At 46.6% G+C, this 54,754-nt stretch overlaps 1 protein-coding gene across 1 annotated transcript; it reads right to left on the minus strand.

Moving 5' to 3' along the window:
* Window positions 1-9,089: 9,089 nt before the first annotated feature.
* Window positions 9,090-42,264, minus strand: LOC115466331 (E3 ubiquitin-protein ligase TRIM39-like). Its single transcript, XM_030197508.1, has 7 exons — window positions 41,817-42,264; window positions 34,876-34,971; window positions 26,558-26,788; window positions 24,742-24,764; window positions 24,114-24,232; window positions 23,948-23,968; window positions 9,090-11,041 (listed from the first exon to the last, which is right to left on the minus strand). Exons 1-7 carry the CDS (start codon window positions 42,228-42,230, stop codon window positions 10,494-10,496), a joined length of 1,452 nt encoding a protein of 483 aa, XP_030053368.1. The 5' UTR covers window positions 42,231-42,264; the 3' UTR covers window positions 9,090-10,493.
* Between the last annotated feature and the right edge of the window lie 12,490 nt (window positions 42,265-54,754).

The following is a 54,754-nucleotide window of genomic DNA, read 5'->3' on the forward strand; positions in this document are numbered from 1 at the left end:
AAATGAGAAACGGGAGATGGGAGAATGGTTTCAGGACCTGAAGGCTGATTTTGCAGGAGTCAGACAGGATATAAAAAATGCCCTGAGAGAGATCCGGGCTGAAATTCGTGATTTGGGAACGCGTGTTGGAGAGGTCGAGAAGGGGATGGAGACTTGCAAGCAAGATGTGGAAAAACTTCAAAAAGTGGTGAACGAAGACACGCGGGAACTACAACAGCTCAAGAAGCAGGTGGAGGACCTGCAGAATAGGTCGCGCCGCAACAATCTGCGATTTAAGGGAATCCCTGACTCTGATATATTTAATAATTGCGAAGTGGTGATTCGAGAACTGTGTGGGTTCATTTTGAATGGAGAAGATGGAGGACCATTGCCGGACTTGGAAATTCAGAGAGCGCATAGAGTGAATGGCCCATAGCGGGACTATTGCCAGAGGGGCATTGTGGTGTGTTTTGCTGACTTTCCCATGAAGGAGAACATCTTGACCAAAGCACGGCAGCAAAAAGAAATCATATGGAAAAATTGTAAGATTACAGTGTTCCAAGATCTGGCCTGGACTACATTACAAAAGCGTCTATCCTTTAGAGAAGTCATGGCATATATGAGATCTAAAGGGATTCGATATAAATGGCTATTTCCATTCGAGATGTGGCTAACAGTGGATGGTAAATCGCGCAAGGTCAAGACTCCGGAAGCGGCTTGGGCAGCGCTGTGCTTGTTGGGGTGCAGGGACGTTCCAGCTCAGAAGGAGGTGCGGCAGCCATCCGGGGAACCCAGAACGGATTCGGCGTGGCAAAAAGTGGTGGCGCAGGGAAAGACCTCTAATAAGCAAATGGCATGAGGGACTACAGATTTGTATGTGATTGGTGGTGGACTGCTCTTACCATTGGGGAGGTTGGGTTGAGGAAGGTGGGGTTCAAGAAGGTAAGGGATGTGGATGAACTAGGGTGTTGGGAGGGATAGGGATTAGGGTTGGAGAGGTTAAGGTTTGGGGGAGTGTGGGATTCCTTGTGGGATGGCTGATTCATTGCTAGTGAAATCAGTTACAGGGAGGGAGAGGGATGGGGAGGATAGGGTGGGAGTTGGGGTAACGGTGGAGCAGAGGAGTGGGGGTTTGGAGAAGGGAGGTGGACAGAGATTGCATGTGGGGAAGGAGAGGGAACGAGGGGAGGGGGTGGGGAGAATTTATTGGTGGGAACATGGAATGTAAACGGGCTCAACAATCAGGGAAAGCGTAGCAGAGTATTTAAGGAGCTGGATAAGCTAAAATGGGATGTAACGTTTTTGCAAGAAACACATTTAAGGCCGAGGGATGTTCATTTGTTGCGTCGGAAGACGTTTCAGGAGGTGGTGGTACATCAGGGAATAGGGCCAAAATGGGTGGGGTATGTGGCTATTTTAATAAGTCAAATGTGTGGAATTGCAATTAAAGAGGTATTTCGGGATAACAGTGGGCAGTGTGTGGGTCTTAGAGGGTGGCTGCAGGGATTGACATTGATTAACTTTTATGCTCCTAATGTGGGACAAAGGGAATTTTTTCAAACATTAAGAGACGAACTTGCAGGGTTTGTGGGAGGGCAGGTGGTGGTGGGGGGGGGGGGGACTTTAATATTGCCCCTGATGCGAGACTGGATCATTCAGCGGGGGGTGGACAGCAGAGTGGTTCTGGAAGGAAAGCTTTGTTACAGTTCTTGAAGGGGCTGGAGATGGTGGATTGTTAGAGGTTGCTACACGGGGTGCAGCGGAATTAAACCTTTTACTCGCATGCGGCACAGACCTACTCTAGAATAGATGGGTTATGGGTACATCGTAATGGTTGGCATATGGTAGAGACTGCTGAGATAGAGACTATTAGTGTTTTGGATCAAGCGCCAGTGTGGATTAAATTAAATGGGTTGGGACATGGTAGGCGACAAGGATTTTGGAGACTCAATGAGTCATTGCTTGGGGATGAGAAAGTGAGGGAAGAGGTACAGCGCACTATACAAGAGTATCAACACTTTAATTACAATGGGGAAGTAAATGATGGGGTTCTTTGGGATGCATTGAAGGTAGTGGTGAGGGGGGTCTTGGTCAAAGTGGGGGGCGCCGAAGAAAAGGGAAAGAGGGCAGCAGGCACTGGCTTTGAAGAAGCAGTTATTACATTTAGAGCAGAGGCATAAGAGAAACCCCACACCGCAGGTATGGGCAGAACTCAAGCAAGTGAGGGGGGAAATAGCGCAATTGCAGATGATAGAGGTGGATTTCATGAGAGCGAAGCTTAAGCAACAACATTTTGAGTTTGCCAATAAATCAAGCGCAATGTTGGCCCGTTATTTACAGGCACGGAGAGAGCACGCCATTATTCAGAGGTTAAAGGATGAGAGGGGAAGCTGGCATTATAATGACTGACATTGGAAATTGTTTTGTGAGGTATTATCAAGAGTTATATAGTGCTGCTGAGGAACCAAAGGTGTTAGAGATAACTCAATTCTTGGATCGAATTCCCTTAACATGCTTGGAGGAGTTTGATAGAGCTCAGCTGGGGGAGCCCATTAGATTAGGAGAGATACAGGGGGTGATAAAAAGGCTACCTAATGGTAAAGCACCAGGGTTAGATGGCTATTCGGCAAGGTTCTATAAATGTTTTGTAGAGGAGTTGGGTGGTCTTTTGGTGAGGATGGGAAATGGAGTGTTGGAGGGGAATGGGCTTCCGAGATCAATGTCTGAGGCAGGGATAACGGTTATACCTAAGCCTGGGAAGGATCCTATGGTGTGTGGCGATTATAGGCCGATTTCACTTCTGAATGTAGATGCCAAAATAATAGCTAAGGTTTTGGCGAACAGGTTGGCTAGGGTATTGCCAAAACTGATTCATGTAGACCAGTCTGGGTTTATCCCGAGGAGGCAGGTAAGAGATAATACAAGGTGTACTTTGCATTTAATATGGGAAGCACAAAGATCTCAGTCTAGTGCAGTCTTGGTGGCGTTAGACGCAGAAAAGGCTTTTGAGCGGGTGAGTTGGGGATTTCTGCGAGCAGTGATTAAGCGAATTGGTTTGGGAGATAATTTTGGGGGCTTGGTTGGATGCATTGTATACAGCTCCTACAGCATGTGTTAAGATTAATAGGGGATATACGTCTTTTCCCCCCATTGGTAGAGGGCCTAGGCAGGGTTGCCCATTGTCACCACTTCTTTTCGTGTTGTACATTGAACCGTTGGCAGTAATGATACATCAGGATCCGGATTTTCGGGGTATTAAGGTAGGGGGGTTGGAACACCGTATTGCATTGTTTGCGGATGATGTGTTACTCTACGTGGTAGAGTCGGAGCAAACATTACCGGGGGTGTTGGAGATATTTAGGAACTTTGAAAGATGTTCTGGCCTTAGGATTAATATGGATAAAAGTGAGATTTGGGGGATTTCTTTTGAAACAGGGGGGAAAAAGTAGATTGAGGGCTTTGCTTTTAAGTGGGCCAAACAGCAAATTCGGTATTTGGGGATTCAGATCCCCAGGGACCTGAGTGGGGTATATAGTCTTAATTATGGGAAGATCATAGATAAAATTAGGGGGGGGAGTTGTCTCTGTGGAAGGGATTGTGGCTGTTGTGGTGGGGGCATATGGCAGTGGTGAAAATGAATGTGCTTCCTAGATTGTTATTTTTGTTCCAGGCGCTCCCAGTGGTGGTTCCAAAACAGGTATTTAAACAATTGCAGGGTTTGGTGACCCAATTTATATGGGGGGGGGGGGGGGGCAGGCATCCCTGACTAGCCCGAAGGGTGCTATGGGGATCCCCTGAGAGGGGGGGTAGAGCAGTGCCTAATATTGAGTGGTATTATATTGCTGCTCAATTGAGGATGATTATGGATTGGGAGAGGGGGATAAATAAACCTGCTAGCCTATTGGAGCAATCATATAGCCCACATAGATCGTTGAGTTCATATTTATGGACTACTGAAGGAGTGGGGGGGATCTTGGCAGGGATACAGAATCCGTATGTGAGGCATTTGGGGGAAGTATGGGGGAGAGTAAGGAGGAACTGGGGGCGGTTTGGGGGGTGTCGACACTGGCACATTTGCAATGGGAGCAAACATTTGGGGCAGGGAGGGTAAATGCTAGTTTTGTGAGGTGGGAGCAAGTGGGTATTAGGAACTTTTGGGCTGTGCTGCAGGGGGGGAGGATGAAGAGCTTTGAGACCCTGTGCTCCACGTACAATTTGTCTGAGGGTGACAGATTTCCTTATATACAAATTCAGCACAATGGGCTGGAGGGGAGAGAGTCCTCAGGAGCGGGAAAGTTTGGAAAATTTGTGGCTTTTGTTGAGAAAGGTTCCCACACCTATATCAGTGATATATAATTTTTTTTAGAGGACATGATCATAGACCGTATGGTTTTCAGGAGGCTTGGGAGGAAGATTTAAATTGCCATTTATTAGATCAAGAGTGGGAAGTTATTTGTGGAGAAGTATGCAAAGCTTCGGTGTGTGTTTTGGTGCAGGAGAATGCATATAAAGTCTTATCCAGATGGTACTACACACCGGAGAGATTGAAGCGGATGTATCCGGGTACATCGGACCTTTGTTGGAGGTGTAATTCACAAAGGGGTACTTTTCTGCAAATATGATGGACATGTCCCAGGGTGGTGTTTTTTTGGCAAGAGGTTATGAATGCATTAGTAAAAGTGTGGGATCATCTTTGGTATGCCTTTTGGGGTTATATAATAATAAGAGAGATTCATGGGAGGAGCAAAAATGGTTGTGGTGGGGGTTGGCAGCAGCCAAATGCCTAATAGCACAGCATTGGAAGAGAGCAGACCCTGCAAAATTGGGGGACTGGAAATGTAAATTGGGCCCGTTAATATGTATGGAGAGATTAACAGCTTATCGTAGGGAGGAGACACTGAGACATAAGGTGGTTGGGCTCGATTACAGCAGCAAGTGGCAAGTATTTAGGTTTGTGGAGTGTTATGGGGGGGGGGGGGGGGGGGGGAGAGAGAGTGAGTGCCCCAAAGAGTTCGGGGGTGTTCTCAAGTTGAGCTGGGGTTTGAGATGGTTAGAGGAATGGGGAAGGGGATGTTGTATGTTGGTGGTACATGATATGGTTAGGTAGGGGATACTGTTCCTGGGACTAATTTGATCTTATGAGTTTTGTAGTAGTTGATATAAGGTATGAGTTAGTTCCAGATATAATAGCTTAGGGTGTATGAGGTCCTGCGTGGGCAAATGTGAGCAAGTTGTGCTCTTTTGAGAAAATGAATGTTGCAGAGTTATTTTCATAAATAAAGAAAAACTTAAAGAAAACAAACAAAAAAAGAAAACGGGTGCACCATTGGCTGTTCATTGCGACACTCAGCAACATAGTTTCAAATCTTTGAGATGTGTTGTTCTGCAGTAGTTACGTCAACGAAAGAGGAGGGGATCATAGACGCCTCCTAGCTCAATTGGATCAGAGATGGATTTTCCGCCTACGCACCCTACAACCGAGAGGTTTAAACTCAAAATTAGAATGGAGTCATTTTTTCTAAAAATTCTTACAAATTAAAAAATTTGAAAAAGAATATTAAAAATCATGATTGGATATACCCAGAGTCAGATAAAGGAATAATCTTAATTAAGAAGGCAGTGCGGGTAGCCTCTTGAGAAGGTTGGCGTCTGACGTCAGCACATAAATAGAGGAGCCTTAGTGGAGGAAACATGAGAGGAAGTACGCTATATGACCGGATACCAGGAGAGTGAAGTGAGAATGACTGTTTAAATCTTTGAAAGTGTATCCTGTAGTGACAGGCTAATTATCGATGCTTGACACTGTTGTCTTGTATCCTACAGAACTACCCACCACGGACCCTGAGGAAGGATCGAAACTCTGGCCATAGTCAGCCATGGTGTTCTGGATATTACTAAACAGCGTACATAGATAAGTTACGCCATTAAAAATAAGTTAAAATTAAAATGAGAATGTACAGTTAGTGGCAGACGGAGGTTTTGTGCCTATGATGAGACAGGTGTGCTCCTTAGTACGGAAGGCTGTAGTGCCACACTTTACAGGAGCTGTCCCTTGAGGCTTTTCCCTCCATTGATAAATATCTAAGTTTGTTTTCTGTAATCATCTACTATTGAGCGCTTGAAGATTGAGATGATTGAATTTTCAAAGTTTAAAAAGAGTCACATTTAGAAGGGGAATTTACAATTGATACATGGGGACCAGAGACATTATCCAACTGCTCAAGTCTCAATCAAAACCCCAGTCAGACAGCTCAGTGGGGGTCTTGCCCTGGCTTCCCTAACCAGTTGTCCTGGGCCAGGATTTCCCAAGGTTTAAGGCCATCGTATGCTGGCCGAGAGAAGTCCTTCCCTAAAATCTTCCCTTTGTGTGATCTGGATTTCTATATAGAGAAACCAAAATTGCCCAAATCCTGCCAACAGGGTTGCTTAGAAAAGCTGTGCCCCCTCTGAATTTAGGAGTTGTAGTTGATAGGTACCCGGTTACAGGGGAAGATATACAGCATACCCCAGACACCTTAGACAGCCTACCTGAAGGGAGCGGAGAGGAAAACCTGGGGAATTCCAAGAGGGCTCAGTTAGAGGATGAGTCCCTTAGAGGCAAAGAGCCAAGGTACTAACAGTAGGTGGGAAACCAGTAGACAATAAGGATTCCTCTAAGGCAACTCCCCCTTATTTTATATTAAAAAACAACTTGCTATATAGGATGGCAAAGGGGACCCTTAGAAAGAAAAGGTGGCACAGCTGTTAGTTCCTTAATCTTATCACAGGCAAATCATGAAATTAGCTCATAGTTACTTGTTAGGGGGTCATTTGGGGGTGGGGAAAACCTGGGAGCATATACTGGCCCAGTTTTTCTGGCTAGGGTTGTATAAACAAACAGTGCTTTACTGTCAATCCTGCCTGACCTGCCAGTTAAGCAGTCCTGCAAAGGGTCTGATGCAGAATGGTACAAACCTGCTTTTGTCAGTAGAAATTGGGCTTTCATAGCTGTAAATTGGGCTTTCTGAGGCCTCTCCCCTAGGAATCCAAGGCTTTATCTTACGGCTTTACGTGTTTTTCTTATCTGACATGCCCATGTTTACATTGTTGTCTCTGAATCCTTCTGCCACAGCCAGAGACCATCACCTTCTCTTTTCAGTTAGTAACTGAGGAACAGAAACATTTCTTTTTTTCTGTGGAGGTGTATGCTATTTAGCCCGGGCTCTGTCCACGTGTACATATTTGATTGGTCATTCTGGTCAGGTCCTGCCCCACTTAGTTCAGCAGAGCAGGAGTATAACTACATTATATATTGGTATTTTTTAGAGGAACTTCTTTGAGCTTTTTTTTTCTTTGTCTTTTTGCTTTGGTATTCCATCTCTGTGCACTGTGGAGATACAGTCACAATCTCTGAAGGCCAGACTCTTCACTGTCCCCTCCCCATGCACAGGAGTTTAGAGACTGCCATGAATACTATCCATCTGAAACCAGAAGCTATGTGAGATGATTATTCTGCTGGTATCTTATTAAAGGAATCATTCATATCCTATTTCCTGGGTGAATGTGAGTTTGCAGTCTTGGCAAATTTGTCATCCAAAAATACAAAGGAACCTGCAGTTACAATCTAGATCAAATGGTGTAGTCAGCAGAATAATTTTTGGATGACAATTTTGACAAGGAAACAGGTAGGGCTGCTACTAAAAGCTTAACTGCCCCTTTCAGACCCTCCACTTACAGTAGGAATAAGCCTTACCAGTCTCTGCTCCCTCATCAATCCAGCATCTGCCTGCCCTATTCCTCTTCCATCCAATGTCTGCCCCCTCCCTTGTCCCCTCACCCAGTGCCTGCCCCATCCCTCCCCTTCCATCCAGGATGTCTCCTCTCGCCCCCTCATTCATCCATGAGCAGAGTGGCCACGCTTAGCTGGCCGACTGGCTTCCCCATATCGCATGCAAATGAGCCGAGTCGCAAAAGCAACAAGCAGCTCATTTGCATGTTAATTACAAAGCACATATATTTATATGGTGGACATTCTGTTTTTTGGATGGACCGTGCAGGTCTTTTTCTACCGTCATCTATTATGTTATGTTATATTGTCATGCAAATTTTTAAAAAGATACCAATAATCTATAAACTTGCCAGCAGGTGGCACCAAACCTCTATAGAAGAGAAAAATGTCAGACCTAGCCACATTTTTCAGGAATATTTACCAGTGCAAAGCACCTCAGTTCTATTGCTACAGCTTGTCTGTCTCTGTAAACATAGGTGCCAACACTTCAAAATGAAACATACAGGGAGCAGCTATTGGAACGGTGAGTGTGCACTCTCACCCTATCAAAATGTTCACAACTTGCTCACTTCTGCAACACGAACTCCTAGGGACAGAATTGAAAGGAAGGAACCAGGAAAAGTGAGACCAATTAAGCCCCAGTGCCTGACCTGACTCTGGAAGTATAGGGGGATGAATGGAGGTGGAAAGATAAGAAGACATTGGGGAGGAGGGAGGGGTAAGGTGTGGACAGTTGGGGATGGGAAGGGAGGGTCTCAGAAACAGGAGGATGAGGAAAGGGAGGTTGAAGGGATCAGGGCTCTGGGGTACACATTTCCCAGGCTGGTCTGAGCATGTTATGCAAATTCATAGGACGGGAGAAGAGACTAAAGCAAGACACATAATATATTAGTATATACTTTATTAATATTTCCATGTTTATATCTAGAAACATATTCACTTCCTGATGCAGAAGTTATTTTTCTGCCAGTAGGAGTGAATGGTAACCATCTCAAAAAAGACAGAGAAGAGCAATAAAAATGATTAAAGGGGATGAAACGACTCCCTTATGAAGAAACTGCTGAACAGACTGGGGTTCTTCAGATAGGAAAAGAGACGACAGAGGGGATACAATAAAGGTTTATAAAATCATAGGCATGGTGAAACAAATACATAGAGAAACTAAGAGAGCTGACTTTGAAGTTTGCCACAGGTACAAAACACCTGCAGATTTTGGTACCTGCTTCCTACGATCTGAATTATCTTATTCTAATCTTAAAATAGGTCTGAAAACACACCTTTTTTTCTTTAGCTTTTAATTTTTCCAATATCTGGCATGTCTGTTTTGGTTTTTTTTGCAATCAGATAGAAGGTTTGGCACAATAGGGGGGGGGGGTGTTATGGGGGTGGTTAGAAAGATTGTGCTGTGTTTCTGTCCTATATTTTAGGATTGTGCTTTGTTCTGTTAACTTTTTAGACCCTCATCAAAATATGTCCACAGCAAACCCTCCTCTTCATGCAGTTAACAGAAACGATGTGGGTGAACTGAACCTCAGTGTTGGAGGGTAAATCTCAGACATACAAATGACGCAACTTTCAAAATTGCACCTCATACCTGGAGCAGGTGTTAAAGAGTTTCAGTTTTCCTTTCTTCCTGCCTACATTGACAGCAAAGTTCCTGTGCACTAAAGGAGCTCAATTCTATAAAGGGTGCAAAAAGGCGCCAAAAATCTGAGCAATAAGCACATTAGTGCAGCAAATCTGTCTTAGACTACCAGAGTAAGTCAGTGGTTCTGTGCCAGCATTCAGGTGCGCACTCTTACACCACGTCAGTAGCAAACTTAAATTCGCGTATCTAAATGTGGTATTGTGCGCCCTTCCCATGTGAACACCCCCCTTGAAGATATGCGCTAGATCGCTGAGGCGCCAAGTTACAGAACAGTAGCTAACTGCACTTAAGTGTGTACCTGCCGTTTCACTGTTCCCCCCTCCCCCCCCCTGACCATTTTGGCACATACAGTAACTGCTGTTGTAGCGCAGAAGTTACGTGCCAAACGTCTGGTGCCCTCTATAGAATGAGGGTGACAAGTGAAATGAACAGGAACCATCCACACCCCTACTCTCTTTGGCTCTACCCCTGTCCGTATTAGTTCTTCATGACTTTCCCCTCATTCTTCTTGGCTTCATTAACTGTAGTCTGCATGTGCTTCTGCCTCTCCCCACTCTCAATGGTTCCCTATTACTCTCCGGTATCTCTGGCTCCTGGTGCCTTTGTCTGGGATTCTCTGACCTGTCTCTAGATCTGTCTCTCCCTGTGTAATTCTCTTTCATTCCTTTATCCTCTGTCTCCCGCTTCACTATGGTTTAGGTCTTACCTTTTCTCCACATGCTCTCTCTCACCCAGATTTGTCCCTTAACCAGCAGCAGCCTGTGAGAGAGGTGAGTCAGAAGGAGAGTGACAGAAGCAGAACCAGGTCCTCTTATGAGCCAGCAGCAGCTCTTCAACTGAGCCTGTGACAGGAGGGAGGGAACAAAACACAGGAATCTCATAGAAGAGCTGGGAAACTGTCAGTCTAGTTACTCTCAGGGAACTGCTGAGACACCTTTTTAGTTTCACAGGTCCTGATCCCACTTCTGTCACTGAGACCCCTCCCCACATTCAAAGGCTCTAATCCCATCTGTCCCGTTCACTGTGTCACTGAGACCCTCCTCCTACTCTGAAAAATCAACTCCCAGATTATACATCAGACCCCTGAGTCTGACTCTCTCATTCCCAGTCTGGCACTGGGCGGATTCTCAGAGCTCCGCTATTTTTACCTTCTTTATTGAAAGGAGGACTGAAATACGGCCAGAGTTTCTCAGTGAAGGTGTGGGTGAAGGTGAAGAGATGAGATTTATTATCTGCATTGTAAAATGAGACCTTTCCTGCCTCATAGTCCAGGAAAATCCCCACTGCCTGTGGTCTCACACTCAGGGGGAGTAGGGTCCAGAAGGAGGTGCAGGCCCAGTATTGATCTCCCTCCCTCAGTACCACTGTCCAGTATCCATTCTCAGGAGTTTGTGAGATCTCCCCCTTCCTGCTCACAGAATCTTCACAAACCCCCAAATCCCAGTCAGTCTCATCGTCTCCCACCTCCACCTCCCAGTAATGTCTCCCTGAGGTGAAGCTCTCACACCCCAGGACACAGGGAAAAGTATCAAATCTCTGGGGATTGTCCAGCAGGTTCTGTCTTGTGTCTCCGTCTTTGACACTTTTCAGATCCTCAGACAGGATGAGATAAGGATAAGCAGTTTCAGGATCCAGAGTCACATTCACTGAAAGGAGGAGACACATTAATATTAATAGCAAGAACATATCCACCCCTAACCCTCATTAGACAGTTTCTCAGTCACTCAGGTATTCACTGACTGAACTCTGCTATTAGCTGTCATGAACACATCACAACTGTAATAAATATTCTAATTGGTTCACTTAGACTCCACTCACCTCTATGCTCCTATACCTCTGTGCACATTATCAGTACATTGTTGAACACAAAGAGGTTGGATAAAAACAGGAGCCGGGATGACATCAAAAAGCTGAAGCCACTTTTAGGTTAATCAGTTTCTCCTCCCCTGCGCAGTCGTCATCCTTATACACTCAAAAAACCCCAAACCTATGAGCTGCTGCATCCACCTTATCATTCCTTACTGCTGGTGGCATTTTTATTTAATCTCACTTATATTTTCAAGCATGCCAGCTTGTGCAGTATACAGATGTACACAGAGGAAGTATAATAACCAAATAACTTTTCATAGGTAGAGTGGTAATTTATTATAAATTGTAATCAGTGTGTCATTTGGAGGGGCTAGTTATAGGGACACCCTAGCATATATCATATTCATGCAGATATTTTTTTCTCCTTGTAAAGGACCACTAAAACAGACATCATGTTATGAGAATCAGGTGCTCAACATTCAGAGTTTCTATCTATGTATTTAATTACTTATTTATGATGTTTGTATCCCACAAACATGAATTAGGTTGAAACCCTGGAGCATTTAAAATATTATTTTTCCTGTGCCTAGATCAAAATAGAAAGATCGTTTGTGGGAACTTGCTCCTTTTGTTTTGTGGAATCCAGTGGTATTTTATAAAAATGTACTTAATATTGTTTATTACTACTATTTAGTACTATACAGCAGAAGTTAAACAAGTCGATTTCATGCCTTCTAATATACATTTTTAACAGCATTTTCTCAGTTATTACCCAAATGCAAACACAACTTGGAGATGTTCTGGTGGCTCCGCTGACTGACCTCCTCAATACTTCCTTAGAGACTGGAGTGGTCCCAGAGGAGAAGGGCGGATGTGGTCCCTTTGCACAAGAGTGGAAGTAAGGAGGAGATTGGGAAATACAGACCAGACAGTCTGACCTCAGTGGTGAGTAAACTAATGGAAACACTTCTAAAGCAGAGGATTGTGAGGTTTCTTGAATTGAATGGAATATAGGGCCTGAGCCAGCATGGCTTCACTAGAGGCAGGTCATGTCAGACAAATTTAATTGATTTCTTCGACTGTGTGACCAAACAGTTGGACATGGGAAGGGCGCTAGATGTGGTATACTTAGATTTCAGCAAAGCCTTTGACATGGTTCCGCACAGACGACTGAAAAATAAATTGAGTGCCCTCGGTATAGGACCTAGAGTAACTGATTGGGTTAAAAATTGGTTGAATGGAAGGAAGGAAGGGAAAGGGAAATGGAGCTTGCTCTGAAGAAAGGAATGTTTATCAGTGGATTACCGCAGGGATCGGTCCTCGGGCCAGCTCTTTTTAACATCTTTGTGAGCCATATTGCGGAACGGCTGTCTGGTAAGGTTTGTCTCTTTGCGGATGATACCAAACTTTGCAACAGGGTGGACACCAAAGAGGGTGTGAATGACATAAGGAAGGACCTAGTGAAGCTGGAGGAATGGTCCGATATTTGGAAACTATGATTTAATGCTAAAAAATGCAGGATCATGCACTTGGGTCACAAGAATCCACAGGAACGGTACAATATAGGGGGTGAAGTGCTTCTGTGTATGAAGGAAGAGAGGGACTTGGGGGTGACTGTGTCTGATGACCTTAAAGCTTCCAAACAGGTAGTAAAAGCGACAGTCAAAGCCAGAAGGATGCTTGGATCCAAGAGAGGGATGACCAGCAGGAAAAAAGAGGTGATAGTGCCCTTGTATAAGTCTCTGGTGAGGCCCCATTTAGAGTACTGTGTGCAGTTCTGGAGACCGCACCTACAGAAAGATATAAACAGGATGGAGTCGGTCCAGAGGACAGCTACAAAATTGGTAAGCGGTCTTGAACACAAAACATATAGGGACAGGCTTATGAACCTCAACATGTATATGCTGGAAGAAAAATTCTGGAAAGAGGGGGCATACGATGAAGTTAAGGAATCTAAGAAAGCATCATTTCACGGTAAGGGTGCTGGAAACATGGAATAGCCTCCCGGTGGAGGTTGTGGAGGCGAGGACTGTGTCAGAATTTAAGAAAGCGTGGGACAAGCACACGGAATACCTTAGGAAAAGGAAGACTTTGGGCTTACAGATGATGGGCAGACTGGATGGGCCATTTGGCCTTTATCTGCCGTCATGTTTCAATGTTTCTATGTTATTAAATTTTGGATGTTACTGAATTCTATTAATATTCTGCCTTGGTGTATTTACAGTTTTGGCACAGTATCGGCCTTATTTTCGAAAGTGATGGGCGCCCATATTTCGACCCAAATCAGGAGATGGGCGCCCATCTCGCAAAGGTGCCCAAATCGGTATAATCGAAAGCCAATTTTGGCCGTCCTGAACTGCACTCTGTCGCGGGAACAAACAAAGTTGACGTCGGTGTGTCATAGGCGGTACTGGGGCGTGTTTATCAGCCGAGGAGAGATGGGTTCCCTCGGCCGATAATCGAAAAAAGAAAGGCGTTTTTACTGCAAATTTGGGTCACTTTTTTTTGGACCCTTTTTTTTTTCCACAAACAAGTCCCCAAAAAAGTGCCCTAAATGACCAGATGACCACCGGAGAGAATCGGGAATCACTACCCCTGACTCCCCCAGTGGTCACTAACCCCCTTCCCACCAAAAAAAAAAAAAAAACATTAACAACTTTTTTTTCCAGCCTGTATGCCAGCCTCAAATGCCATACCCAGCTCCATCACAGCAGTATGCAGGTCCCTGGAGCAGTTGTTAGTGGGTGCAGTGGACTTCACCCAGGTGTACCCAGGCCCATCCCCCCCTACCTGTTACACTTGTGGTGGTAAATGGGAGCGCTACAAACTGCCCCCAAAACCCACTGTACCCACATCTAGGTGCCCCCCTTCAGCCATAAGTGCTGTGGTAATGGTGTAGAGTTGTGGGCAGTGGGTTTTGGGGGGGATTTGGGGGGCTCAGCACCCAAGGGAAGGGAGCTATGGACTTGGGAGGTATTTAACTTTTTTTTTACTTGTTACAAGTGCCCCCCTAGGGTGCCCGGTTGGTATCCTGGCACGTGAGGGGGACCAGTGCACTACAAATCCTGGCCCCTCCCACAACCAAATGCCTTGGATTTGTTCGTTTTTGAGCTGGGCGCCTTCGGTTTCCATTATCGCTGAAAAACAAAACCACCCAGCTCAAATCCGCACAAATCCGATGTATTTGCCCGGCACAAACCATATTATCGAAAAAAAAGATGGACGCCCATTTTTTTTTTTTTTATATTGTCTGTCCCGCCCCTTCAAGTACCCGTTCTCGGAGATAGACGCCCATGGAGATGGGCGTTCGCGTTCGATTATGCCCCTCCACGTCATCACAAGGACAAAATATATGAAAACCAAAAGACTGCAATTGGGGCATTTAATTATGTTTAAACAGAGATCTGCATGAAAGAAAATATTTATTTTTATTATTTTGACTTATTAAAACCACTTGTCCCTGAAACATGCTCAAAACAGAATAATCCATTTGTACAAAAGAGATGAGTTGAAGATTTGATTCCATGTATTCCAATGAAAGAGTTTAATTTTACTTCCAATCTTTAGGCTTCCCAAGGCAGATTACAACAACAGTTAAGATGAACCCATCAGGATACTCTCACTGAAATTGGCCATGCATTACTGTATTGTATAGAACAGCGTAAAAAACATGAGCACAAAATACAGCCTTTGTGCTGTTTCCACCAGCTACAATAATTTTTGAAGCTGTTTTAGTGATATTCAGTTTTATTTCATGATATTTATATCTTTATATGGGAAGCTTTCAAATAAATTAAAATCCGTCAAATAAGTTAATAAAAAATCTTTTGTCCTCCACCTTGTAAGGAACTGCCTATCCAACTGGAACAGCTTTTGACTTTTTACAGATGGACCACGCATAGGCAGTCCCTTATTTCTAATAATCTTTTTGCTATTGTTTTCAGTAGCATTTCCTATTGTTTTGGGTGAACCAGTATGTCAGCAACCTCCACCTACTGCCAGCAAGCTCTGCCTACTGGCTTCAGCCCATATAATGGGCTACATAGGCTCACCCCGCCTCCTGTTTTATCTAACCTCCTTGGTTGAAAATCATCCAGTCCTGCTTAGTGCTATGTGGGAGGGGTTCCAGTGCCCTCTGTACTGGTAAAGGGAGACCCCTACCCAAACCTCCCCCCTCCCCCAGCATGATCCCTTTCTCTTAGCATCAGGGGAGCAGCATTTCTTTTCTGCAAATGCCCCCTCCTCTGCCAACTTCAATCTGAAGCTCAAGGCCCCATAGTTTTACAGGACCTTACAAGCCTCATAAGGGATGAACTTCAAACTGAAACCAAACTAGGAGACATGTTCTGCCACAAAATGCTGCTGTCCTGCTCCCAGTGACAGAGGATCAGGACTGCACTAATTAATCTTTATAGGTTTATCCAGTTTAGCTTTGGCTCATTAGGCCTGGGGGAGGGGAGGAATGACGGGAATTAATAACCTGATTTTCACATGAAAACTACTTCATAAAATTCTGACTGGTGAAAACTATGCACTTTATATAGAAAATAGGAGCCATGCCTAGTACATAGATTTTCTGCAAGCGAAATTTATGTGAGCATCGAGTGCACAAGTCTTCTCAGTCAGCGCTGAGCCTGCTAACGCAGCTAAATAGTCGCGTAGTTTTTGATGCATTTCAGCTAATACTCATGATATTTCTTATAGATGGTAAAATTATGTCTTACCTGATAATTTTCTTTCCTTTAGCTGCAGCAGATGAATCCATCAACTGGTGGGTTGTGTCCGTCTACCAGCAGGTGGAGATAGAGATCACTGACTTCAGTGAGTGGTATTGGACTACCAGCCCCTCTGCAAGCTAGTATATGTCTCATCACAAAGCAACAATAGCTCCAAACAACCAGAAAACCTTCCTCACCGAAAGAGAAACAACATCAGAACCCTTCATAACAAATTGAAGAGAAAATTGTCTCCAAAAGTAGAACCTCTATGATAACTAGAAAACAAAGAAACATGTGGAACAGAGAGAAACAACAACAACTTCCCCTAGTGAACAGATCAAAAATCGCGACGGTAAATCAGGGAGGGATGCTGGATTCATCTGCTGCAGCTAAAGGAAAGAAAATCATCATCAGGTAAGACATAATTTTACCTTCCTTAGCGCAGGCAGCAGATGAATCCATCAACTGGTGGGATATATCAAAGCAGTATCTAAAAGGGAGGGAACCCGTCGCCCCCCTAGTCAAAACTGCCGATCCAAAAGCAGCATCGGATCTGGCTGCCACATCCACTCTATAATGCTTGGAAAAAGAGTGAACAGAAGACCAAGTAGCCGCCCGAAAGATCTCTTGTAAAGACAAAACTGACGACTCCGCCCATGAAGTCGCCTGCGCTCTAGTGGAGTGCGCCCGCAAAGGCGTAGGCACAACCCGACCAGCTAACAAGTACACTGAGGAAATAGCCTCTTTAAGCCATCTAGCAATAGTCGGTTTAGAAGCCGCTAAGCCACGACGAGAACCAGAAAGAAGAACAAACAAATGGTCTGTACGTCTACAAGTCATTAGACATCAAGTAACGTAGGAGGACGCGACACACATCCAACAAATGAAGTTTATGAAACGTCCCTGGAAAGTCCTCCTCCCGAAAGGAAGGCAGAAAAAGAGGCTGATTGAGATGAACAACTGAGATAACCTTCGGCAAAAAGGAAGGCACCGTGCGCAACGTAACTCCCGCTTCCGAGAACTGCAGAAAAGAATCTCAACAAGAGAGGGCTTGAACCTCGGAAATCCTCCTCGCCGAAGTAATAGCTATTAAAAATACTGTCTTTAAGGTGAGGTCTTTCTCAGAAACCTTACGCAAAGGCTCAAAGGGAGAGTTCTGCTTCGCCTTCAGAACCAGATTAAGGTTCCAAGCCGGACAGGGTTGACGTAAGGGAGGGCGCAGATGAAGAGCCCCCCGCAAAAAACGAACCACGTCTGGATGCGCAACCAAAGGGGAGCCTGACACTCTACCCCGAAAACACGCCAGGGCTGCTACCTGCACCCGGAGCGAGTTATAGGCTAGACCTTTCTGTAATCCGTCTTGCAAAAAAGCCAAAAGCTGAGGTACCGAAGCCTGAAAAGGAGACCACGCACGCTCATTACACCATGCCACGAAGGTGCGCCAAACATGGGCGTACGCCGTGCAAGTGGATCTCTTACGAGCCTGCAAAAGAGTGGCTATAACTACATCAGAATAGCCCTTTTTTCTCAAACGTGACCTCTCTCTCAATAGCCATACCGTAAGACCAAAGTGGTAGGGATCCTCCATGTTTACTGGCCCCTGATGAAGAAGGCCGGGTAGGACCGGAAGCTTCAAAGGCGGTTCCTCCAGCAGACGAACTAGATCCGCATACCAAGGACGCCGAGGCCAATCTGCAGCCACCAGCACGACCCGACCTGGGTGCACAGCAATCCGCAGAAGAACTCGCCCGATTAATGGCCAGGGAGGAAACACATATAGAAGATCGCTGACCGGCCACTGTTGAAGAAGAGCGTCCAGCCCTGCAGAACTGGGCTCCTTCCTTCTGCTGAAAAACCGAGCTACCTTGGCATTGCTCTGGGTCGCCATGAGATCTATCATCGGCATCCCCCAAGTCCGACATATCAACTGAAACACTTCGTCCGCCAACTCCCATTCCGCCAGATCCAGGACGTGTCGGCTGAGAAAATCTGCCTGAAGATTGCTGCTCCCCGCAATGTGAGCCGCCGACAGGCACTCCAGAAGAGCCTCCGCCCATTGAAGAAGTTGTGCCGCTTCTGTCGCCAGAGTTGAACTCCTGATGCCGCCCTCACGATTGATGTAGGCTACTGCCGTCGTGTTGTCCGATAAAATTCAGACCTGCTTCCCCTCCACTAGGGATTGAAACTGCAGGAGGGCACAGAAAACTGCTCTGAGCTCCAGACGATTGATTGGCCAACCGGCCTCGGTCGATGACCATGTCCCCTGGGCACACCGTTGCAGACAAAGAGCTCCCCAACCCAACAGGCTGGCATCCGTGACCACTACAATCCACCGAGGAATTGCCAGAGAAATACCCTTCCGCAAGTGAAGACCGTGGCACCACCACGTCAAGCTGCGCTTCGCCCTGGAAAGCCAAGGGAGCCTGCGCTGATAATCCTGAGACACTGGGGACCACCTGCACAGAAGGGAAGACTGAAGTGGTCTCATGTGAGCTCTGGCCCAAGGAACTACCTCCAAGGTCGCTGCCATAGAACCGAGAAGTTGAACATAATCCCACACTCGAGGACTGGACAACTGGAGGAGACCGGCTATCTGAGAACGAAGCTTGAAACACGTTCCTCCGGAAGGAAAACATGTCCCAACGCCATGTCGAAGCGAACACCTAGGTATTCCAGCTATTGAGAAGGAACAAACTGACTTTTGGGCAGATTGATTACCCAGCCCAACGACCGCAACAGACAAATGACTCTGTTGGTAGCCCTGTGGCTTTCCTGAGCTGAATTGGCCCGAATCAGCCAGTCGTCCAAGTAGGGATGAACCCTGATCCCTTCCTTTCTTAAAAATGCTGCCACCACCACCATGACCTTGGAGAAAGTCCGAGGTGCTGTAGCAAGGCCAAAGGGAAGCGCCCTGAACTGGAAATTATGTCCGAGTACGGCAAAGCAGAGAAACCTTTGATGTGGCTGCCAAATAGGAAAGTGAAGATAGGCCTCCTTGAGGTCTAAAGCCGTGAAAACCTCTCCTGGCTGAACTGCTAATACCACGGACCGCAACGTTTCCATGCGAAAATGACGCACCCTCAAGCACTGACTGACCTTGCGGAGATCGAGAATGGGCCGAAAGGAACCTCCCTTTCGAGGTACCACGAAATAAATGGAATAACGACCCGTCCGAATCTCGGAAGGTGGAACAGGAACAATCACCCCGAGATCCAACAGGGAACGGATAGTCTCTTGCTGGGCCACCCGTTTGGCAGAAGATACACAACGGGATTCCAAGAAAACGTCGCCGACGGGCGAAGAAAACTCTAGCTTGTAACAGTCTCTGATAATATCTAGAACCCAACTGTCTGACGTAATGATGGCCCACTCTTCGAAGAACAAGGTCAGCCGACCTCCAATCTTTGGAACAGAAGAGTGAACCCGCGCCCCATCATTGTGAAGGACGTCCTGCAGGCCCTGGACACGAAGAGGAGGCTACAGAGCGTTTATCATTGCGAAAGGAAGAACGCTGCTGAAAGCGGCTCCGCTGAAAGTTAGGAGCCGGCCGACCAGGACGATAACAGCGAACCTCTCTGAACCGAGATCGAGCAGAAGAAGAATTAGATGAGGGTCTCGCAACAGACTGAGTTCTATCTTCAGGGAGACGTTGACCCTTCGAGTCACCCAAATCCTTGACAATCTTCTCTAAATCTTCTCCAAAGAGAAGTCTACCTCTGAAAGGAAGCCGAGTAAATCTCTGCTTAAAGGTCAAATCTGCCGACCAACGGCACAGCCATAACAGGTGGCGAGAAGACACAGTCAGAGCCATGAGCTTAGCTGAAGAACGAACCAAATCATATTCAGCTAGATAAGCCAATCCAGATTCCAAATAGGCCGAAACAGATTCTAAACGAGAACCTTCCTCCAGATCTTGCTCTTGCGCCTGATGAAGCCAACTAAGACATGCCCTGGCTGAATATGAACTACAAATAGATGCCTGAAGCGCCAACGCCGACACCTCAAAAGCACGTTTTAAAGAAGCCTCTAGGCGACGGTCCTGTGTATCCTTCAACGTCACCCCTCCTTCAACTGGAAGAGTAGTCTTTTTTGTGACTGCGGTTACTAAGGCATCCACAGTCGGAAGAACATACTTGTCTGCCTGATCCGAAACCACGGGATAAAGGCGAGACATAGCTTTGGCCACCTTAAAACTGCCCTCAGGATCAGCCCATTGCGCAGAAATTAGCTCCTGAATAGCCTCATGAACAGGAAACGCCTTAGAAGGCTTACAGGTACTGGTCATCTTAAGATTGACCGCAGAAGAGGATGTAGACTCTGGATCAGCAATGTCCAAAGCCCGCCAACGCATTAAAAATCAGCGAGGCTAGCTCATCCCAATGAAAAACCCGCACCGCAGTGGGGTCATCATGTTCTCCCTGTTTTAACTCCCCCTCCTCAAAATCTTCTGTTCTAGAAGGACGAAGAGAACCCTCTGACAGAGCAGCCAAAGAAGGCAAAGAGGACCCAGGTCCTAAAGAAACTGTCTCAGAAAAAGAAGCAGTTCTTCTCCTCTTAGAAAGGAGAGAATCCTGAGCAGATAATAAATGCTCCAGCCCTGCCTCCGAGGAAACAACAGGGAGCACAGAAGCCTGAGGAACAGGCTGAGAGGCAGCTTTCGTTAACAGGAAAGCCTGATGCAGCAACAGAACAAATTCTGGCAAAAATGGATCCCCAGAGCCCCCAGAAACGAATCCTGAACATGTGCTGGGGCTGCACAAAGAGTCTCTGATTCAGCCGCTAGCAATGGCTCCGAAACCGCCATCAGCTGACTGGCGGGAGCCGCGTCAGCGGGGAGAGACAAAGCGCGCTCTCAGCGCGGGAAACTGACTGTTCTTCTATGGCTGCAGTATCAGCCGGCCCAGACTTGGAGCAACCCGCTACACAAAGCCCCGCTGCGGATCTCTTTTTACCGCAGCGGGAGCAGCGCTTGACAACTTCAGCAGCCATAACGAGTCTTCGCACGAAGCCGAGGAGAAACAAAATCAAAGCACTCACCCCGCGCTGCAAGAGAACCTCCCTCTGACGAACACTGACAGGACAGCTGAAACGGAGAGTCGGAGTTCCCACTCTGTTCAGCCCACTGAAAACATCTGTCTCTCTAATATGTATTTGAAACACAGGTCCTGCTGCTGCTTCTCGTCAAATCTCTTTTTTTTTTATGGTGAGGAAGGTTACATAGGAAAGCAAAGCAAAGCAGAAAGAGAGACCGACGTGGGACACGGGGTGAGGCAGGGACCCCCAAAATAGATATGCTGCCAAGGATGACACCAGTGTCAACCACCCCCACACTCAACTGGCTAGCAAACAGCAGCCCAGGAGGAGTCCCAAAGCAGAAAATCCAGGAGCTGGTAAGGAGATATAAATATACTAGCTTGCAGAGGGGCTGGTAGTCCAATACCACTCACTGAAGTCGGTGATCTCTATCTCCACCTGCTGGTAGACGGACACAACCCACCAGTTGATGGATTCATCTGCTGCCTGCGCTAAGGAATTGGTGATTTTTGATATTACAATTTGTAAAAGTGAATAAATAATAAAGAAGTTAATGTTAAAGACACAGGGGGGTTTGGAGACTATGGGGTCCTTTTACTAAGCCGCGGTAAAAAGTGGTCTGCGGTAGTGTAGGCACCTGCATTGGGCGCGAACCGGGAACATTTTTACCGCGTCTGCAAAAAAGGGCTTTTTTTTTTAATGGGATGGGAAAAGGGCCTGCGGTAAAACTGAAGCCAGCGTGTGTCCAAAACCGGCCTGAGCCCTTAACGCCTCCCACTGATCTAGCGGTAAGGGCTCACGCACAGTGACCGGTTGGCGCGAGCCAACAGTCTATTAGCACCGGAAACAATGCGTGTGGGAGGAAATAAATCATCCAGGTGGTATGGGCATGAGCCAAATCTAAAATTACTGCCAGGGGAACGCGGTAGCCTGGCAGTAGTCTCGTTTAGGCGTGTGCTGCATGCACATAGCGCCTAACACGTCTTTCTAAAAGGGCCCCTATGGATACAAATGATTGATGACATGCAGTAGGCTCAAGGTTTTGAAATAGGAGATCCAATAGCATAACCACTGATTAGCATCTGATGTTTCCATGCACCTTTCTCCCCATTTTTTAAAATAATACTGAAGTTATTGAATGTCACAGTAGGCCTGGCTCCTATTTTCTGTATATTCACTTTTGAGGAGCCTTGTTGGTTATACATATTTCCATTTTTGTACTTTTGTGAAAGCTATGCACTTCAGCAGGAATGCACATAATTCCTGGTACACGCAGCCAGGGGCGAGGTCTAGGCGGAGTACAGGTGAAGTTCACAGGTCACACCTTAATTACTTTAGTTCACCTCCATACTTACATACTTTTGGGCCTTTTTACAAAGCAGTGCCCAACGCAGGCTTACCGCACACTAAAACTGAACTGCCGCCAGCGGTAGTTCCGGGTTGAGCGCACGCCATTTCTGATGCTCCCTAGAATTCTTTTTTTTTTTTTGGCTAGCGTGGCGCTAACCCAGCGGTAACTGGGTTACTGCGGGAGCCCTTCCCGCCACTTCAACAGGTGGTGGTAAGTGCTCATCACCGCATGGCTTTTTTTTTGGGGGGGGGGGGGAGCTTTCTACCCACTGCAGTAAAAAAGGCCCTAGTGCAAGGGTAAAACGGCCCCCACCACTACTGCAGGGCCTTTTTTCCCCGCAGCTTAGTAAATGGACCCCTTTATGTGCTATAGGGAAGATGTAAATGTCTGCACCTCCTTTTAAGGTACAATCACTGCTAATTACACTACTGTTTTATAAAGACAACTAGATGCTTACTGATCTTTAAAGAATAGGCTTAAATACGCATTGTTTAGGCTGCCTTAACCTAGACACCCTGTTATAAAATTACCCTCATTAAGTCCAGAGATGCAATGAAGAAAAACATGGACTGGATTATCGTTTCAGTGTTCATTTGGATCAGGTAGAAAATGTACTAGCTAGTCCATCCATTTTCCTCTCAGCTGGTTCAGTTTCTACTCCTTCTCTCCCCCAGGGAGCTCCATGCCTTCCCACTCACTGTCCCACAGCCACTTCTATCCCCACCCCTTCCTTTCAAGTACTGACTCAATCCACCCCCTTTTACTGGCTAAATACCCGCACCTTCCTTTCCCCCAGCTAGTTCAATCTCTGCTCCCTCGTCCTCATTCACAGCATCCCTACTCCACTTTTGACCCCAGCCTGCATTATCCCTGCTCCTCGGTCTGTTCCCCTGACCTCAGGAAGCTCTATCACAGTTCCTCTTCCGTTTCCAGTTCATTCCCTGGTATTTCTCTCTCTCAGGAATTTGTTATTCTCTCATTCCCTGAGATGAGTGGTAAGATAGCATCCACTTTTAAACACCCAAACCCACCCAATATAGTTTCATTTCTGGTGTGTGAAGTCCATGGCATCCACAGATATCTCACTCCTCTTATGAGATATGCTAACACTATGTGGTTCATCCTGCAGGAATGGAATTTTTGGTGCTAAAGAGGCAGGTCAGCACAGTTAAGAGGCACCACACTCCTCTCACTATCAGGGGGTCAAACTGACTTGGGGGGGGGGGGGGACAGTGACCAGAGACTGAGCTAGCAATAGGGGGAAAAGAGGTATAGGAAACTAAACTGGTACAGCGGGGAAGGATGGAATGGATGTTGAGTTGACCTGATGGGAAGGACCAAGCAGAGGTTGACTGTGTGGGAAAGAAGGAACAAAGTACAATGGATAGAAACAGAAGGATTTGGAAAGTACCAGGAGGAGGAAGGTCATAGACACATTTTCAGAATATAAAGCATCTCCATGGGAAAAACTATTGTACATCCTTTCTTTAGGGTTACCTTACACCCATGTTACAACACACTCACAGCAGAGAACCACATAAAATGCAATTATCTGTTGTATATTTGTAACCACCCCAGGATAGAGATTCATCTTATAAAGGATTTTTAAATGTGAAAAAATGTAACAGATAACATCTTACCCAATTTGGCGGAAAGGTTTCCTGAAAGAAAATAGAACAAAATTAAATTAATAAAATGACAAAACCAAAACCAGAAGTAATTTCTTTATCAATAGAGACAGATCACGTATCAGTACTGTATTTATTTCTTTGCTAATCAATTACAGCCCTAGAAATGATTCATTACCTTGGTGTCTTCTGAGCATTTTCTTCACAATAAAATACTGCCGAGGGTACATCAGATGGAAATAGAGTTTCATTTCAGTACAAACAGCCTCTGGTCTTGGAAACTTCACTGTCTGACACCTGAGGATCAGAATGTGACTGGAATTATTCTAGGAGACATTCACCCCCAGTTCTCAGAGTCCCAGGGGACAGAGATGAGACAGAGACAGGTGTAAGGAGGGAAAGATACTGCTGTTACTTCGCAGGTGTACAAACAGAACTTACTCAGAGAAAAAGAAAAGAGAACAAATCTCAAAGCCTGCTGAATTAATTTAGTGCTAGTAATAATTTAGATTCTTTTATGTCTATATCCCACAACTTTTTATACTTCTAATATAATGGAGCATGGGGATAACAGGGTGAAGTGAATAGAAGAAAGCATGATTACTCTGGCACAAGGAGTGTGTTACACCAGACACATCTTTGTCCCATCACCCATCATTGAGCCTGCCAGTGGTGGGAAATTGTGAGGTATAAATGATATAAATAAATAAATAATAAAATCAGTCACTGGAGAGGTGAAAGTCCCACAGTGACATTACAGGGCTGCTATTTCTTATACAATGAGAGAACTCAGAACAGAGCTGTACCTGCTCAGGGTGGCCTTCGCATCCTAGAGGGGAAAAGAGAATGATTATTACATTTATATTCTACTGATTATTCACTACAAATGAAAATAAGGTGCTTATGTCTTTATAACTCCAAAAAGATCATGAAAGTGGTAATTTTTGAGGATCCATTTATTCCACAAATATGCATATGCAGTTACAACACCTAATAACATTTGGTTTTTCCTCTGATCAATCCAAATTTTCAGGACACGTCAGGGGGATACAAGAATCCTGACAGGGGAACTTTTTATGATTCCACCTAATTATCGTCCTCCAATCGATATCACATTTTCTGCGCAGTCTATCAGGTAATTCGGGGGGGGGGGGGGGGGGGATTTGAGTATTTCATGATCTCCTTCAATTCTTAAGCCTTGTGGTAATAAAGTAATTCTCTGTCTTTGTTGCACATACCTTACACATTTTAATTTACATCTTATTCCACCCTCTCCCAATGGCCAGTCTCACATCAGTCTCTCCCCTTTCTAATGGTGCCCTATTGCTCCTGTCACCACCTTCATCTCTTCTATCCAAATTCCCTTCCCATCTACTACTACTACTTAGCACTTCTCTCTTTTTCAGTCTTTCTTCTTCTCGCCTCTTCCACATTCTCTCTTGTTTCTACGTCTCTCCTCTTCACCCTCTCTGTATGGTTTTTCCTCTTCTATTGAGGTGCCGCTTCCATCCTTCATCCTTACTCGAGGTATTTCCTCTCCTCATCTTCTTTCACCTCTCCCTTCCCTTCTCACCATATTTATTCCAGCTCCCCCACATCTCACCTCTTTTCTCCCTACTGTCTCAGATACAAACTTAGGGCTTCTTTTACTAAAGTTCACTAATGGATTTAGCATGCATTAAATGCAAAGAAGCCCATTTCATTCATATGGGCTTCATAGTATTTAGAACACACTAAATAATAATAACAATACCAAAATTTATAAACCGCACTAGCCTTTCAGTGCAGAGCAGTTTACATAAGAATCTAGTCAATATCCAGGAAATTACAAAAAAGGAAACCTATTCCTACCACACTATTCACTTAATAATTGTAACAATTTACAAAATAGAAAAGGTATGTCTTAATCTACAGCCATCTAATTAACGCTGTGCTGAATTTAGTATATATTTCCTAAATAAAGATGTTTTTGTATTATGACGAAATTCTAAATAAGAGCCAGATAATGTAATTATAGTTGAAATTTCTTTCCCAATCCTAGCTGCTTGAAAAGACAACAAATATTCAAAGCACTGCTTCCATGGTATGCAAATCTATCTCCTGCATATTCATTGTGGATATCCTGAAAACCTGACCTGCGGCTCTTGAGGACTGGAATTGCCTACCTCTGCCCTAGAAGAAGGGAAAAAATATCAGATCCCTTCCTACTATCCCTGCTATTTACTGCTAACTTGAAATCTCCATAAAAATAAGATGGAACCAGGAGGCCATGTACAGAAAACATGACAATTTGAACAAAATCCTGGCACCCATCAGCAACCAATGCAACTCAATATAATATTGAGACAAACCATCAAAATTCCACAAAGAAAAAATTAAACGAAGTGCCATATTTTGTATTGTTTGAAGCTTTTGAAAAGTTGTTTGAACAGCCCAAATATATGATGTTACAACAGTAGTAAAAGAAACCCCTTAGATTGGAAGCCCTCCAGGGATAGGAAAATCCTTGTGAGTTACATTCAGGTCGTATGGAACTACTACTGAAACTGTGGGAGCTAAACCCAAATACATACATAAATTGAAGCCCGAGTCTTTCAACTGCTGTTGCAGCTTCAGTCTCACCTTCAGTAACTCAGTCGCTGACTGCTCACACTTCTTCTCTATCTCCGAGATCAGTTCCTTGAGGGAGGAGCTTTGATCATCCAGTTGGGTCACATTATCCCTGATTTTCTTCAGAATCTCCTTTTCTTCCTCTTCCATCCTTGAGAGAAGGATCTGCAGCTCCTCATTCAGAAACTGCTGCAGCTCCTCAAACTCAGACAGGATTTTCTCTCTCTTTATCTTTGTCTCATTCTACATTGAAAAGATCAAAAGCATAAAGAAGAAATATCAGTGTCCTTAAAGTGTACCGATTAGATGAAAACAAGGCAAGCAAGAATAGGAATCACAAAATCAAAGGTAACCAGGAAAGAGGAACAAAAGGACAAGGATCGGTGCAGAGCTTCAGGAGCACGAGACAGACAGCACAGCAGAGCAAACCATGCACAGAAGACAACCAGATAATGAACCAGCAGGGGGCAAGGTTGCCAGAAGAGAAACATTTTCCCAGCCCAAAATCAGCCCTAAACCCGCCCAAAAAACACCCAAAGTCAAACCCCGCCTCCCACGTCACCAACCCCGCCCCCACGTCATTACCCCGCCCCTGACGCCAACCACGCCCCTGAAAAGCTTCTACTGGACCACATCGGACCAATAGAAGCCCCGGGAAAGCTTCTATTGGACCAAATTGGACCAATAGAAGCCCCGGAAAAAAGCCCAAACCCGCACCTCGCCGAAAATTTTCCGCAGCTGCTCGCAGAAAACCCGCCCAGTGTTGCGGGAAGACCGCAACCCTGGCAACAATAGCAGGGGGCACAGCCAGAGATTAGGAAGAAATACCTCAACCAATCTGGGCTGCCTCCTGCTCAACCAATCAACACACAGAAGAACATTATACTTAACACAGACCTGGCTGGACAGTGATCTCCAGGTCATGGAATTGCGTCGTTGTTTTCAACTCCCAATGTACAGGTTTAACTCTGGCCCATACCTTACACATGGGATTGGAACCTACCTGAGTGCACTGGAGATGGTTGTCCCTTGACTCTCCTTGTTTTTTTTTTTTTATAATTTCTTTATTATATTTTAACATAATAAGTACATCTCCACATATTTGCAACAATCAACCTATGCATAACATATTCATCTCTTCTGCTATAACAATATTTGCGAATAAACACTTAACAGTCTTTCTCCCATTCCTCCCCCCCCCCCCCCCTTTCTTAGTGTGGTGATTTACATGTTTCTTTCATCTTTTCATAAGGTTGCCAAATTTGTTGAAACCTATGCAATTGGCCTTTTCTCAATGCGGTCAGTTTCGCCATCTGATGTAGGTAATCAAGTTTGTGCTTTACGACTTGAATATTTGGTACCTCTATCTGTTTCCATGCTCTTGCCACTATCATTTTGGCCGCTGCAAAAATTTGGCTAGCCATTTTATGTTGGTGTACCTTACATTTTCCCGGTCGGAAGTGCAAGAGACAATATTCCGGCCTATGTGGGTATTCTATCTTTATGACTTGGTATACCATTTCTCGAATTTGGGTCCAGAATGTTTGCATCTTGGGACATTCCCACCATATGTGCATAAATGTACCTCTATTACCACATTCCCTCCAGCAATTCGGCGATATCTTATGATATATTTTTTGTAATCTATCTGGTGTATAATACCACCAGTACCATATTTTATAACCATTCTCAGCCACTGATTGAGTGATAGAGGCCTTCAACAAATATCTAATTCCCTTCATCCAGCCTTCTCTTGTAAAGGTTTGTTGTAATGCCCCCTCCCATCGTCTAATATAATGATCTTGAGGGCTGGACATTTTTAATAGTGCTTTATATATTCGTGATACTCCCCCTTTGCCCCCTCCTCCCTTAAGTGCCTTTTCTAACCTTGTTTCTGTAAGTTCTAGTTCTTCCCCTGCCCGTCTTTTTATGTAGTTTCGCAGGCTATGATAATATGCCATATCCCGTTCTTCCAACTCGTATTCCTCTTTTAATTCTTCAAAGTTTTTAATTTCTCCATTATTCCATATTTGGCCTAGCATATATAGTCCCTTTCGGGCCCAATTTTTATACACATTTTCTGATTCTCCTAGCGGAAACCCTGGAGCCCCACATATATCCATTTGTAAAAAGTATTTTCTCTCTGGAAACACCTTTCGTCGTATCCGTAACCATGTCTCCAGTAATAGGCCAATACCCACTGGTACCCTTTTAGTTAGTGACATAATTTCAGTCCCCTTCTTCCAAAGTATACCTCCTATATAGCGGGTGCTCATCCATGATCGCTCCCAATGCAGCCATTTTTTATTGTTTCTAGGAGTCCATTCTGCCAATATTCTTAGCTGGGCTGCTTGGTAATATAAGTGGAGATTTGGTACTCCCATTCCCCCCTCCACGGGCAGTTGGAACATCATATCCCTATTTACCCTGGGAGGTCGCTTCCTCCATATGTAAGCAAACATTTTCCTATTTATTTGTTGGAAAAACTTTTGTGGGATGGGTATCGGAATGGCCATAAACAAGTATAATATCTTTGGTAAGAGTATCATTTTTATAGCTTGGATTCTTCCCATCCATGATATAGTAAGTCCTTCCCACCTATCCACTTCCTCAAACAGTTCTTTAACTTTTTTGGGGTAATTTGCTTGATATAATCCTCCTATTTCTGGAGTGATCTGTATCCCTAGATATCTAATTGATTTATTTGTCCATGTAAACGGAAACTTATCTGTTATCTCCTGCACTTCCCTAGGTGGTGTTGTAAGATTTAATATTTCTGATTTATTTATGTTAATTTTAAATCCTGAGACCCTTCCATAGTTTGCCATCACCTTCATTGTCTCTTGTATTGATTGTGATGGATGAGTTAGTGTCAAGAGAACATCATCAGCATAAAGCATTATTTTATGTTCCCTTTGTCCCCTTATTACTCCCCTTATATCTTTGTGTGTCCTTATTTTCAGAGCTAGGGGTTCGATTGATAATGCAAATAATAATGGTGAAATTGCACATCCTTGCCTTGTGCCTCTGTGTAACTCTAGTATATTAGTATGTGTCCCATTTATCTTTAATACCGCCATCGGTTTCGTATATAGTAGGCGCAACCATGTCATAAATCGTCCTTCTATACCTATCTGGCGTATTACTGTAAAGAGAAACTCCCAATCTACACGATCAAATGCCTTTTCCGCATCGACCGAGAATATGATTGTTGGTGTTTTTTCATCTTGTATTTGTTGTATGATATGCATTAATGTCCGAGTATTATCATGTGCTTGGCGTCCCCTAATGAAGCCCGCCTGATCCTCGTGCACTAATCGTGGCATTACCTCCTGTAGGCGGCGTGCCATTATTTTAGTAAAGATCTTATAGTCCGTGTTCAGGAGAGATATTGGCCGGTAGGAGCCACATTGTAGTGGGTCTTTCCCTGGCTTTAGGAGTATGGTCACCTCCGCCATCCTCCATGAGTATGGTAACTCTTGCGCCTCTTCGAAAGCGGTAATAGTGTTCAGTAATATAGGGGCTAAAAGTTTTGCAAATTTTTTATAAAATCTAGCAGGGAAACCATCTGGTCCGGGAGATTTGTTGTTTGGCAGATCTGTTATTGCCTCTTCTATCTCTTCTAATGTTATGGCTTTTGATAGCGCTTCCTGTTCCCTTCCCGATATTCTAATCATCCCCAGGTCTTGTACGTATTGCTCCATGTCCTCCCTTGATGTTTCATGTTCTGCTTGATATAGCTGATTATAAAAATCCCAAAATACTCCTGCTATTTCCTCTGTTTGTGTTATTAGTTCCCCTGAAATGTTATGTATGCCATGTATATAATTGCGTTGTGCCTGTTTTTTAAGCTTATTAGCCAGTAATCTGCTTGTTTTATTTCCAAATTCATAGTATTCTTGTTGTATTTGTTCTAACTGTCTGGCTATATCCGCCAATTGTATTTCATTAAGTTGACTTTTAAGTTGGCGTATTTCTTCTGTTTTTTTACTATCTGTTGGGTTTTTTTTATGCATATTCTCTAACTTCATGATTTGCTTCCGCAAATTAGTTTCTGCTTCTGTTTTTTTCTTATTGATATAAGCTTGCTTTGCTATGCATTGGCCCCTAATGACTACTTTCAGACCCTCCCATATACTTGCCGGTTTAGCCTCTCCATTATCATTGAACTGTATATACTCTTTTATATTATTTTCTATTTCTAGGGCACTTTGTGGGTCCATCAGTATTGTTTCATTTAGGCGCCATCTTCTCTTCCTTGCCTTCCCTCCCTCTCCCGCCACCTCCAATAATACCATCGAGTGGTCCGACCAGCTGCACTGTTCTATTTCCACTAGTTTGATATTATTGCTCAGTCCTCTGCCCCCTAGCCAATAGTCAATTCGTGAATAGGTATTATGTTTGGGGGAGAAAAAGGAGTAGTCTCTCTCTGTCTTATGTCTCTCTCTCCATATATCTATTAGATCCCATCGGGCCATCCACCTTATAAGGGCTTTCCTATCTGTTTTTGCATATTCTACCCTCCCTCCTGAGTTATCTAATTTAGGATCTAACGTGAGATTAAGATCACCTCCCACCAACAATTCCCCTTGTATATTTTCCTCTATCACCTTTTCCACTGTGTCTAAAAATTCTTTTTGCCCCACATTAGGAGCATACATACACACTAGAGTATATTGTTTATTATATAATGACACTACCATCAATATATATCGCCCCTTTTTATCTTTCACTGTAGTATGCACTTGCCATGGGAGGGATCCCGATAGCGCTATCAGGACTCCTTGTGTTTTTTTATTCTCCCTATTGGAAGCACATTGGACAATTGTATATCTTTTATGTTTCATCAGATGCTCGTGATCTCTTCTTAGGTGAGTCTCCTGGAGAAACGCTACATCTGATTTTTGTCGGGCCAGTTCTCTATACACCTGCCTACGTTTCTGTGGCGTATTAAGGCCTCTTACATTTAGTGTTATACATTTAAACATTTTACAACTTGTAATAATAAACTTTCAACATATTTATCACCATATTGTAACATCATAACATTCTGTCCCCTTTTTTTTTCCCCTCTCCCTCCATCCCGTAATTCTCCCCTATGTTTTATCTTCCCCCCGCTCTCCCCTCTTAACTTCCCTCCCCCCTCCCACTCCCTTCCCCACATCCAGAGCACTCGTTTCATCTCCATAAAAGATAAAAACGGTGCTTTATAGAGAGGAAGTGACCCCTTTGCCCTTCTCTAGTTAGTTATTACCATTTTTGATTCCCCCTCCCCGGATTTTATATAGTTTTAACATTTCCCTCTGTTCTTTCCCCTTATCTACTTGCCTCTCTCCTTTCGTTCGATTAAATCTTTCAGAGACTTATTTTCCCTGATAGGTTACGCTCCACCAAACAAAGCCTTATCTCTAATCATATCAACTATTGAGTATTTCAGTTCTTATCATTACCCTTAACATTTAAGTTCATGTGAGGCGTCCCGCTGACTGCTGGCGTTGCAGGCGTTTGCGGCCTACTCGTTGCCATTTTGGGTAATTTCTCATATTTGTCTGGGACCGCCTCGCTTCCCCATCCGCAGATGTTGATGCTGGGATATCTTCGGGCAGCAATTCGCGTGCTTCTGCTAATGTTTTCACCTGGTGTTGTCTCCCATCTTTATAGAATACCAGGGCAAATGGGTGTCTCCATCTATATTGAAGTCCCATCTCTCTTAGTCTCCTGGTGACTGGTTTCAGGTCAGCTCTCCTTCTCAGTGTTGCTGCCGCCAAATCCTGGTATATCTCGATTTTGTATGTGTCCCATTTAAAATCTTGTTTTTGGCGTGCTGCTTGAAGAATTCGCTCCTTTAGCTTATAATCTCGAAAACAGGCAATCAGATCTTTGGGAAGGTTATTTCTTGTAGCCCCAAGGGCTCTATGAGCTCTGTCCAATATAACTTGTTCAGGTTCCAGGGGCCGCTCAGGAGTCGCCACCAATGCGCTTACTATCTGTTGTATCACCTTCTCCGTTTCTTGGTAAGTGGGAGACTCCGGCAACCCCCGAAATCGGAGGTTATTCCGTCGGCTGCGGTTTTCCAGATCTTCTATCTTGTCAGCCAGTGCTTCATGTCCCAGGTCTATATCATGAACTCTCCGGTCCAAGGCCACCATGTTTTCTCCCTGTTCTTCTAATCTTGTCTCTGTTTCCTCCACTCTATGACCAAGTTCTTTTATTTCGCTTCTGAGGTCTGCCCCCATCTTAGCTAAATCAGCACGCATAGCTTTTAAATCAGAACGGATTTCATTCAGTAAAGTTCTTAATTCTGGGAGGGATTCCTCCTCCTGGTTCAGTTGTTCTGGCGTCGGGAACATATCTTCTGTAGAGGGGTTACGTTTTCTGTCCCCACTTGCTACATTTTCCTCTCCTCCAGCCGCCATATTGTTTTGCCTCGTGCTTCCCGCATATGCGAATTGGGAAAGGCTTGGCGTCGTGGCGCTAGGCTCCATCGCTTTTATTTTATCTTTTGTTTTTCCGTTGCGCTGATGGGCCCGCTCTCTTGCGCTCTAACACGAGGCCGAAGTTTGTTTCTCTCCCCGCCCTTCCTCCACCTCTTCGCGGCGTCTGAGGCAAAACTTCACCGTTCGCTACTGGCGGCAGATCGGAGCCAATTTTCTTTTACCTGCACTGTCAGAGACTCAACACCCTCCGGTATATATTCTTTAATTTTTGCTTACGGTAGGGAATCTTTCTGTTTTCGCTATGGGCAAACAGGAGTTCAGCATTTATGCTTCCATTGCTCCCGTGACGTCACTTCCTCCCCTGACTCTCCTTGTTTATTTATTCATTTACTTATTTACTTTCAGTCTGCCTATCCGCAGTACTAATTCCTGCCAGTGTCTAGGGAAGGGAAAGAGATCCTAAGTCTATCACTCAATATTTGTCTTCTCTTCAAGGATACTTTGAACCCATGACAGAAGAATCTGACTCTACCACACATCCATCATTCTTACTCCTGCTGATGTAGCAGCTACTGTGGTGCTTATTTTAGAAGCATTACTCATGTTTTACAGAGGCATAAACTGGAATTTAGAAGTTTATATTGCATAAAAATAAACACGTGTTCTCCATTTCAGAACGGGAATGCACGTCTGTGTCTAAAATGATTGACCTAGGGATTCGCACATGCTACCTGGGCTGTCTAGGTTTTCAGAAAATTGCACTCCACTGGAGGGATTAGGGAAGGTCTACTGAAAAACCCCTTACCCCCCTCAACCAAATGATAATTGGCAAAATATATTGGACTCTGGGACAATTTAGGAAAAATAAATGGCAAATTTATTTTCCATCGCATAAATCTGTATTTGATATTTCAGAACATACACATTTATGTGACGGCATCTGAACGTTTATGCTGCTGTGCTGACTCCACTGATATTTAGACGCTTAATGGTTCTATAATGGACGTTCCTGACACACGTAACTGGTGCATCCATTTTCTTCAAGAATTTTACAAGAAGTTCTATGACAACAGATCCTGTTCTAAAATACTAGTAGAACCTCAATTCCAATTTGTACATTCTTTCTAAAATCTGTATGAATTTTTCATATCTTTAATTGTACATTGTATTATTTGGATAATCTTAAATTTGCTGTATGACACTGGCGTTTTCTCTTTTAACAGATATTTCAAGGCAGTGGCATAAGTCCACCACTAAGAGCACCAGGGGTTGTTCTTCTCTGATCTGGGAGAAGACAGGGAACAGGATTCCTATTTCCTTTTGGTCCCTCCCTCTCTTCATTCCTTCCCTTCCTTTTTCTCCCCTTCTCCCAAGCTAGATAAAGCTTCTATTGAGGCTGGCAGTAGATGAGCAGACAGAACACTAAACTTACCTCCAGTGGTGTTGCCACACCATCTCCCGATCTTCTCAGTTATCCCGTCAGACTCAGCAGCAGGAGATGATCATAAGCTCACCATCTCCTGCTATCACAGGGCCAAACTTCCTGATGAGAGCCACATGCTTTTCCACTGCTAGCCTGATAGAGTAACTGAAGAAGGTTGGGAGGCGACACAGCAACACTTAGAGAGAAGTGCAATATCAGCCACGCTCTGCCTCTGCTCCTATGGTTCCCAGTCATTTAGCCCCTTCTTGACTGGACCCTTTCCCTCACCACATACTGCAGGAGCTGCCTGGGTGGGATTTATATCACTGCTTCAAGTATGTATGTAGTGCAAATGATGAAACCTAACATCTGCATAAACAAAACGAGCCCTGAATTACTGGACTGATTAACCTTACTCAAACTATTTATGACCCAGTAGAAAGCAACTCAGAGGAAGACACGTCACCTACCACCAGGTCCTCAGCTTTCTTCTCTTCACTGGATTTAAATTCCAGAATCGTCTTCAGCTTCTTCCTCAAAGGCTCCAGTTCAATTTCATACTTCTCCTGTGAAATATGACCATATCAATTTTAGATCCTGTATCATACAAAGGGCATCAGCAATACTGCCACTAAATTACCCCAAATAGGCTGGAGACACACACAAGATATGAGAATTCTTCAAAGTAACATCGATATAAGTGACATATTCTGATTGGAGAAAAGGACGACCTTAGCAGCTGTCTCCATCCTCATTCTCACAACGGTGTGGCATGTAACAACCATATGGATTCACACAGTGGTACGGCATAAAACTTTTAAGCATCAATGCTCAAAAAAAAAAAACCAACCCACAGAAGCTTTCAAGATAGAGTGGAGGAGTGGCCTAGTAGTTAGAGCACCAGTCATAGGCGGTCGGTGGCCCAACTGTTTGGGGAGGCTAAAGGGGGTGGGGGCGGAGCTTAAACTAATAATTGTCACCCAGCATCAAGCACCCCTTCCTCCCACCCACCTAGCACCCCTCCCACCCAGCATCAAGCGCCAGGCACCCCACCCAGCATCAGGCCTGCCTGCCTGCCTTCCTTCCTCCCACCCACCCAGCAGCATCAGGCCTTCGTCCTTCCCACCCACCCCGCATCAGGCCTTCCTCCTTCCCTCCCTCCCACCGAGCACCAGGTCCAGTTCCCGCCCCCCCCCCCTCCGAAATTTAAAACTTGATAACTGCTCGGGGTTAAGGGAAGGCGGCGTCGGCACCGACACAGCACGTCAGCACCAGTGAAACGCTGGCTAGGCGCGCCTTCAGCTTCCCTTCGTTCTGTCTCTCAAGCGCTGGTCCCACCCTAGAGGGCGGGACCAGCGCTTGAGAGACAAAACGAAGGGAAGCTGAAGGCGCGCTGAGCCAGCACACGTTTCACTGGTGCTGACGTGCTGTGTTGCTGCCGACGCCGCCTTCCCTTAACCCCGAGCAGGTATCAAGTTTTAAATTTCGGAGGGGGGGCGGGAGGCAGGCGGCGAAGGTCCCAACTGGGCTGGGGAGGCTTAGCCTCCCCAAGCCTCTTATACGGGGCGCCTATGGCACCAGTCTTGACATCCAGAGGTGGCCCATTCAAATCCCACTGCTGCTCCTTGTGATCTTGGGCAAGTCACTTAAACCTCCATTGCCTCAGGTACAAACTTAGATTGTGAGCCTTCCAGGAACAGGGAAATACTCAGTATACTTGAATGTAACTCACCTTGAGCTACTACTGAAAAAGGTGTGAGCAAAATCCAAATAAATACATAAGATATAAGTTGGTAAGAAAAGCAGAAATTTCAGACCAAATTCAGTCAATGGCACCGAAAGTCCATCTAGCCCAGTATCCTGCTTCCAACAGTGGCCAAGTGCCTGGCAAAATCACAAGAAATAGTAAAACGGAGGTTCCAATTTCCAAGAGCCAGGAATACCCAAAAGTGGATTTAAGCAACCTTATCCCTTGATAGACCTCAGCTGTGGCACCAACAAGCTGCCTTCCCTTTGGGCAGTAGGAGACGCCATAGCCACCGAGAGGGGGGGGAAGTGACAAAATCCCCTGGGACTCCAAGGGAAGCCCGGTGTCACAGTCCCACCCGCCCTCTGTCTGCACCGGGCCGAGCCCCCTGCATTGAAATCACAGCGCCTCTCACCTCTGTGTGAAAGCGCTGCAGGCAGCAGATCGCCTCCCTTCGGGCCTCCTTCCCTCCCTGTGTCCCGCCCTCGTCTGACGTAACTTCCGCGAGGGCGGTACACAAGGAGGGAAGGAGGGCCAAAGGGAAGTGATCTGCTGCCCTGCTGCCTGCAGTGCTTTCACATGGAGGTGAGAGGCGCTGTGATTTCAATGCAGGGAACCCAGCCCACTGGCGGGGGGGGGGGGGGGGGAGTGGTGACCTCAGGGGGGGGGGGGGCAGGCCTGGCCCAGTCTCTCGGCGGCGCTGGGAGACACCTTAATAAAATGTCATCTCCTACTGCTGCCGGTCCAGTCTCACAATAAGAGCATGAGATTTTGGAGCTCTTATGAGACTGGTCCCACAGCAGCAAGAGATGACATCTTATTAATGCATTTTGCAATGGAAGGCTGCTAAGCAGGAGTTTCTTCGTTCCTCAATGGGAGTTCGGGAGATAACACACGAAAGCAGGAAGCTTGGCAGGTCTGAACTCCTAACTTGCCCAGAGACCTGAGTCCTGGCACTAAATATCACTGGATAACTTCCAGGAGCAGCGGGGTGCCAGAATATTCAATGCCCTGGCTCAAATTAGGCCCAGTACTGAATATCTAGGTCACATTCAGTTTGCAGCTTTCAGCGCCTTTAGAATCACTGACCACCACTAGATGAACATTTGGGGGGGGGGGGGGGGGGGGAGAAATTTTTTGTTTCTTTACAGAACAACTTAAGTTGAACACTGCTGCTGACGCATAATGTACTCATAAGTAAGCATAAGCACCGCCATACTGAGAAAGACCAAGGGCCCATCAAGCCCAGCATCATGTCTCCGAAAACGGCCAATCCAGGCTTCAAAAACCCAGCAACCCCCCCCCCCCCCCTTCAAAAAAAATTAATAATGTTCAATGGACTTTTCCCTCAGGAATCTGTCTAAGCCCCCTTTAAATTCCGTAAGGCCAGCTGCTGTCACTACATTCTCCGGCAACAAGTTCCAGAGTCTAACTACACGCTGAGTAAAGAGAAACTTTCTCCTGTTTTAAATCTACCATATTCTAGCTTCATCTTGTGCCCCCTGGTTCTATTGTTTGAAAGTGTAAACAAACGCTTCACATCTGTCCACTCTACTTCGCTCATTATCTTGTAGGCTTCTATCATAACACCCCTCAGCCGCCTTGTCTCCAAGCTGAAGAGCCCTAACCTTCTCAGCCTTTCCTCACAGGGAAGTCGTTCCATTCCCTTTATCATTTTCATCGCCCTTCTCTACACCTTTGCTAATTCCTTTATATCTTTTTTGAGATGCGGCGACCAGAATTGGACACAATACTCGAGGTGCGGTCGCACCATGGAGCGATACAACAGCATTATATCCTTGTCTTTGTTTTCCATCCCTTTCCTAATAATACTCAACATTCTGTGCGCTTTCTTAGCCGCCACAGCACACTGGGCAGATGTTTTTTAAACGTCTTATCCACGATTATTCCCAGATCCCTTTCTAGGTCCGTAACTCCTAACGCGGAACCTTGCATGACATAGCTGTAATTCGGGTTCCTCTTACCCACATGCATCACTTTGCACTTGTCAACATTGAACTTCATCTGCCACTTGCACGCCCAATCTCCCAGTCTCGCGAGGTCCTCCTGTAATCTTTCACACTCCTCCCGCGACTTGACGACCCTGAATAATTTTGTATCATCTACGAATTTAATTACCTCACTAGTTACTCCCATCTCTAGGTCATTTATAAATATGTTAAAAAGCAGCGGTTCCAACACAGACCCCTGCGGGATATTCAGCGCCCACTATCTGTATAGGTAGCGTAGAATATCCTGATATTGTCGTCACCATGTCAGCATTATGCATTACTTCAGGCCTACTATTTGGCAAGTCTAAACTAAACATGTAAGTTATCCAGAAACAGCTGAATATCACCACTATTCAGACAATTTTCCGCAGGGCCGGCCTTAAGCTAGGACAATGGGGCAGCCGCACAGGGTCCGCGCTCCTAGGGGTCACACACCTGTTTCAGTCTCGCAACAGGCGGCTGACCAAAAGTTCAAGCTTCTTTTTCCTTTTCATCTCCATTTCCCTCTCCATCTGCTTCCCCCTCCTCCTCCCCCTTGGTAACCCTGCTCCTCAGCACTAATGCTCTATATACTCCTCCCACCGCACCAGCAGTCAACCCTTATATTTCCTTTCTCCTCTTCCCAGTGGGGTAGCAAAGGCGGGGCGGTGGGGGCGGTCCGCCCCGGGTGTCGGCGGGTGGGGGGGTGCATCCGTCGGCCGCTACCTTGCTTTTTTTTTTAATCCATTGCAGCGATGCAGGCAGCGCTTCCCGTCTGCCCTGTGAAGGAGAAAATCGCGTCGCTGGCGTTGGGCCTTCCCTCATTGTGTCCCGCCCTCTTCTAAGGTAACTTCCTATTTCCTCGAGGGCGGGACACAACGAGGGAAGGCCCGACGCCAGCGATGCGATTTTCTCCTTCGCAGGGCAGACGGGAAGCGCTGCCTGCGTCGGTGCAATGGATTAAAAAAAAAAAGCAGGGTAGCGGCAGGAGACGAGAGCTGTCGGCTCTCAACGGAGGGGGCACAGGACGGGACCGGCTCGGGGGAAGCTCAGAGGGGAGCAGGGGATTGGGGAGGGTGAGTGAGCCTAGAGGGGTGCTCAGGGGAGAAGGGGATTGGGGAGGGTGGGAGAGCCTAGAGGGGAGCTCAGGGGAGAAGGGGATTGGGGAAGGTGGGAGAGCCTAGAGGGGTGCTCAGGGGAGAAGGGGATTGGGGAGGGTGGCGGAGCTTAGAGGGGAGAAGGGGACTGGGGAGGGGAGTGCTCAGAGGGGAGAAGGGGTCTGAAGCTGTAACTGGGGTCTGACAAGGGGTCAGGAGGGAAAATGGATCCATGCCTGGGGCAGGTGGGAGAATGGGTCTGGGGCTGAAAAAGGGGGATGCAAGGCATGTGGTGGATGAAGGGGGCTGAAAAGAGCGGGCAGAGAGAGATGGGACAGACCCTGGATGGAAGTGGGGAGTGTGAGGGAGGGCAGACGGATTGAAGGGGCAGAGAGAAAGGGCAGATGGTGGGTGGAAGGGGGAGAGAGAAAGAGGGCAGACTGGGGCAGAGAGAGAGGGCAGACAGTGGATGGAAGGGGCAGAGAGAGAGAGAGGGCAGACAGTGAATGGAAGGGGCAGAGAGAGAGGGCAGACAGTGGATGGAAGGGGCAGAGAGAGGGCAAACACTGGATGGCAGAGAGCGAAGACAGATGCTGGATGGAAGGAAGACAGTGAAAAGAAGATGAGGAAAGCAGAAACCAGAGACAACTGTAAATAAAATATATATTTTTATTTTTTTGCTTTAGGATATAGTATTGTAGCTGTGTTAAATATTTATAAATAGAACGTGTAAATAAGGTAATCTTTTTATTGGACTAATTTTAATACATTTCGACTTAACTTTCAGAGAAGAAAACCCCCTTCCTCAGGTCAGGATAGGATACTGTAACAGTACTATACTGTATTGACCTGAGGAAGGAGATTTTGGCCTCTGGAAGCCAAATGTATTAGTCCAATAAAATGGTATTATTTTATTTTCTGTATTTGTTTTATTTCTATTTGTTAATTTGTAAAGTGGTGATTGGTATTTGTTAGTTTTTTCAAATTTACATCTGCTGTCTTTATATTTTGCACAGTACTAGGGGACATTTTCTGTTTCTGTGGTGTTGCATTGTATGCAGAGTCTGGCATCTTGGGGGTTCAGTTTAATTTTTGTCTAAATAGAAAGTTTATGATTACTTATTCTATAGTTGATTAGGATGTATCTGTGTTTGTGAAAAAGACATGGCTTTCGGTTAGCATTGACTGTGCAGGATTGATGATCTGTACTAATCTGTCTGTTTTCGTTTTACAATAGGTGAATTGATGTTCTAGTGCTCACTGTAGTGTTTAAGATGCTTTCCTTTTCCTTGTGTGACTCGTACAAATTACTGTTTATGGTATGGTAGAATTGCTCTATAGGTCCTGAGTGTTTTGTATTCTCGGTATGCCTAGTACTGGATTTGGGGGGGGGGGGGGTTAAAAAAATGACCGGCCCCGGGTGTCAACTACCCTAGCTACGCCACTGCCTCTTCCCCCTTTGGTTTGCCACTGCTCAGAAGGTTAGCACCATTTTACTGACTTTTCAGCTTCACTTTCTCACACGCATTATGTGCGTGGGCCCTGCATAATATAAATTCTTCCAAGCATGAGTCAACCAGGACCCCAGGAGACAATCACTCACCTTCCCAGCCAGGATCCAGCCAACCTCAATCACAGTTATATCAGCAGAGCAGAGGTCACTAGAATGAGAATTCATTGGAATAAGGCCTGGCCATGAGGGCCCCATAATTGCTAAGTCTCCCTGGCTCTGTGCCAAATCCTGCCCCATCTTATACAGTTATTATCGCGCTCTTCAGTTTGATTTTTGATTCAATACTATTTGTATAAAGGCCCCAAATCCATGGAGGTTCCAGTTTCCCAGATGGTCATTGTGTTACTGCCATTCAACATCAGGCTGTAAACAGCTTTCCTGCCCACTTTCCATACTTCTAAATTTAGGGGACTTCAGAAACTATTGGCCTGGTATTCAGAAAATGCTGAGCTCCTAAGTTAGTCTCCTAAATTAGTTCCCTATTTTCAGCCAGATTTAGGAGCATAACTTTTCAGCTAAAAGTTCATCCTAAAATAGGAGCTTATAAATTATGCTCATAAATTTAGGGCCTGGCATTTGCTTGTCTAGATTTATGAACCTAGTGCTGAAAATCAGTGTTAAGCTCATAACTTTTTCCCCCACCCTAAATCCACCCCTCTTACCACCTACTTTTTATCCTAAATTTAAGAGTTCAGTGAAATGTTGAGTACAATTTGTGCACTCAACCCTAGACAATTTTCAACTAGGCCAGTTTATGAGCATAATTCTCAAAGTAAGTAGCATAAAGTTTTTACATATCAAGCCCTATATGCCTAAATTTAGGTACCCAGCCCTACTCAATTTTCAAAGGGGTTAAACTTTGCCACTCAGTTTTCAAAATAAAGCAGCTAATCTCTTTGAAAAGCTATACATGTGCTATTTATACTCTGCCTTCTAAGGAGGTAACACACTCATATACTAGTCACTCTATGCACACCTTCCAATCCTGCACTGCTTCCATCATAGCATGAGAACCATGTCCTTAGAACACACTGTGACTGATAATAAAGATACTGACACACACCTTGTATTCCTGCACAGCCTCCTCTATGGGGATCACAGTGTGAGATTTGTGATTCCTGGACTCTCTACAAATGAGGCAGATAATTTTCTGATCCTCTTCACAGAACAGCTTCAGTTTCTTTTCATGCTTTTCGCATCGATTCTCCTTTGTTGGTCTCACTGGGCACTGAGAAAGCTGTTTTACCATTTCTGTGATATTTGCCAGCTGCCTGTTTGGCTTCAGGCTCGTCTGCTGAGACGTTTCCCTGCACTGGGGACAGGGAAAGTCTGTGTCTTTCCCTTCCCAGCTCTGAGTAATACAGGAGCGACAGAAGTTGTGTCCACAGTCTATAATCACCGGGTCTGTAAAATAATCCAAACAGATGGAGCAAGAAACTTCCTCTCTCAGCCTCTCAGCAGGGTTTGCAACAGCCATGATTCTTACAGGAAATGAGAGTGAGATTTTCCTTTCTGTTTCATATCCTAACTGCCAGGGAGTTTGAAAATAAGGGAGTGTCTTTCTGAGACAGAATCTTTTCACATGTTTTTGCACTTTGCAATCTGAAGACTCCCTCCAGGGCAGTCTGCCCTCCTCCTTTCTGCTTTCCATTCCAAGGCCCTCTTTCGGAATCTTTCCCAATGACAGAGTAAGATAAGGGGTTCTGGGAGATGCAAGGAGGGCAGCAGTAACTTCCAGTGTTTTTTTGTTTTGTTTTTTTACCTATGTTCCTGCCTGCTTTGATAGGGAATTTACTGGTTTTCCACAACTGCTTGTTTTTCTTTTGTTTTGGGGAATGTTTTAGCATAGTTTGCATGTTATGTAAGTTAAGTAAGAAGCTGATAATTTGTTATTGTAAAGGATAAGAATTGTTGGCAGGTTGTTATTCCCTTACTTGAAGGGTCCTACAGAGTATCTTTTTTTTTTTTTTTAATGGACTGGCATTTTGGCTAGAGAAGTCAAAGAATTACACAATTCACATGATGGAGCCTTAAATAACATGCAGAAACAGAAGCATGTTCTATAACTGTGCATAACTTAATTGGCTATATGTTAAATGAAATGTTAACAAAATTAAAAATGTGCTTCTTTTGTTAGAATTTCATTTTAACATATTACAAAAACATAGCATTGTATATTTAAGACCTGTAACCTTTTCAGGGCCTCAGGTGTTGAGCACTGTGCGCACAAGTCTGTCACATTATAAGATTAAATTTTTCTGTGTTTTGTCTACTGCTTTTTTGGGGGGGGGGGGGAGGGGAGGCAGCAGGCTGTGTTTTTCCCTCAAAACTTGGGTGGCAACACTGGTGCCCTCTCCCAATAGATTTTCCTGTATGTAACATGGGGTCTGGGGCAGGGACAGAGCCCAGCTCTCCACAGCAAGCAAATACCTCTCAAGGTGGGAGAACGTTTCTAATATTGTGGGGATTGAGCTATCCTTAGGCAGGGGCAAGTCAAGGCAATTACGCTGGGGTCCAGGTAATCCCTGCCCTCTTTGATTTTAGTTATATAAACAGTAGAAGCATCTGGTGACTCTGGCAATAGCTAGTAACATAGTAGATGACGGCAGAAAAAGACCTGCACGGTCCATCCAGTCTGCCCAAGATAAACTCATATGTCTTACTTTTTGTTTATACTTTACCTTGATTAGTATCTGCCATTGTCAGGGCACAGACCGTATAAGTCTGCCCAGCACTAGCCCTGCCTCCCAACCACCAGCCCCGCCTCCCCCCACCGGCACTGCCACTCAATCTCAGCTAGGCTTCTGAGGATTCCTTCCTTCCGAACAGGATTCCTTTATGTTTATCCCATGCATGTTTGAATTCCGTTACCGTTTTCATCTCCACCACCTCCCGCGGGAGGGCATTCCAAGCATCCACCACTCTCTCTTTCCTGAGTCTGCCCCCCTTCAATCTCATTCCATGTCCTCTCGTTCTACCGCCTTCCCATCTCCAGAAAAGGTTTGTTTGCGGATTTATACCTTTCAAATATTTGAACGTCTGTATCATATCACCCCTGTTTCTCCTTTCCTCCAGGGTATACATGTTCAGGTCAGCAAGTCTCTCATACGTCTTGTAACACAAATCCCATACCATTTTCGTAGCTTTTCTTTGCACCGCTTCTATTCTTTTTACATCCTTAGCAAGATACGGCCTCCAAAACTGAACACAATACTCCAGGTGGGGCCTCACCAACGACTTATACAGGGGCATTAAAACTTCTTCTGCTGGTCACACCTCTCTTAATACAGCCTAGCAACCTTCTAGCTACGGCCACTGCCTTGTCACACTGTTTCGTCGCCTTCAGATCCTCAGATACTATCACCCTAAGATCCCTCTCTCCGTCCGTACCTATCAGACTCTCACCACCTAACACATACGTCTCACGTGGATTTCTACTCCCTAAGTGCATCACTTTGCATTTCTTCGCATTGAATTTTAATTGCCAAACCTTAGACCATTCTTCTAGCTTCCGCAGATCCTTTTTCATGTTTTCCACTCCGTCCTGGATGTCCACTCTGTTACAAATTTTAGTATCATCCGCAAAAAGGCAAACTTTACCTTCTAACCCTTCGGCAATGTCACTCACAAATATATTGAACAGAATCGGTCCCAGCACCGATCCCTGAGGCACTCTACTACTAACCTTTCCCTCATTTGATCGAATTCCATTAACCACCACCCTCTGGCGTCTGTCCGTCAACCAGTTCCTAATCCAGTTCACCACTTTGGGTCCTATCTTCAGCCCGTCTAGTTTATTTAAGAGCCTCCTGTGGGGAACCGTGTCAAAAGCTTTGCTGAAATCTAAGTAGATTATGTCTATAGCATGTCCTTGATTCAATTGTCCGGTCACCCAGTCAAAGAATTCAATGAGATTTGTTTGGCACGATTTCCCTTTGGTAAAATGCTAGGGGGAGCATTTTATTTCAGTTTCACATTTTTTAATACAGTGTATGCAATCAACATAGCTTAAACAAACAGTGCAAAGTTGCTGTACATAATACAGGTTGTGGAAGTCATTTTTACAAGGCAACTGTGCCGTGAAGAAAAGAGTCCCTTGCTCTTGCCTGGTGTAGCTGCCTCACTAAAAAGGCTGCTGCAATCTCTAGCTGCAAGGCTGCCACTAGAGGTCATGGCAGCCATTTTGACGAGGCAGCTGTGCCAGGCAAGAGTGAGTGGGGGTTGCTCCTGATTTAGAGCGCAAAGGTGGGGGGGGGGGGTTACAAGGATGGGGGTTTGGGGATCTGCCTGGGCTGAGCTGTTGCTTTGGGAGAGAGAAGGGAAAATTGGAGCGTCTGAGGCACCTCTGCCCACATAACTGACTTATACAGGTCATCGGCCGGATCCCACATAAGCTCTGGCATCCAGTTCACTTTTAATTAATTTTGCCAATGGTAATCAGTGTTTAACAAAATGCTGACCTCTTAGGGCTAAATGTTGATGCAAAAAAGATCATTTTGGTGGTTAACCCAACTCAAAAACTCAAACAGAAGTTCCCGAGATCTTTGCCAGAGGAAAAAAATGTTATCAATGAACCCATATTTTGATGTGACCAATATGATGATATGTAAATGCAATTCTTGTCATGCTTTAAACTGTGTATGACCATCAAATTAGTAAGGAAATGCATTATGAAACACCTTTCAGCTTTTTGATGTGGGAGAGAGAGAGCTCCATTGATTTTTTTAGATTGTAAGCTCTATTGAGCAGGGACTGTCTCTCTGTGTCAGGTGTTCAGCGCTGCGTGCGTCTGGTAGCACTATACAAATGTTAATAATAATAATAATGTATTAGAGATCAAAGTCACATACTATACAAGGTAAATAAATGTAATATTCCATATCATCAAGCTGATCAATCCATAGACTGGTGGGTTGTGTCCATCTACCAGCAGGTGGAGATAGAGAGCAATCCTTTTGCCTCCCTATATGTGGTCATGTGCTGCCGGAAACTCCTCAGTATGTTCTCTATCTCAGCAGGTGGTGGTCACACACAGCAGCAGCTCTGGCTAGGCCTCCAAGCCTAATTTTTAGGTTTTGTTGAGTGCCTGGGGTTGAGGGCTCTTCTTGAGCAACTGCAAACCTGGTGATGCCAGGTCCCTCCTTTTCTCCCCCTCCCGCTGGCTCCGTTAAAAAAAAAAATTTTTGAACGTCCTTAAGGGCGTTTATTTCGACGTTTATTTAAACGTTTATTGCAGCTACTCACTGGGACACCAGTTCGTTACAGCTCGGAGCGGAAAGCAGGTAATTTTTACCTTTTTGTAGTGGGCAGGGGGTTCCCCGATTGATCTCCACGTGGCCTATGGCGTCGGAGGGCGAGGGCGCAAGGAATCGCTCCCCGGATCGCATGTGCGCTTCTAGAGGGGATGCGGGGGTCTTAAAGCCTGATTCGCCCTTGTTGGGTGACAGTTTGGAGACCGATGAGTGTCCCGGTCCTTCCTCCGGTGTGGCGGTTTTTCCCGCCATAAACGCCCATCCCCCGCTGCTCGCCTCCGCCATCTTGGCCGGCCACGCTGCTCGGACGGCTTCTTCTTGGGCCGCCCTTGAGGTGGGAGACGTTAATGCCATGAACGCCCTTAATTTGGGCGACGGCAAAAAAGCGGCTAAAGTTAAGCGCCGTTCTTCCCGCGCGGCTCCTTCGCGGAGTGTCGCGCCGGACACCATCTTTGATGCGCAGCATGTCTCTCCCCCGCTCTTGCGAGCGCCGGTTGAGGGTGCCTCTAGGGCTGTGGCCCAGGCTGCGGAAGTGCATAGTCTGGGGGGTTTCTCCCCCGAGTTTATTTTGCTGCTGCATCAGGCCTTCCTTATGCAAAACGCTGCCCCTGCTCCCTCGTCTGATAAAGAGGTTGAGGCCCCCGGAAGTAAACGCCCTCGGGTGGATTCCCAGGCCTTAGAGGACTTTGTCTCCTCTGATGTAGATGAGGGCAGCGTATCTGAGTTCTCCCAATGGTCCTTTGTGGATTCCTTGGAGGAGCCGGATTCCCGCTCGGATGGAGCGGATGACCCCTCTGCAGCACGGATCTTTCGCTCAGAGGATTTGCCCAACCTGTTAATGCAGGCCATGAGCATTTTGAAGATTTCCTCTCCGGAGGACGTCTCTCCCTCAGCCCCTGTTGGCTCCACCATTATGCTGGGGACGAAGCGCCCGCCTAGAACCTTCCACGTGCATGATGCCATGCACACCTTGATTTCGGCTCAATGGGATGTCCCGGAAGCGAGCCTCAAAGTGGCTAGGGCTATGTCCCGCCTCTATCCTTTGCCTGAAAGTGAACGTGAGGCCTTTCTTTGGCCGACCGTGGATTCTTTAATCACTGCGGTGACTAAGAAAACGGCGTTGCCGGTGGAAGGTGGCACGGCCCTAAAGGACGCCCAAGACAGAAGATTGGAGGCGGCCTTAAGGTCGTCCTTTGAGGCGGCTGTTTTAAGTTTGCAGGCCTCAGTGTGCGGCTCCTATGTGGCTAGGGCGTGCCTGACTATGGTGCAGCGGGCTTCCCCCTCGGATCCTTCCTTGAGGGCTGATTGGCCGGCCCTGGAATCGGGCTTGGCCTATTTGGCAGACTTGCTGTATGATGTCTTGAGAGCCTCGGCTAAAGGCATGGCTCAGACAATCTCTGCGCGGCGGTGGCTTTGGCTGAAGTATTGGTCTGCTGACCACGCCTCTAAGTCCCGCCTGGCTAAATTGCCCTTTAAAGGCAAGCTGCTCTTTGGGGTCGAGCTGGACAAAATCGTGACCGATCTCGGCACGTCTAAGGGCAAGAGGTTACCAGAGGTCAGGGCTCGGGCCAGTACTCGCCCCAGTACCTCCAGAGGACGGTTTCAGGAAGCCCTTCGGTACCGCCCGGGCAGGTCGGGCTCTTCTGCCCCCTCTTCCTTCAAAAGGAACTTCTCCCCCAAGCAGCATTCCTTTCGCAGAGACCACCGTCCCGGAGGTGCGCCCTCCGGTCCTCCCCCAGGGTCTCGTACCCAATGACGGGGCCTTGGTCCACGCCCCAGTGCAGATTGGAGGACGGCTGTCCTCGTTTCTGGGCGAGTGGACCAGAGTAACTTCAGACGCTTGGGTGCTGGAAGTCATCAGAGACGGCTACAAGCTAGAGTTCTGCCGACCCTTAAGAGACGGGTTTGTACTCTCTCCCTGCAAGTCTCCGGTCAAAGCTGTGGCAGTGCAGCAGACTTTGGACAATCTGATCCGCCTGGGCGCGGTCGTTCCGGTGCCAGTAAATCAGCTTGGCAAGGGACGTTACTCCATTTACTTTGTGGTACCAAAGAAAGGAGGTTCTGTCCGGCCTATCCTCGACCTCAAAGGGGTCAATCGGGCCTTGAAAGTTCGGCACTTTCGCATGGAGACCCTCCGCTCTGTTATAGCGGCAGTGAAGGCAGGGAAGTTCCTGGCATCCTTGGACATCAAGGAAGCGTATTTGCATATTCCCATCTGGCCTCCTCATCAACGCTTTCTGCGTTTTGCAGTCCTGGGCCGACACTTCCAGTTCAGAGCCCTCCCGTTCGGGTTGGCTACTGCTCCGCGGACCTTCTCCAAAGTAATGGTGGTCATCGCGGCCTTCCTGAGAAAGGAAGGAGTCCAAGTCCATCCTTATCTGGACGACTGGTTGATCCGAGCCCCCTCTTATGCAGAGTGCGGCCAAGCTGTGGACCGGGTGATTGCTCTTTTGAGCTCCCTGGGATGGATCATGAACTGGGAGAAAAGCCAGCTGCGCCCGACTCAGTCCCTGGAGTATCTGGGAGTTCGATTCGACACCCAAGTGGGCAGAGTGTTCCTGCCGGACAATCGGATTGTCAAACTTCAGGCTCAGGTGGACAAGTTCCTAGTAGCCTCTCCTCTCCGGGCTTGGGACTATGTGCAGCTGTTGGGCTCTATGACGGCCACGATGGAAGTAGTGCCCTGGGCCAGGGCTCATATGAGACCACTCCAACACTCTCTGCTGCAGCGCTGGACTCCAGTGTCGGAGGATTATGCTGTGCGCCTTCCCTTGGACCCAGCAGTGCGCAAGGCGCTGAGCTGGTGGCTGAAGACAGACAAGTTGTCTGCAGGAATGCCTCTTGTGACCCCGGAGTGGATTGTGGTCACGACGGACGCCTCTTTTTCGGGCTGGGGAGCCCACTGCTTGGGAAGGACAGCGCAGGGGCTTTGGTCTCCTGCAGAGGCAAAGTGGTCTATCAACCTCCTGGAACTCAGAGCCATTCGGTTGGCGCTTTTGGAGTTCCTCCCGGTACTGGCGCTGAAGCCAGTACGGGTCCTGTCGGACAATGCCACGGCTGTGGCCTATGTCAACCGCCAGGGAGGTACCAAGAGCGCCCCTCTAGCCAAGGAGGCTATGAATCTTTGCCAGTGGGCGGAAGCGAACCTGGAACAGCTGTCAGCGGCCCACATTGCCGGAATCATGAATGTCAAGGCGGACTTTCTCAGTCGCCATACCTTGGATCCCGGAGAGTGGCAGCTATCGGATCAGGCGTTCTTGGACATCACGAAGCGCTGGGGCCAGCCAAGCCTAGATCTGATGGCGTCATCGGCCAATTGCCAAGTGCCGCGCTTTTTCAGCAGAGGACGGGACCCTTGATCTCTGGGAGTAGATGCTCTCCTCCAACAGTGGCCAACACAGGAGCTTCTCTATGTGTTCCCGCCCTGGCCCATGTTGGGCAGGGTGCTAGACCGGGTGGCAAAGCATCCGGGCCGGGTAATCCTGGTGGGTCCGGACTGGCCCAGACGTCCCTGGTATGCGGACTTGATCAGGCTCTCAGTGGACGAGCCTCTGCGACTGCCAGCAGAGCAGGGCCTGTTGCATCAGGGTCCCGTGGTGATGGAGGATCCCTCCCCCTTTGGTCTTACGGCCTGGCTATTGAGCGGCAGCGTCTGAGGAAGAAGGGCTTCTCAGACAAGGCCATCGCCACTATGCTGAGAGCGAGGAAGCGCTCTACTTCTACTGCTTACGCCAGGGTTTGGCGTACCTTTGCAGCGTGGTGTGAAGTAGGCTCACTTTCTCCCTTCACTGCTCCAATCTCTTCAGTGTTGGCGTTCCTGCAAGAAGGTCTGGAGAAAGGCCTGTCGCTCAGTTCCCTTAAAGTCCAGGTAGCGGCTCTGGCTTGCTTCAGGGGCCGCCTGAAGGGTGCTTCCCTGGCTTCGCAGCCAGATGTGGTGCGTTTTCTCAAAGGAGTTAATCACCTGTGCCCTCCTCTGCACTCGGTGGTGCCTGCGTGGAATCTCAATCTGGTACTAAGAGCCTTGCAGAAGCCGCCTTTTGAACCCTTGTCAAGGGCATCTCTGAAAGACCTGACGTTGAAAGCAGTCTTTTTGGTGGCTATCACTTCAGCCAGAAGAGTTTCCGAGCTCCAGGCGCTCTCATGTCGAGAGCCTTTTCTGCGGTTCACTGAGGCAGGAGTGACTATTCGCACAGTGCCTTCCTTCCTGCCCAAGATTGTTTCTCGCTTCCATGTGAATCAGCAGCTCTGTCTCCCTTCCTTTCGTAGGGAGGACTACCCAGAGGAGTACTCTGCTCTCAAATATCTAGATGTGAGACGAGTCATCATCAGATACTTGGAAGTGACCAATGATTTCCGGAAGTCAGATCATCTGTTTGTCCTGTTTGCAGGTCCTCGTAAGGGTCTGCAGGCTGCTAAACCTACAGTGGCAAGATGGGTCAAGGAAGCCATTGCAGCGGCTTATGTGGCCGCGGGGAAGGTGCCGCCTATCCAGCTGAAGGCTCACTCCACTAGAGCTCAGGCGGCCTCGATGGCAGAGGCCGGGTCCGTCTCCTTGGAAGAGATTTGCAAGGCGGCAACTTGGGCATCGGCCCATACCTTCTCCAGGCATTACCGCTTGACTGTGGCTGCTCGGGCGGAGGCCCGGTTAGGAGCTTCAGTGTTGCGGTCAGGGATTTCTATGTCCCGCCCTGGGTGAGTACTGCTTCGGTACATCCCACCAGTCTATGGATTGATCAGCTTGATGATATGGAAGGTTAAATTATGTATCATACCTGATAATTTTCTTTCCATTAATCATAGCTGATCAATCCATAGCCCCTCCCAGATATCTGTACTGTTTATATTCTGGTTGCATTTCAGCTGCAAGTTTAGTCTTCAGTTCAGGAGGACTTCGTGTTCAAGTTTTTCAATTGGATTCTTCAACAGTTGAGACGAGTTTGTGTTACAGTGAGCTGCTGCATTCCTCTCCCCTCCGTTTTTCGGGGCTGGATTGAGACCTAAATTCTGCCGGCGCTCCCTCCCGCTTCGGGCGGTTGTAGGGCAGCTTTGTACCCCTCCCGCTTCGGCGGTGTTAGGGTCAGTCAGCTCCTCCCGCAGTTGCGGTTGCAGGATAAGCCAGATCCCCCCGCATCGGCGGGTGTGGTGTCCCTCCCCCGCTCCGCGGGGATGAGCTGGACGGATTCCCCTCCCCCACTTGTGTGGGGATGAGCTGGGTTAATTCCCCTCCCCCGTTTCGGCGGTGGTGAGCTGGGCAGAGTGTCCCTTTGTGAGTGTAATTCTCTAAGTGCTGAGTCCTGCAGATGGAGCTTGGATATCGACATACTGAGGAGTTTCCGGCAGCACATGACCACATATAGGGAGGCAAAAGGATTGCTCTCTATCTCCACCTGCTGGTAGATGGACACAACCCACCAGTCTATGGATTGATCAGCTATGATTAATGGAAAGAAAATTATCAGGTATGATACATAATTTTACCTTTTTTGTTATGGAACATGGCCATTGTCCACATGGGGGAAATTCATCCAAATTCTTGGAAAGGAAGGAACAGGAGTATATCTTTAGACAGCAGTCCATAATACTGCAAGGTTTAAATGCTGAAATCAAATGGAATATGTTCCTTTAAATACACTGTCTTTGAGGGAGATCCAAGATGACATCGTAGTAAGACGCAGCTTCAGGAGCTCCTGTGTTGGGAAGTTGCTTTTATTATTGCTTCAGAGCTTACTTTTTTATTCAGTGCCAAAGCATAGGGGAAACAGCGAGGAGTCCCTCTACCTCATTTGGTTCCTGCAGTTATGTGACAGACCGCGATTACAGCTTTCGTGGTCCCCCCTCCATTTCAGGGCAAATCTGCTACCGGAGCAGAGAAGAGCCCCAGCTTGGACATCAAAGTTTCACTGAGCGCAGGAGGACCTGCCGATCCCCTGATAAACGGAAGTCCAGACCAGTTCTTTTTCCTGCGAGGAGAGGAGGACACAAAGGGAAGAGGCGTTGTGAGGGCTCCAGAGGATTTGGTCCATCTGTAATGGCAGATATGAGATCTTCTTTGCCGCTTTCGAGGGAGAAGATGTCTGGAATCCCAGTGGTTTCAGTGGAGTTGAGAACTGGAGTAGTTTTACCAGTGGCAGAGTTTTCGCCTGCATTTCCGACTGATGTGCCTCTGCTGAAGCCACAGGTGAAACCAGCAACAGTGACTCTGGACACACACTGGGAGGCCATTGAGAGTTTGCTTCAGGTTTGTTCCTCTATCATGAAAATTTCAATAACTTCTTCAACAAAATTGCAGGATTTGGAGTCTGAAGTGTCTGCTTGCACTGTTAAGACTGATTTAATGGATAAAACTGTTAGACGTAAAATCAGGGCCTCCGAGAGACAAATCTGTGCCTAGAGCAAACGTCCACTAGGCCCGCACATCCCCCCTTTCCCCTGCAGGCCCTCGCACACCTCCCTCCAGGCCTGCTTACTTGTCTCTTCTCCTGCTTCGCTCTGCTGCACAGGGCCAGTGTTGCCAGGTGGAAAATTTTTTTCCCACCCAATCCAGCATAAAAACCGCCCAAAACCCGCCCAAACTCAAACCCCGCCCCTGACACCCCCGCCCCCGCGTCATCAACCCCGCCCCCGCCGTCATCGGCCCCGCCTCCCACGTCATCGGCCCCACCCAAAACATCACTAACCCCGCCCAAAAACGTCACTAACCCCGCCCCCCGCGGCCGAAAAAGCCGCCCAAAAAACCGCCCTGAAGCCCAAAAAGCAGCCCAAAAAACCGCAACCCGCCGCGGGCAAAAATTTCCCGCGGCGGGTCGCGGAAAACCGCCCAATTGGGCGGGAAAACCGCCCATCTGGCAACCTTGCACAGGGCCTTCTTCCTGCCACGTCCAAACAGGAAGTGCTTCTCACAGGAGGCGGGATGTGGCAGGAAGAAGAACCTGCGGCTGGCAGAGCAGAATTAATGTGATAGCACAATAACTGATCTGCAGTGCACAGGAGCAGGAGAGCCATGCCAGCACTGGATGGGACCCCCTTGGAGGCAGGGTCCTGGGGAAGTTCGCTCCCCCATCTCGGTGGCCTGCTTAAAACCCTTGCAAGCTTTGTTGATGCAAGATAAATCAGTGATAATAAGGAAAGTTGAGAACTTGGAGAATATGCAAATGGGTTTAAATCTGAGACTTTTGAATTTTCCCCAGATTGCACTAACACAGGTTAAAGATTTATTTAATAAATTCTTGCATACAGTTTTGAAGACTCAGGAAGCAACTTTGCCACCTGTGCAAGGTATTTTCTATGTGTTTTCTAATGGAAAAGGAGTGTATGTTTTGTGTTTCTAAGCCCCTGAGTCTCGTCTCACTCCCCCCGCCAGTTTCCCATCTTTCCCTCCTTCCCTTCCCCAGCCCTCATCAAGACCCGCTGTCCCCCAACAGTGAAAGTAAGCCCACAAACCTCCACCCCCCCATTCCTACCTACATCCCTGGTGGTCCAGCTGGGTTGTTCAGGGTAGGACCACAGCCCCCTCGCTCCTGCCCCTTGTGACAGCTCGCTGTACTACCTGTTCCCTCAAACCGTTTGTGGATCTATTTGACTGTTAAGTTATGTGTTTTGCTAAATTTGGTTGTAACGCCCCACTATCTGGGTATTTCTGGGTCTGGGGTCCAACGTGGCTGGAGCCTCCTGAAGGCAGTCTCCATCAGGCCCTTACTCGGTTGGCACTCGGTGCCTCCATCTGGGGAAGAAAAGTGTTAGCAGATAGGATTACCCTCTCCGCCTCCAGGAAAAATCCAAAAACAGAAAACTGCAGTAAACAGGGCTGATTAATAAATTTAAAAAAAAATGTATTTAACTATATACACCAATCTACATATATATATTCAGTTGCACAATCACACAGAGTCTGAACACTTTTCAAAGCAAATATAAACAAACACCAATAATATTGTCACTTAACCTCTCAACCTAAGAGTGCTCTAGTATCAGAAGTCTCTGACTCAAGTATTCAGAACTGTGACTTAGTCCTTCACCCACTATTCAGACCCTGTAGGTTTTGCTTGCTAAAGTAGTAGCTGTAAGCTTGTCCCTGCTGCTTGGTCAAGTCAGTGTATAGGTGTGGTTGTGTGGCCTAGGTTCCTCCTCTCCTTTCCTTGCAAGTCCTCCTTCACCCGATCCCCTCAGATCTTACCCCTCCTGCTGAAGGCTTCTTGGGCTGGCGGCTGATGGGCTGGGCTTCCAGGTCTGTTGTACCCAGGGCCACCGAGAGACTGAACTGGGCCCAGGGCAGGGCTGCTGCCGCCCCCCCCCCCCCCCAATCGTCATCCGCTGCTGCCCCCCCCCCCCCCCCATCGCTGCCGCTGCTGCCCCCATCGCTTCCACAACAAAAAATACCTTGGCTGGTGGGGTTCCTGAGGCCCCACCAGCAGAAGACGTCTTCCTGCAGCGCTGATTGCCCGCCCCTGCTGCTGCTTTTCCTCTAAGGCATGCATGCTCAGTTTTGCGCATGCACGCCTGAGAGAAAAAGCAGCCACTCAGCAGAGCAGCACTGGAGGAAGCTCCAGGTGCTCCCCAGCCTCCAAGAGGGGCCCGGTGCTGGATTTCTTCCTTTCTCCAGGAAAGAGACAGAGAGACCCCATCACTGGGCCCCCCCTTGGAGGCCCGGGCCTGGTGATTTTACTTGTAATCGTCAGTATTCCATTCAAAAAGTAGGGGTGTTTATGGGTGCAGCATTTTCTCCCACTATAGCCAATTTATTCATGGCATT

Source organism: Microcaecilia unicolor, chromosome 3 (assembly GCF_901765095.1).
Source record: "Microcaecilia unicolor chromosome 3, aMicUni1.1, whole genome shotgun sequence".
NCBI classification, from domain to species: Eukaryota; Metazoa; Chordata; class Amphibia; order Gymnophiona; family Siphonopidae; genus Microcaecilia; species Microcaecilia unicolor.

What these genes read in the sequence shown, in the direction of transcription:
- LOC115466331 (XM_030197508.1), bottom strand. Translation starts at nt 42,230, where the DNA reads ATGGCTGTTGCAAACCCTGCTGAGAGGCTGAGAGAGGAAGTTTCTTGC. An exon ending in CAGCGACTGAGTTACTGAAG is followed by an intron (nt 24,765 to 26,557) that starts GTGAGACTGAAG and finishes TTTCCCCTCTAG; the next exon opens with GATGCGAAGGCCACCCTGAG. An exon ending in AATGCTCAGAAGACACCAAG is followed by an intron (nt 23,969 to 24,113) that starts GTAATGAATCAT and finishes ATTTTCTTTCAG; the next exon opens with GAAACCTTTCCGCCAAATTG.